General features: G+C 38.6%; 2 protein-coding genes across 2 annotated transcripts; both read right to left on the bottom strand.

The window, feature by feature from the left end:
• Positions 1-15,767: 15,767 nt before the first annotated feature.
• Positions 15,768-25,047, bottom strand: LOC140242415 (EEF1A lysine methyltransferase 4-like). The gene is made up of 5 exons (XM_072322151.1): positions 24,876-25,047; positions 23,880-24,036; positions 20,015-20,141; positions 18,074-18,373; positions 15,768-15,866 (listed from the first exon to the last, which is right to left on the bottom strand). The coding sequence occupies exons 1-5, from the start codon at positions 25,045-25,047 to the stop codon at positions 15,768-15,770; spliced, it is 855 nt and encodes a 284-aa protein (XP_072178252.1).
• Positions 25,048-37,673: 12,626 nt separating this feature from the next.
• On the bottom strand, positions 37,674-45,711 carry LOC140242414 (cholesterol oxidase-like). Its single transcript, XM_072322150.1, has 7 exons — positions 45,703-45,711; positions 45,034-45,274; positions 43,766-43,899; positions 43,062-43,255; positions 41,848-42,022; positions 40,408-40,841; positions 37,674-38,244 (listed from the first exon to the last, which is right to left on the bottom strand). Exons 1-7 carry the CDS (start codon positions 45,709-45,711, stop codon positions 37,674-37,676), a joined length of 1,758 nt encoding a protein of 585 aa, XP_072178251.1.
• Positions 45,712-72,089: the final 26,378 nt, after the last annotated feature.

The following is a 72,089-nucleotide window of genomic DNA, read 5'->3' as shown; positions in this document are numbered from 1 at the left end:
CTTATGATGGTATGGGCCGCAACGGCATGGAGAGAAATCGGACGACAAACATTATCAATGCCCAAATAGCTCGTGTTCCCTTTGGAGGATATTCTGACTCTTGTCATTTGTGTATTTTTTAGAAGTAGGACCTATGAGAAAGTGACAGAAAGCTGTGTCGCTACTCAAAAGTGTTTTTCTTCATTTTTTTAAAAAATCAGAATGTGTGTAATGATAGTTGTTTGTCGTGTCTTACGTGTAGCTGACATGTGAGAGGTCAAGTCTGCAAAGAATTTGGCTAACAGCTTTGCGAAGTAGCAGCGCTAATTGCCTATTGAATTGTGTATTCTGAGGAATTCTGAATGAAAGAACTCGGACGACACTGTTCACGCCTTGTATCCGAGTAAACCCGGCATCAACGAAGCCTTGAACAATGAAAGGTAACTTCTTGCTATCACGGGGTGGATAATCACGCAACCAGTACAATTCTTTTCTTCGCTATTGATAGCAGAATTAGTGACGTAACGGAGCGACAGTGTTGGAGGATCGGCATTATGTCTGCTAATTTGTAAAAGATTTTTTCAGTCCCCTTTTGTGTTCAGAACCACAGCCAGGGACGCCAACTTACTTTATCTCCTACAAGCTATCGTTACTATCTTAAAACGTGAATTTTATGAAAGGTTGAAAGTGATCGCGGAATCAGTTCTTCTGCGTGACACATGCAGGCTTTTATAATAGCATACCAAGCTTAAATCGTTTACCTGTATAGAAAGGGCGGGAATACACACTTATCGCAACCATCCGGATTTGAGAGTGATACACTCTACTATTTTTCTTCATCTTTCCCCCGACAAAGACCATGGTAATTCAAAACAAACAAGCAAACAAACAAACAAACAGACAAACAAGCAGTTGCATTATATCAGAACGTACAGAATTATTGTGGTTCATGCATAGGTAATCTTTTGATGTATAGTAGTCATTTGTTGTCGTTTTTATAGCGTGTCCTAATAAATGCCTTTAGCGAAAACCCAACATAACTTTTATCAAGGAGGGAAGGGAACTTAAATTTAAATATAACATAGTTTATAGAAATCAGACATGTAAATAAGGCAATCATATACATCCGCATGGCCGATTGTAATCTCTTACTTTGACTATTAAACATGATCGCCTGCATTTACGTGCTTTTTCTAATTTCTTGAACTTTGCCTCATTTTCTCTTTTTTTAAAGAATTGCTCGCAACGTTTAAAAATCGTAACGCAGTCCGCTTTCCCACAATTAAATGTTCCATTTGATTCGTCACTTATTGTTGGTCGGGTGACGACAAATGTTGGAAACTCGAGCGATGATACATGGCATTTTGTTTTGTTGGTTTTCGTCTCATTGCTCAAACGAATATTGACTACGATTACAGAGGTATCATCTACGAGACTTATCTGATGGTTTTTAATACAGAAAATGATCATCAATCAGCAAGGATTAATCAACAAGTCATGAATTCACTTTACCCATCATGTCTAATCGAACTACGATGTTGTTGAGGTAACCGCGCGTTTTTATTTTCATAGTTCAAACTAATTCTTGGCATAATCCAAACAAATAATTCTTTATATAATTTCTCAAAATGCTCAAAAGATGGCCATAGTCAAAACTTTCTACAAGGATTGCATACGGCAATCTTTACTGGCCTAAACAAGTTTTCTAGAGCTATCAGTTCCCCCTATGACGATGATTTCGTTTGCGTTTCGAACTTGTACCGAACTACTTTCAAAACAGGTATTACCTTTATGGTTCGATTTAATGAACCAGTCTTTTGAATTCATAACCAACATTTGTAATCGTAACCATAGAGTACCATAATACTGTCAATAACAGTTGGAAAATGTAAATGCTATAATAATAACATGAAATAAATGAGTAACGATTATCTTCATACATTCTAATTCCTAAGTGATGCCGCTGCGATAATGACACATGGTTTGACTACTGCTTCAAGCAAATAAAAGGAAAAAGGAATGGGATATACTTCTAATGATGATACCACCCCGTACAATGCATTCCACTGTATTTGGTAACATTTGGTTACGTTTCTGTGCGCTTTACGTACGGAAAATAAAAGGCAGATTGATTCCATTAACATGCTAACACACAACGCATTCAAAATGTTTCTTGAAATACACCGTGTACAATGTAATGTTTTAGTATACGTTTTAAAACTTTGAATTTGCGAGTCCTTTGTAAAGTTATAAGGGTTGTTACATTATCAAGCAAAAATTAAAGTATATAGGGATTCGGATTTGCTCAAAAGACTAAAAATGCTTTATATGGCGATCGCTCGCAACAGAGACAATCCGTTTCAGTAGATATACAATGTAATTCTGTTTTCATAAAATGAAAGAGAAACGTAAAGAAGTCAACTTTTTAACTTCATTTAGCTTTCTCACCAATTGAACTTGATTTGATCTGCCACGCATGATATCGCTGTATGTTCTATTAATTCTATCAAATTATTTGATTGGCGTGCTTGTTTTTTTATGCGGACTATTACAGGTAGTAAGTATAGTCACTAATTCATTGAAGTTCATAATATTTGTACGATTATGGCGTGTTAGTTGTTTTGTATTTTCATTTTTATGATAATATCACGTGTGTATCTGATTCTGACCACGAAAATATGGCGACTATCTAAATGCGGAGTATGTACTGTAAAACTAATGTCTCCTGCCAGTATAGACAAACTAATTTCTAGTCTATCCCCGCTTGAAATGGAATTTAAGAAAAAAAAAAAAAACCGAAGTTCGACTTTCAGCAGATTTCAACCGTTTTGTATAGTGCCTGATACAATAATGATTGTATCTCATGGAAGAAAAATAGTCTCCTTAAATTTGCCTGAATTTTAGCTGCTTCCTTTTCAAGCTTGCGGGAAAGAAATAGCTGAACATCAATCGCAATCATACGGAGAGGCACATCCTTAAAAATAAACACAGGAGTACTGAGATATACTACTAAATAAAAAACGGGCCTTTTATCACTATTGACAACACATGACATTGAAATGTTTGTTTGTTTGTTTGTTTGTTTGTTTTTTTTTTTGGGGGGGGTAATACAATTGATTATTCTGAAGGTTCGTTAATCATACAATGAAATATGGTTCGCTATTAGCTTAGGTTCGTTAAAAAACAACAACAAACAACACACACACATTAAATGCGGTTCCTTTTCCGGTGTTTCCTTTACCCGAAAGTAATCAAGCAATCATTTATTTTAGTAAGGTTTGTGAATACAAAACGAAATGAGGAAGGCCTAACTATCAATTTAGAATGTATGTCATTATAATTATCTATACTCAACTTCACAAATGCAGAAAGATTGTAACTGTAAATGTGATGTTAAAAAAAAAGATAAGCTTAAGCTTATGCTATGGTATTACAAAAGTGACCGAGAATAAGAAGTATATTCATGATACAGTCATAATTATAAACCCAACGTGAAGCTGTCAGGCCTACATCAACCTTTGCTTCTGATACGTATAGTACGTGCAACATTGGCAAGCTTGATAAGCGATAATTCTGTGGACGCAATGCCTATAAAGGATATGTGCCTAATATGGCAGGAATTCAGAATGTTACGACTGTATACAGCTGCAGCAGAACAGACGCGAAAGCAGTCTTTGATGTTCTGCAACATTACGACCATGTGCGTAATTTGAGTGTTTTTAGTACACGCAAAGAATACGATCTCAAAAGACGACTATCGTTAATTTAACTTCATTTTGAACCCCCGCCTACAATGGGTTCTCAGGTTCTATCTAGGTATTGGTACTTGCTAAACGCATCCTCTTTAGTTTCCATTGACAACAACTACATGGGAGGAGAATGGAAGCAATCAACGCCCTCGCTAAAAGACGCTTCTCGTAAGACGCATTGCGTGCCCGCCTATGCTACAATAGGTACTCAGGTTCGATTTAGGTATTGGTACTTGCTAAACGCATCCTCTATAGTTTCCATTGACAACAACATGGGAGGAGAATGGAAGCGATCAACGCTCTCGCTATAGACGCTTTTCGTAATACGCATTGCGTGCCTTTTTTCTTTCTACTGTTTCCTATTGTTTGTGAGTTAAAAACTTGCGGCAAACTACACCGCAGCCGACACACAACGCGTACCGACTCATTCATGCGGCGGCAGCGGCACGGACACAAACGCACCGAAGTTTACATCGGACGACCGTATTGGTCAGAATTGTTAATGATAGACCTGTCCTGCGATTGGTTAATTATCTTACACACACAAGCTATCGCCTTATACGGTAGTGCGTGCGATGGAGCGTAAACGCCGTCGCTAAGCAGGACTGTTGTATTGTTTCGTCCCGCGAAAGAAACAGGTTGTGAGCTTGAACCTAACCTGAACTTTGAGAGCGATTTTCTCCGTTATTTAGAAAAAGGACTGACATCGTAAGCGTAGTTAATATTCGTTTTTATGATCTACAGGGATGTCGAAATGAGTTGTATTACATATCAGTGTAAAGCTTAGAGTCTGTAGAATTCACATATAGGCATAACTACGATTTCATTTTTTGCGACTTTTGACTCATTCCGACGGAGCGCCACACATTTTAGACAAGAACAGTGAGTTCAATAAAGCGGTGGACTCAACATATTACCAGGAGGTTTACAAATCATTGCAAGAAGCAATCAGTACTGTGCAAGCGCAACAGATCCAAAAACATGAGCAAATTCAAGACTATGTACGTGTAGATGATGAAATTGACGGAAAAAAAACTCGCCAAACAATGGAAAGTCTGTGCCAAGTGTGGTACAAACAATGTAGGACAAAACGTGTATGCGTGTCATGCTCTACCAGCCTAAAAGCACAAACCCAGAGTGAGTTACTGCAAGATCAGCCAAAAACCTCTACCCAACCACAATCTCCAACTCAACCACAGGAGTCGCATACAAAATTGAAATATTCAATATACGTGTACGTATGAAGATACATCTGATTCTCAAGGGAATGATTGTAGTAGAGTCAAAGTGCATGCAGGGGAGCCAGTTTTTGTCAACCCTAATTCACACGCAAGCGTGCTAAAAGTCTTCCAAGAAATCGGCAAGCAAGTGCCAATTGGCATAAAGAAATATGTTCCAGGAGGAGAGAGGGAGTGGGTAACAATCACCTGTGATGGACTGCCTTTCTTTTTAGCGCAGTGAGTGTTAAAGGAAACGTTTACATGTCAGCACTGCAGGAAAGCAGTACGGGCATTCACAAGGACGGCCTATGAAACTCACTGCACTGAACATCAAATCCACAAGGACATAACCACCAACTGAATTACCCACAGTTTATGAATTTGATTGGGAAGTATTAAGAATAAGACATGTACTTGTCGAGATGAACATGGTTAGATCCTTTTTTGCCTTAGATTGGGAAGTATGCATTGATAAGGATCTGGCAAAGTGCATGGGTTTTTGTTCAGAAAATGCACAAAAATACGCCAAAGCTGGCTTTTCTCAGACGAAATCACCAGGATAGTCTAGCAGATCAGATAAGCTTTATGTGTGGTAGAAGCATCACGAACCAGCGCATAAAAGCATGGTGGAATATTCTGAGAAAGCAGTGTGCCCAATATTGGATGAAGGTATTCTCAAAACTGAAGGATGATGACCTTTTCAAAGGAGAGTTCATGGACAAAAACTCGATCCCTCTTGATCCACCTCCCCCTCAAAATTGTCGGCAAATGCTTCAACCTCTTACCCCCCCCCCCCCCCCAAAAAAAAAAGGAGGGAAGGGATAAGAAAAAGAAAAAAAAAAAGGAAGGGAAGGAAAACAAAAACAGAAAAGGAAAGAAGTGCAATTTTTTTTTTTGGGGGGGGGGCAGGGGCTCACTCGCTTGGCTTGTTCACATTGAAAAGTAACTGCAGTCAACCTCGCTTAAGTCGACATCGCATAAGTCAACAACTCGCTTAAGTCGACACGATGAAAAAGTCCCGAATTTTGCTCTTGTTATTCCTTGAAAATTTCCTTGTCTTAGTCGACATTTATAAGTCGACAACTCGCGTAAGTCGACCTGATTTTTGAGTGCCAACTGAGCTGAAATACGTGTTAATTCCCTCGTCTAAAGTTGACATAATTTCGCTCAAAATCTTATCACCATTCTCTGAAAAAGAATTGTTTTCCCGCTCCGATTCACAGCATTTGAACTCGGCAATTCGCTAGAAAAATACAAAATTTAGGCCCCCTGGGGGCCCCCCAGGTGGGGCATGGTGCCCATTTGATGGGAATGAGATTCTATCCCCCAGGGACGCTACCCGCCGGAAGATGTCTGAGATTTCGCTGCATCCATCATCTATAGTATCCCACTTGTCTCTGCAAGCTAAAAGATGGACGGTCGAGAAAGCAGGAGTCCAGCGCAGGATCGGTGAATATTAAAACACTCGGCTCTTTCGTCACGCACAAAAATGCATTATGCATCTATCTACAGGAAATACATAAGGCCGCGACAACACCAACTTCGTGTATTATATATATAGCTGTAGACCTCTGTAATGAAAACAGTTCGATAAATATTTTCCAAATGTTGATTAGATATTTTCCATATTTTGAAAATTAGGAAGCAGCTCTGAGTATCTTTCTGGTTTGTAGGGTTAAGGATTGAAAATATGAATTTGTTTTTTAATTGTGTGTACATTTGTATATTAAATAGCTTACGATATGTATGTTACATGTACTGTGTACATGTACATTGTACATGTACACAGTACAAATTGTACAACAGCCCGTTTGTAACATACATGTGTATTAAGAGATACTGTCATACTGCAAAAGATTTGTACTCGTGTGTAATTCAGTCCTACCACAATCTATCACAACATTTCTTGTAAACTCTTTTTGCCTCTTATATTTGTACAGGAAGAGTGAAGTACGCCCCGATCTTCCATGCTAGAAACCATCTGAAATATCAGCTCATCGAGCTTACTGAGCTTGCAAACTTCCTTGCAGCACCACCACCTGAGCAAGACTCTCTTAGGAGATACCAGGCCATATCTACATTTGGGGACCCTGCACGCTGTGAATACATGGGCTTCATTCTAGAAGTCATCAACAAGATCAGCAAGGCCTAGGCACCAAAGGGTGTTCCAACTCATGAAGAGTGGATGGGCATCTTCCAGAATCTGGAGAAGTTTCTGGAGGTATATTAATCTCCATTTGTATTCCTCCCTACACTTATTTCTTAAATGTTTGGGAACAAAGAATTATTGTAAACTGTAGGGACATTGGACAGGCAAAAAAAAAACATTGTTTTACAGACATTTTTGGAAATATACAAGAGAAGTGCAGTCATTCAAATACTCACATATCCCCCTTTCATAACCTCCAAAAATATTTTTAGAAAAACCGAAAGCAAACAAGAGACTCGGGGGTCACGCACTCACCAGAGTATCACAAGTTCACCTTCCATGTATTCTTGCAGACTCTTACCTGAGAACATTGGAAACTTATGGTGGGGGTAGCTTTGAGAGTGGGGGCATGGTGTCCATTCACATATTCCATCACACTGGTAAAAAATACCTACCAAGTACACTGTACTTTATAGAATGTGGGATTATGGAGCTTGGGGAAGAAAGACTTAAAGCCCTATCACCTTTGATTAGAACTAGAGAAAAATATTATTGAATATTCATTAATTTAGGAGGTTTGGACCCCTATAGGGCCCCCAAAGAAAGTATGGTGCCCATTCAAACACTTTGAAATCTTATCCCATGGGAAAAGCTACTTGCCAAGTTTGGTGAAAATCCATTATGTTGTTTTCAGCAAGATGAATATTTAGGCCTGCATATTGGAAATTTATTATTAATTTTATGCAGGTGCAGACCTAAGGACCAGAAATTCATGAAAGGGACTGTGGTATCTCTCAGAATCCTGTGACCAACATTGGAGCAGAGTCTGCAGTGGATGAAGCTGCTCAAGAAGATGACTATCGTGCAGAGAGAGCTGAACTTAAAAACTCTCTTATTCTTCTTGGGTTAGAATTTGATGGTTCAGCAGAAGAGTCATCTGATTCAGAGACTGATTCATTCTAATTCTCCAGCACCTGTCCAATGTCCTAAGAATGCCGAGTTCTGTTGACTGACATTTCATTTGATTTCTCCTGGTACCCCTAGGCTCTGACTCTCATGAGAAACAATGTTGAGTTGAAAAATGACATTTCATTTGATTTCTCCTGGCACTTCTACTCTAGGCTCTGACTCTCCTGAGAAACAATGCTGTTATTGCTGTTACCATTCTGCATTATATATTGCATTTTCCTACACTGATTTTTTTTTTTCTTTTGCTCTCTGTCTTTGGTGCTGATTGAGTGCGTTGTGAATTTTGATTTCGTTATTCATTATTGTTTTTCTGCATACATTTTATCAAGTTCACTGTTTGTCACTATGACCTCCAATTCTGGCACTCCATCTTCTTCTCGATCTCATTCTTCATCCTCCTTCATCTCCTGCATATTTCCTCCGCAATTTGCTGGGGATGGTTGCTCTGACTTTACTCAGTGGCATCGGCAATTTGAGGTTTCAGCAAACCCTGCTTATGGCAACGACAGGACTAAATTTGCGCAAGTTCTACCCCAGCATCTGGGGGATGCTCCTTTTGATTTTTGGTATAGCCTCTCTGATTCCGAAAAGAATGACTTCCAGACAGCAATGAAATGCTAATCAGAGGCGTGTTGTTAAGAGGACGATGTTGTTTCTTTTCAGAATTCCATCTATGCTCATTCTCATAAGCCTGATCAGCTGATCTCCGTTGCCTGACAAAGCTTGCATTGCCTGATAACAACACTAAGAGGGGGAGGCCAATCCTGCCCGGGAGGGTGCCTGGGGCAGTGACCTAGATATGGAGGTGAGTTAGCCGACCTGCTGGGAAGCCCCATCCAATCCAACATCCACACTGAACACCCACCTGCCTTTCTGGCCCCCACCAACTGTGGAGCCGACCAACAAGAGCCTACCAGTAATGCCAGCGGCTCCAATCCTATCCTGCAGGCAGGCCTGCCAGTACGACCAACATCTGCTGGCAGGAAGAGATTTGTCGGCCCAAGGGAAGGCAAAAAGTACAAGACGTGGAAACGCCGTCAGGAGCGGGTGCGGCAATGGGACCGGACTACTGTGGACCTCAGGCTCACAGTATGCCAGGAAATCCCGCCAGGGTGCTGCTGTGGCAGAGAGGGCAGGGCATGTGGACAAGTCAATCAGGCCCAGGACATTCCCCTAGCGCCCTCAAAACAACAAATGTGCCAGAGAAGGGGGGAAGAATTGTCCAGTGGTGGGGTGTGGGCATGTTTCGCAAAAATTGGGGGACATGTTTACTACCATCTGCCAGACTACTCCCGCCCCCATAAAGACCACCTCAGCCTGAGGTGGTCGGAGGTGGTGTCTCGGCGGGTGGAGGGGCTTAGGCTGAGAGCCAGGTCTCTGATTGGCAAGGAAGTCAGTCAAGACAACCTGGTGGCCTACGTCAATGGTGTTTGGCAGGCCGGCACATCAGCCATCCCGGCTGATGTGTTTATGGAGATGGAGGCGATGATTGCCCAGGAAAACTAGGCAAGAGTTTTCTCCCTCTTAAGCACACTGGCTGCCTTGACTCATTGGGGAATACTGGCCTTTCTTCTTGGCTGGCTCCCCAGAAAGCTGCACCAGTAGCCCAACCCCCCGCCCAAGCCCTAGTGAATGCAATGGGTGCAAAAAGTGCTGGGGTTGCCGAAGTACATTGCAGCAGGGCGAAGGAGGGCCCCGGCACCCTAAAGAGCACCGACTCCTCCGGCACCTCTGGCATATATGATACCCACTTCCATCTGGACCGGCTCCACATTGGCTCCATCGAAAACCCTGGGATAAAACATCACTGACCCCAGGGAGGATGCTGAGAATGCCGGTCCAACTTGCCAAAGGAGTAATAAACTTCTGCAATCCAGAGAAGTTGGCCGAAGTCAGATTTGAGGACAACTTCCATCAAGCTCTCAAGTACAAACTGGTGGTGGGATTCCTACCGAAGAAAGATGATGTTAATAATTATACATCCATATCTTTGTCAACTTTGATTTCTAAAATTTTTGTAAGAGTAGTATACAATCGTGCTGTGAAATTTCTTGAAAGAGTAGTGATATATTTTCAAACTTTCATTTTGATTTTACGGAAAAAATCATAGTACTACACATGTGGTATACAACACAACACCTTCAGTGAAAAAGTCATGCAATAGCATGCCCGTGATACATTTTCAAACACTGTATGTATTTTCTAGACTTCCCAAAAGCTTGTGACACTATCGATCATGAAGTACTTGCCAAATTATGCCACTACAGCATACGTGGAAAGGCCTTACTGTGGTTTACTATGTATTACTGTTTAACTGATCCAAATGTCAACTACTGTGACATCAACAATTCTCGCCTGCCTTCATGTTGTTGACCCAGCCAATGAGGAAGAAAGCGAAGGTCGTCTAAAAAAAAAAAAAATGAAATATTTCATTGACCACATCAAGGTATCTACAGAGATTTATTTCAGCAATATCACAACATTTATGTTGATGATAGAATGGTGGCTTCCAAAGGACGATCGGGCATAAGGCAGTATATGCCCAACAAGCCAAACAAGTGGGGCTACAAACTCTGGGTAGTTGCGTATTTAAAAACTGCGTACACATACGACTTTGAGGTGTGTAAGAGCAGACAAGGTTACACAGTCAGGACAAGGACGTGGCTATGACGTTGTCCTGGAATCGTGTTCCAGTCTGTTCAATCAAGGGTACCACGTCTATTTTGACAATTTCTACACAAGCCCGACACTGCTAAAGCATCTCTTGCAAAATAACACATTTGCCTGTATTACACAGCCCCAAATCTTAAGGAGTACCCCAAACAGATATTTCGTCCCTTAGAAATGAATATCTTTAGTTTAATTCATCCGAAAGACATCATAGATGGGTTGCCATCTCCCGTCTTGATACCCCAATTGAAAGAAAGGGCATGGACTGTTATATATTTTATAGCAACTGCTGTAAACCTTGTCAATGGAAACATCCGGACAACATACAGACGTTTTCTTCAATGAAGTCAGAAGACAAAATGAAAATGGCGAGAAGACGACGGGATGAACAGAAGACTGAACTTGATGAAGATGAACTTCTTCTATCCCACTTCTTAGTGGAGGAAGTGGTGTCAGGTGTGTCCTCATCCCCCAGTTTTTTTGACACCCACTTTCTTCGTAGCGAGCAATCCTTCAATCTCTAGCAAGGAAACTGCCGCCCTGAACACATTGGCCGGTCTGGCCACGGGGTTTAGTTTCTCCCTCGCAGGGGGTGGGTAACACATGTATGAGATTTTGTTTGATTTGTATTTACGGGCAATCGTGTCATACTAGTATATTATAATGGTAGGCCTACTCAAATTGTTTTGTCTCATTTTCTATCACTGGATTTTCACTTTAGTGTCTAGAGTTCTACTTAAAAAAACAAAAAAACAAACACACAAAAAACTACTTATGTCCACTTTCTCATTTTTATTGGATTTAAGACTAGAAAGGTAATAGCATTAGGCTAGCTAGTTACATACAGTCCATAGAATGTATTTTATGATACTCATACTCTCAAGAATATTGAGATATTTCATGTATGATAGCAAATTAATGATTACTATCACTACGTTTTGTAACTATTTTGTTAAAAGATGATATACATGTACACGTGTAATGGGGCACAATGCCCATTTTCAGTAGCTGGTTTTGCAGAGTAGTTTATCATGAATAGTAAAATTTGCATATTTTCTTTTATTCTCTCTAATTATCAAAATCATATATGCTGAATGTGGTATCAAGTGCATCTTAGCGTGTTCCATATATGTCCCACATTAGCTCATACCTTATCTGGTAAATCCTCACATGGAAATTTTTATTGACATAAACAGCATGTGACTAGTGTGCATTTTGACTCTAAACAGAAAACAGTAAATTTGTGAAAATGCGCTATTTTACCATTACTTTTTGGAAGTAATGATAAACTTCTTGTTCACATTCATTATTGAAATGTGTAGTAGACATATATATTGTTTTTGCTAACTACAGCAAAAAAAAAAACAAACTTATTATTTTAACTTTACAAAGGTATTTATGTCATTTTTAACAAATTGTGAATGTATTTTATTGTTTCTATGTACACCTAATAAATATTCATTACATCATTTGCATGTTCTCACCTTGTTTTCTTTACTATTTTTGGTGACGTCATGTTGACACCTACTTCCTTAGCTTTAAATTGGTACCTCATACTACTCTGTAGCTCTATCCATTGCACAGCAATACAACAAAACACATGCATTAATACATGACACTGCCAAACTACACCGAAATTAACAATAGAATTAGGTTTAAGTATTTCGTTTAAGTGGATTTTGATTATCTTGCAAAAAGATAAAATCAAGAGCACTTCCTTTGTTCCATGTTTAAGCTCTGAAAAATAAAATTATAGGAGTTTATGTCTAATGTTTTGCATCAGGTTTTTTGAATCACATGTTTGAGTGATAAGGGTTTGATGTAAATCGGTAGTTTAATGTGTCAATGAAGATAAATGCTTTGTCAGATACGTTACCATTGTTTATTGATTCTTGAGACCTTATCTATTATAGACAGGAACAAAGGAAAATTGAATTCATGTGTATTATTTGCTAGAAATCTTTTCTAACTTCATTTTCACCGTCTTCTGTGTACTTACACAATTTTGGAACTATATCAGTAAAAAAAAAAAAAAGTATTGTGGATTTGGTTTGTTTGGTTCTCTTATTTCACATCTGTCTCAAAGTTTTATTGAAGGGTTATCTAATCTTCTATCTATGATGAGATCATTCTTTACGTTTAGAAGTACAGTGTTTTAATGAAAATAGTCACACTGTGATGTTCTTACAAGTTAAAATGAATTGGCACAATTGGTGGCGAGTTTGAAACGTACGCCAACGGAACTTTTGATGCGTCAGATACATTACCACACACCGTTCTTCTTACAAGCCAAAATGTATTTAATCTGGCAGAGATGTTACCTGGCATTTGCTGTTTATGAGAAGTGTGATACTTATTCATAATGTTTCACACAGAATCAATGAGATTGATATAATTCAAATGCAGGTGAAAAGTTCAATTAGGGTGACATATTTTAAGCCGAAATATGTATGTTTTTGATTTTTATTTAGCCATCACTTCATAAATCATAATTTTTATTACACCTAGATTAGATCAAGGCTGACTCCAAAATGTTTCCATGATGATTGTTTATGTTTTAGCTTGCAGTTTTACGTAAACATTGCCATTTCAATGCAAGAAATATTAAAGCAGAAAATCAATGATTTTCTAAGATGCTACCTCTGGTAACATTATCTGATATGTGAATAGTCGGATAAGTCAGAAAAGGTGTCAGCATTAGCACCATCAGCAGAGGTGAGATCACATTGGATAGACTTGGTCTCATGTCCTCTATGGCCAGCTGATAAGGAATGTGAACAAGGCTGCTCGTCTTGCTTTTGCCATGCGGATGATTTAAGAGCAAGGGGAGAAATCTGAGGACATCATCTGAACAGACGAGAGCATGTATAACGTGGTCTTGACAAACAATGACCAGATTGTGGAGATAGCGCTGTTGGGGCAGATATGCCAAGTTACCTTGGGAGACTAATGTATGTGTGTGCATTGCAAATTTAGCAGTTAATGTTGCCCAAGAACAGCGCAAATTGAAGACAACAGTTTCGACTGAGTTAGAGGTCAGTTAAACTACAGTATTGTTAAATTTTGATATCTGATATTTGAAAGAGTGCATGTTTTGGTGTCAAAAACCATTTTGGTTTCTACTACTAAAGATGCAATGCACAAAAAGTGAACTTCAGAAAACACACGAATCTCACAAAGGTCCATGTGTTGGCTGGAATTATGAGGGGGGTGCCACGAAACTACTGATCTTTGACGGGATCATGAGGAAGGAGTTCTCCACCGAGACCATCCTTGGAGACTACGGTGACAAGTATCCCGGCGGTTGCCGGCTAATGATGGACAATGACCAAAAGCACTGCAGTATTTACGCATAAACTCAAATTCAAACTATCAAAGGCGCAATGCACAGAAAGTGAACATACAGAAAACACAAGCATCCAGCAAAAGTGCATGTGTGGGCTGGAATTTCAAGACGGGGTGCCATGAAACTTCTCATCTTCATTATGTCACATGTGGTAGAGGATCAACATCTACTAGCACTTGTGTTATCTCTTTGTTCTTTGATCAACCTCTTTGTGTATACTGTATTATTACCATCAATTGTATGTTTAATGAAGCTCTTCTTTGATGAATAGTCTTAGACTACTAATACTTAATCATTTGTTCATTATGTATTTGATATGTTAGATTTTTTTAGGCTGTTATGTGGACTATGTATATTAATGTTGATGTTAACACAAAAGTGTACTAAATTGCCATTTTGTGTTCACATTTTTGTGTGCATATGTTGTTGCTATAAATAAATAAACAAACTCAAATGAACTCAAAACTACCGAAGACGCAGCACACAGAAGGGGAAAGTTGGAAAACACAAGCATCCTGCGAAGGTGCATGTGTGGGCCGGAATTTTGAGACGGGGTGCCACAAAACTTCGTATCTTCGATGGCATCATGAGGAAGGAGTTCTTCACTGACACCATCCTCAGAGCCTACTGGGTACCTTTCATCCGTGAGAGGTATCCAAAGGGATGTCGACTGATGATGGACAACGATCCGAAACATTCCAGCGTCTACGCTCATCAGTTTATGCAGCGAAACAACGTGAACTGGTTGAGGACACCAGCAGAGAGCCCAGACATCAACCCCATCAAGCAACTTTGGGGACACATGAAGGAGTTCATTCGGGGACGCGTCAAGCCAACAAAGCAACAACTCATCGACAGCCTCAAGGAGTATTAGAGAATGCAGCTTGTGCATTATTGACTGTAACATCAGCAAACAACATAAAACAGCTCTACGATAAGTCTTTCTGAAGGGCAGAGTCTGAACCTAGTATTACGAGTGGACTCGTACAATTTCTATTAAAGTCTAATTGGAAAATTATTGTGTAGACGTTAACATTAAAAATTGACAACCACATACATTTTTGTCAAAGAGGAAAAATAGGTAACCTCAAACTGCAGTTGGTCTAAATATCATGCATACACTACTCACATAAATTTGATTTTCTTGTTTTACAATACGTGTGAATGTACAGCTTTCAGCCATCCAGTTCATCATGACCCGTCAGACTTCAAAATACGGGGCATATGATGTTTACACGGAAATATTGAGTGCATTATTATGCGTATTATACATTCACTAATCTAATGCTTACTTGTGTTCATAACATTCATTTGATACTCCCACTCCTAACCATAAAATGATTCAGTGTTCTGATTTGTTTGCTGAAAAAGTGCTTAATAATTAATGTTTTAATTCCTCTGGGTCATGGATCATATTCATGAAATGTGTGAAAAAATACAAACAATCATCCAGCAGAAATATGCAAAAAGGGCATCAGAAATTTGATTCAAACAACAAGACAAAGGCACTAGAATCCATAATGTCACCAAATCAAGACTGCCTTCAGAAGCGTATAATGCAGAACAAAGTATCAGCCAATGATGCTCTATTCAATCATTTCACAACCCAGACAGGGGCACTGGGAGTCCGCAATGCCTCCTAATATCAAGGACTCTTTGACCAAATATATCCACTGTGCCAACTATCAGGCAAAGATCTGGAGGATGTCTCTGAGAGGCTTTATGACCACGCCCACACCAGTGAACCATGGATGGAAGTTTGAAGAGGGAGCTTTGTCCGTCGACTGGATGGACAAGTGCAAATGCAAAAAAAAATCAAATTGTGGCAGCCAAGCAATGCTCAAGCATTGCCCATAGCTTACCTTTTACCGGAGCTTTGCTAATGTGTCGACTGCAGCAACCAACAGGCCGACAGCTTGACCAATCCAGTCAGCCATTGATGAAAGCTCGAAGGAGGAAACTTTGACCATCGACTGGATGGACATGGCTCTGGCCAGCCCCTAAAGAAGTGCTGGAGCTCACACAGTGCAAATGCAAAAAAAATCAAAGTGCAGCAGCAAGCAATGCTCATGCATTGCTCATAGTTGCCCTGCACTGAGCCTTGCTCCTGAGTGGGCCGCAGTAACCAACAACATGACATGCTGATGACAACCCCTGTCACAGTGACAGTGATGAGGAGGTTGGAAAAGACTCTACTAATGAAAAGTTTCTGCACTAGAGTTCTATTGCAGTTTACCATTTAACTTGGAGCATGGACTTGATCATTCAATTGTCATCTTTTTTGTCCTTGCAAGTTTTTTTTTTTTTAATGTGACAGCATCATGTGACAGCATCATTCAAGATAATAATTTCTGATTCATTTTTGCTTTGGATGCGAGATGTTGGGGGTCTTGTTAACTGTGTGGTAGGTAGCAGATCATATAACCTACTACACACTAAAAATAACACAAGGCCCCAAAACTACGTAAGGTAGGTTTTTCAGTCTAAGACACGAGGGCCTAGTGCTAGGGTAGCAGGCTAGGCATAGGCTAAAAGCTACAAATAACATCAAGTCTACATTGTATGTAAGGCTAGAATGTGATTTGGAGTCAGAGACCTATTCATGTAATCTAAGTTGAGTTTCCATTTAAGAATATGAATTGTCTACAAAAAAATCTATAGCATTACTCCATGTATTAATCTGAAATATGAGATTTCTTTATGCCATGCCTAATTTTCATATTTGTAAGGTTGGTAGAACCTATAAACTACACTGTGTATACCATAAAAATCACAACATAACTGCTGTAAGCACTGCCACCTGCATATGTCATGGTACACCCTTTTGTCATATCATGCCTACTCCGCTGATGTGCACTTTATACAATCATAAAGTGAACAGACAAAGCGTAAACTCTCAACTTCAATTATCAATGGAATTGCTTTTATAAAGTTGCACTTTTTTATCGCATCACAGCCGATGCTTATACAGTTCATACAATTGTGGGGGTACTTCCAGATTACGCATAGAACAAGGGTCCAGATATAACAAGGTTAATTAACCAGATGACCTCGTTATAATGGGACTGCCCTGTATAATATTTTGCCTAGGATCAGCAAGACAAAATGACACAAGCAGTTGAATTTGCATTCAAGAATTACAGTTTTTGGGTGAGAAAAAGTTACCAGTTTGCATTATCCCTTTTGGGTAGAAAAGTTTAACATCTTAGCTGATGCCTATGTGCTACAGGAGGCAATATTTTCACAAGTTGTCAATTTCAGAATGAGTCAACTGCAATATTCATTTAAATGAAAAAAAAACTGTAAAATATACCGCACAGGCAATTTAAATTTGAAAAAAAAAAAAATCATCATCATCATAAACTAATGGGGATAAATTTTTCTGACATGATTTCAAATCACACACATTAACATACCATAGGAATGCAGGTTTTTATATATAGTTTTTATACATTGTCCATTCTAAACAAGCACAAAAACATACAAGTTTTTAGTCCATTTCTGTGAAAAGTCTTTATATTGTAAAACAAGATTTAAAGAATGATGAATCCTAAGAATAGTGAACACAAGGCAGAACTTGCCTTCGTCATCTAAACTTTGCTATCCCTTGAGTTAAAAAAGATATAAATGTGTATAAAAGTTTAGTCACATTCTTTGGCTATTGCACAAGATGTAATAAAACATAACAAACAAAAACAAATTGCTTCTGGCGCCAGTATATGACATGGTCATAATACAGCTCTACACCATACAACCACTCCCATCTTGCCAACACTCACCCTATTAAACACACCTCACCTCACTCATTACTTCCATACATTACAAATCACACAGAAAGACATGGATGAAATATACTCATGACTGGAGTACATGTCTGGAATGGTGTTTCCAAGGCGACCAGAGGGGGAAGACAACTTCACACCTTCTGCTGGTATGGGAGGTAGATGGAAATGTGAGTCAGTGGTGGAGGAAGCATTGGTCAGAGCAAAACTTTGGACAGGAAGGCATCCTCATCTTCATCTTGGGTCAGACGCTGCATCTGGGCATCGTCATGGCAACCCATCTCGTGCTCCTCCCTCTTCACCAGTGTCGCCTTCTCCAGGGCGGAGTCCTTGGGGTCCAGGGGCTCTCCCTTCCGCATGGCGAAGAAGAAGAAGTGGAAGTGTTCCCCGAGGAGGGTCAGCTCAATGCTCCAGTTGAGGGCGCTCTTTGCAAAGAGCGGCCGACGGAAGTGCGGCTGGGAGAATGTGATGGAGATGAAACGGCCCGTAGGCTTCAACACCTGGCTCACCTTTAAAGTACAAAGAACGAGAGATTTAAATTAGGAAAATCATATGAAAAAAGGTGTCAAAGGAAAAGAAAATGCCTCCTGAAACAGATAATCAACATTACTTATTCAAAGATATTGCAACATTGAGAAATTGCGAGTTACAACTGATTGATTCACTTCACCAATTTTTGCCCCTGAACAGCTGTCTTTTTCGAGCCCTAAATTATGACATCACGAAAGGCTCGAAACCCTTTGCGAATGCAGCGGTACATTGAGGCCGTCATTCATAAATTCATATTTTTCCCGTATAAGTGAAGGGGAAATCTGTTCCTTCCAAGGAGAAAATGTCAAACTTGAAGTCAGACACACAGTGTACTATTAAGTAATGAGGTCTCAAACCAACATTAATCACTGATCAATCAAAAATAAATTAGTAAAAATTCTCCGTAGAGTGTGGAGAAAATTGTGTTGTATGATAACAGCAATAAACTGATCAATGAAAAGTTGAGCAGTTTCTGTAAAACTACCAACAAAGTCAGACACATTTTGAATATCAACAATCAATCTGTCATTTAAATAAGCTGTTTAAACTGACATCTCATCTATCATGTTTTAGAAAATTCTTTGTTCATTTGTTTGTAGATTGACCACAATAAGTGACAATTGTTTATAACCTTTATAAGTTAATGATGGTATAGACTTCCTCTGGCATAAAAAGATATCTATAAAGAAAGTTTGCTCCCTTGAAAAATTGAGAGCAGCAGATGTTCAGAATTCAATCAAATAAAAAATGATTTTTTTTTTTAATTTGTCAAAAAAAAAAATCATTAAAAACTTGTGCAATCTTTCAGTTTTCAATTACTAGGTGCTGAAGTTAATTTAATACTTTGCAGGTACCTGGGTGCTTGGAGTGTAACAAGCCATTTTCACAATGTATTCAAATTTATGGATGTTTCATTCTTGGGAACACAGAGATGAGCTGTTCCATTTCAACCTGCCCTTCTTAAATGAAATTCAGCTGCTCGAATCCAGTTTGTATATATCACTTACTGCTATGTCGGAAAAAAACTTGAACAAGCTTTCAGGTTGTGAACAACCTCGATTTAAAGGCATGCATGAAATTTCAATATGTTATGAAAATCGCCTATTGAAAGTTGGGCAAGTTAACTTCAAATTAGCCATCAATGCACTTGCAGATGCACTCACTGATAGCTAACTTGAAAATGACTTGAAGATAGCCATCAAGCTGACTTCTACACTGTAGTTTACAGGTGTGTATCTGTCAATGATACAGTCAAACCTGCCTTAATAGCGACCACCTGTCTATAGCAGCCACCTGTTGTACAGATGACCAATAAACTCAATTCCCCCCAATACAAAAGTCATGTTACAGACCCTGTCTACAGTGGCCACTTTTTCTCACTCCATTGAGTGGCCGCTATAGACAGGTTTGACCATCTTTGTGTTAAAATACAGGGAGCAATATTTTGGCTGCATGCTTAGTTGCATACATGAATTACAGTCAACTGGCAATTAACTTTATTAGTGAAAGTAAAAAAAACCGTCACTTACTATAAAATGTATACAGTGGCATGAAATCATGGGTTTGACAAAATCATGGGTTTGTCACACACCTATCAATTTCACTGCCCTCAAAATTACCTTTGCCAGTGTTGTCTCCATTGTGCGCAGTCCTTCATCTGACATATACCAGGGATCCTTTTCATTGGCGATCAGTGCATCCAGTGTTCCCTTCTCTATGACAACGTCAAAACTGGAGTCAGGGAACCTGGAAGAGTCATGTGGGGGTTAAAGACGAGGACGACATTTATCTGATGACAGGTGACTTCTGCTGGAGTCGGACTTCAAAACCTTGAATAAAAGATGTCACTGTTGAATGTCATGTATTTTTAACTGGCTAGTAGCCCAGCTTCGCCCAGGACTACAATTCCCAAAAAAGCCAGTACACACAATAAGAGATTCAGGCTTCTACCAAGGAGGTTCGAGAGATGGAGTTACAACAGACTATAATTATTCAATCAGCTGTCAGTTTTCTATGGATGGACGAAAGAATTCCACAGGTGCATTTGTGCGTTTACTTTGATGTTCGATGCTTAAAGCCGTCATCTTCTTGAGCAATCTGAAGATTCATTTTTAATGCTAACATAATATCGGGTATATGCTGCTCGTTTATATATCAAATGCAATGAAATTTCACCTAATGATAAAGCATATAAAACAAAAGTCAGTTCCGTTCGAAAATATGTGCAAAAGTGTAAATCTGAGCTGTATTTTGTGAAAGTGTTTGAAATTTTACCCTCATGGAAAGCCGGTTTTATCACTTTTCTCCTTATTTCCGCCAAATGAAACTAATATGGTATCATCTTCAAGTATAGTTCTTTATAAATCAATATGTCAGATTAGCGTACAGACACGTACATTTGAGTAATTTTGATATCTATTTCAGCAATATTTGAGCAATGTCTATTCGCGCACCCCCATGCCTTTACCATTGTCTACCGCCCATCGTTTGTAAGTAGGGATAGCAAAAAGTAATTACTATCACAAAGACATATCTTCCTTGGAAAGTGGCTGGTGATTATGCAATGAGACACGAGTCAATTGTCTTCGCATCTGAGCGGCAGATCAGTTTGACACGTACTTCAAATATTTTTGAGTGGCAGCTTCGAGCATGGGATCAAAGCGAATACAAGACTGTTGTGACTCCATTTCTCGAACCTCCTTGCTTCTACCAACCTTTAGTGATTTGCTGGCTGGCTGTCATCCCCTCTTGTGGACTCCTTCAAGCCAAGCGACATTCCTATTGTATGATCTCCCCAACTGATGAAAAGTTTTCTGCATCAAGCCAGTTCACAGCTAGCTCATGTGCAATGGGTAAAAAAAGTCTTTTTTTTTTTTTTTTTTTGCAGTTGGTTAGGCACTGCTCTCATTTTCAAAGCAACATAATGCATAAGCTTGCCTGATGTAACTATTCATGGGATTCATCAATCATGCCAACCAGGTAACTAGAATGGTCTGTCAATTTGCACCTGGGAAAGTATCCATTTCATTATTTTGCACAGAATAGGTGTTTTCACATCAGCCCGATAAAAATCCAAGCTCGAGAAATTTTTCGCGATTGCGAGTTAGCGCGCTATTTTATTTCTTATTCACATCAGCCCGAATTTTTGTCGAGCTAATTCGACAGCTGAGTATGTGCAAACAGCATAAGTAATGTGTGTGCCCTCTCAAAAATTCCTTGTGATTTGTATGCAGTTTGCCTCGATCGATCGGGTCACACACGCTAGGCGTAATGGGATGCATCGCGCTAATTTCTCGAGTCGTTTTCACATTATCAAATAGCGCACTACTATCCCGCTATTTCAGAAATTTCCCGAGTTGGACTCGAGAAATTTTCTCGATCAGAGCGATACAATTAGCGCGTTAATTTGTGTTCACACTATCAAATAGCGCGCTATTTCGCTATCGGGAAAATTTCCCAAGTCAGAAAATAGCGCGCTATTTCGAAACATCGGGCTGATGTGAAAACGCCTAATGTGGTAACAATCTCTCTCAATTGATACTGCTAAATTCCACTCTTTGCTGTCAGGTTGCCACTTTGCTGTCAGGTGGTTGCACTGGCAAGCAGCAATTACAGTGTACAAGCAGGGAGGTGTTTACAGAGATGGAGTGGCAACTCTTCGTATAATTCATGCAAACACATGTTACAATGGGATGTCTAGCATTCCATTACGCTTTGAAGTCATGCTCGGCACCGCTCTAGTTGCAAGACGAAGTTCGGAGACGAAGAACGCATTTCACCTTTCGTTGGATTACAAGCTTTATTTCACCGCAAAATTTTAAATGAAACACTCGAATCGATTTAGAATAGTTTAGGAAAGAATTCAATATTATTAACATGTATTTCTAGTTTCTTCGTAATTCGCAAATAGAAAGGAAATCAAAATTAGGCCCTCTTAAAAACCTAATTTTTTTCTAAAATGCGCACATTTCCGCATGTTAATTTTCTATCTTTTAATAAAGGGATATTTTGATCTTTCAAATAAAGTACTCCGTTAAAGCGTGTTCCAGCGTGTTTTTAAACTATTTGCTGTTAAAATTGTGAGTTTTACACTGCATTTTGATTCGCTGCTCCAATTCAAGGTACACAAATTCATTGTTGCCATCACATTGAAAGAGAGAGCGAATTGCAGTAGGAGCAAATATTTCTAGATGTGAGAGCGCTAGTCCCGATTATTGATGCTCTCTTTTGTCAAAGCACATGGGTAACACCTATAGTTGAAAGCATAACTTCTCGGCGGTGCCGCGCATGACTTCAAAGGAGAGCTTTAGTTGTCTCTCCTTCTCTAGCACCTCCCTGGTACAAGGACTACTTGAATAATCGTTGATTCCAGATACTTGCATTCAGTGACCTTAAACACGCCCTGTTAGAATGAATGACCTTTTTCTGTCTACGCCCTGTAGTGTTAGAATGAATGACCTTTTTCTGTCTAAACACAAAGTAGAATGCTGAATTTGCTCATTCTCCTCGAACACAGACTATGTGTACAAATTGCCAACAGTACGAGCCTGGTTACTGACCAGGCTGAGAGAAATTTAACCAAATTTCCTGTCTACTCATTGAATGCAATTTAATCTTAGATTTCTCCTATTTCTATTTTTTTTTCTCTATTTTTTTTTTTGTTCGTGTGTAAAGTGTTTGTGTTCTTGTTGCCTCCCACACTGATAAGAAATTTCCACTCAAAAATTTCAAGGGATGGTACTGTATTGGTTGAGATGAGAATTGGGCTTCTAACTTTTTGCGAGATACCAAGAAAACACTTATAAAGTACAGAGCATACCGTTTTAAGAGGAATTCAAAGTATTGTATTTGATGATAATCGGGTTTGGAATGACCGAAACATCCAAAAACAAAGTAAAACAAAGTAATCATAATAAAGTGTGGGTCCCACACTTTATTAGAATTGCTCTTTTTTGGATATCTCAGCCATTTCAAAACCAATTATCATCAAATAAATAATAATGTTGAATTCCTCATAGAACTACATGCTCTTTCATATTTCATAAGAGGTTTCTCATTATCTCACAAAAAAAAAAATGTAAGAAACCTGAAATTAGGTCTCAACCATAACTGTACGATCCCTTTAAATTTGATCTATAGCCCTATCAGATGTGTCCAAGAACTTCCATTTTTGTTCTTATTTTGTTTTTTGTCCCTGAAGGTGAAGGGACATGACATCTGAGTGTGGTGTAGCTGATAAGGTTGGATTCTAGATACATGCATACACAAGTTGAAATTTTGGTTTGTTACCGGGTAATTAAAAGTACTTGTGTGATGAAACTGAACAGGGAAAAAAACATCAATCATGTATTATATCTATAAATTTACTAGTTACCGGTACTACGTCTACAATACATGATAGAGGTCGTATAAACTTCATTAAAAGAAACTTGGCTACTGTGAGGAGAATCTTGAAACGAGGGATAAATATCTGCAAAGACTCACTTGAGATCGGTAATGTCCATCACCAGCCACTCCATTTCAGCAAAGTCCTTGTGTCTCTCTCTCATGTTGTCGATACACACTGACGAGAAATCGACATTTACGATATTCTGGTAGCCATCCCTGTACATCTCTGCACTCAGCTCACTGTTACCACAACCTGTGTTGTGTTTATGGCAGAGGAAAAAGAATGGTGTGGAGGCCTTGACAAGAATTTAGTAAACCAGATACATGTAGACCATTCTAGCTCTACATAATACAATGTACAGAACTGTATTTCTTAGTACTACCGGTATTCTTACTTTGGAACTCATGCTTGGGTCTAGCAGTGTATAGATGGAGACTAGATGTCACAACACGTCAAGACTTTTGTTGTTGTTGTTGTTGTTCTACAGAGCATAAAGGCCAAGTAAAAAAAATAAAATAAAATAGATCTATGCCCTAGGCCTAAATAAAAAATAAATAAAAAACAGATTTCTGTCCAAAGATTATGTGGTTATGAAAAAAAAAAAAAAGAATGTGGGCACCTTTTCATTCATTCCCATTCTAAAATCCCATGCCCATGGAGACATAAATTTACATTGTATAAAATTGCCGAATAGACCCCTATATGCACAATCCGTTTTTTGCACATGGCATGGTGTGCACACAGCCGAGCAAAATCACAAGGCATCGTGTTACATTTTTCATAATATCATTTAGACTTGTCACAAAGTCAAAGCATTGGTTTCAGGTGATATCAACTATGTTGATAGGCCTATACACTAGTAAGAGTTTTTATGTGGAAGGGTGGAAGTAAGGAATGCTAATGCAGCCGCACAACTCGGCCCTGAATCAAAACATACATTCGCGGGTTGCATGCACGGCACGGTCCTCTTTCTAAACCCCTAGCCAAGCAAAGCAAGGTCGTCCACCTGCCGCAACTCTCGGGCTATAGTAGGCGCATAGGCGAGGGGTGCCGTGCCGTGCCGTTACCCGTGTGCAGAACACTTCACTTACCGAGCATAAGTATTTTGTCTCCTTTTGACACATATTTCGCTATCAAATGTCTTATTTGACTGTATTTCACCAACCAGTCATACGTTTCTTCATCCTGAAAGCGACTGTCCCAGTAGTCCACCGTGGTAAAATCTGGCTTTCTGTCTGGCTTGCCCTCGCCTTCTCCAGCCATTGCGATAGACACCTGTTAAAGTTGCATTTCTTCACGGCGCATGCGCTAAAGTTTGGTTGTCCATTTTAAAGGGATATTTCGTTTTGGTTGGCTTCGTTTCCAACTTTTTTTTTTTTATCTTTTATTTTTGGAGATATTGAGAAACCTCTTATGGAAGGAAAGAAAAATTCATTTGATGAAAATCGGTTGTGAAATTATTGATATACATGTATCTAGAATAAAGCAAGCATAATAAACAGTGTGACTCACCTTTTATTACAATGCACTATCATTTTGTTTTACTTTGTTTTTGGATATCTGAGCCATTTCAAAACTGATTTTAATCAAATAAACTGGGAATTCCTCTTAGAATTGTGTGCTCCTTATTTCATATGTAGTGGTTTTGTACTCATCTCGCAAAAGTTAAATACCAATCTCAGCTCAATCCCCTTTCACTCCTTTAAGGCCCAAGGATCTAGGATAGAGAGTTCCAAACGAAATTATTTTGTTTCATTGTTTCTCATGCTGGTTGGTTGAAATCGAAACTGCATAATCGACAGATTCCGGCGCCGCAATAGACCGTTTCTGTAAATTTATGACAATTTATGGATGTTCTTTGTCAACAGTCACGAAGCATCTTATTCACCTGCTCCAGGAATTCACCTAAGTTGCCAGGTAGGACAATCTTTGTGATTGTGAAGGGCAGCTTTTGAGAGCAAAGCATGTACAAAATACATCAAAGAACCTGGCTTTGCGAGTGAAAGTCCTTCACGGTGTTGCCAGCACATCCAGCGGACATGCAGCTAGTCCGGTATTATTTCAATATTCCAGGACCCTAAAAGCAATTACAAAAAGTTGTGAATGCATTCATTCAATGTTTAACAGCGAAATGGATGCTTTCCCATAATTATAGTGTCGATATTGACGGACCATTCTGGTCAACGTAGCTGATCCACGCAAGTTTATTCTTTGTTTGAACATGACTTGTATTCCATTGTAACGTTGGCAAGATTATTTTTAAGCACTATCATAATTTAGGGCCTATCATGATATAGTATGGTAATGATATGATATAAAATATGTTTATAATACTATGATAATATGATAATATTATTATGATATACATGTACAATGTGATGTCGCGTTGAAAACGAATGGAGCGCTGTACAGACCAATTCGGTTTGGTACTGTTTTTTTTTTTTTATGGTAATTCCAATTGGGGGCTTCAGGTATGCCTATTTAATAATGATGTATGGACTGACATAGGAACGCACCTGCCTCAATGCATAACCTATTGAAAGTGCTTTCGTTCTTCTTTGGAAGCCCCCCCCCCCCCCCCCCCCTTATGACAGTCATAAGTTACAGTGCTCTGTCAAAAAATCGGATTCATATATGCTAACTGACAAACAAACAAAAAAGGAAGGTAATTTTTACCAGGGAGGTGTTAGAGAAGGAGTGAAATCTCTTCGCAATTTTATTTATTTGTGCAAACTTATGCTTAGGTTCTATAGCATGGCAATACCTATTTTAACATTTCACTGGCTCCATACTCCCAGCTGCTCTTTCATATAGCATTGGGGTACGGAGGCCAAAGAAGATGTTCTTGATTTAACCATTTTAAGCTGGTATTTCAGAGGAAATGTTGAAATCCTGTATATGGAAATTATTGGTAATCTTGTACGGATCAACCCAGCTCTAAGTTTTTCTTCAAATCTCCGTGTTATTAATACCCCCGGACTCAGGAGCATTAGTATCTCACAGGGGCGTCACCAGCTTTTTTTCAAGGGGGGTGCGTTTTGACACTAAATATAACGAGATTTTTTTTGACAGACATTTGTAATTCAGGAAGCTCTCAATCCCCACACTTTTAGGGTTTCTTAGGGAAACCAAGCGGGGAAAGGGCACCGGCGTAGCTAGGATTTCATCTTTTTTTTTTTTTTTTTTTTTTTTTTTTTTTTGAGGGGGGGGGGGGCTGTTAGTATGCGAGGGAGCGAAGCGACCGAGCCCCGAGCGAACAGAGCGAGCAAGCGGGGGGGGGGGGGGGGGGGGGGGAAGAGGGTGTGGGAGGGGGCTGTCCCCCCTCCCACAGTGAGAACTTTTTGCATTTTGATGTTGTAAATGGTGCAATTTGATGCATGTTTTGCTTGTTTTATGGACTTGAAACAGTCCCACTTGTTTATTAAAGGTAGCAGTATATTTTGATGTCAGCTATTATTGAACAATTTGCCTATACAGCTGTACTTCCTGTTTTAATATTTACACTGAATATCATGAACGCGACCAAGCAAGAGCGAGCGGAGTGAGTAAGGGGGGAGGGGGTGTCCCCCTCCCACGGTGAGAAGTTTTTGATGCATGCATTGCATGATTTTGCTTGTTTTATCGACTTGAAACAGTCCCACTTGTTTAAGGTAGCAGTATATTTTGATGTCGATTATTATTAAACAATTTGCCTATAAATTAATATCATCAAAATAAACTTCCTGTTTTAATATTTACACTGAATATCATGAACGCGACCAAGCAAGACCGAGCGGAGTGAGTAAGGGGGGAGGGTGTGGGAGGGTATGGGAGGGGTTGTCCCCCTCCCTCGGTTAGAAGTTTTTTTTTGCATGTGTTGTAAATGCTGCACTTTGATGCATTTTTTTGCTTGTTTTATGGACTTGAAACAGTCCCACTTGTTTATTAAAGGTATAATTTTGATGTCAACTATTATTGAACAATTTGACTATAAATTAATATCATCAAAATAAACTTCCTGTTTTAATATTTACACTGAATATCATGAACGCGACCAAGCAAGAGCGAGCGGAGTGAGTAAGAGGGGAGGGTGTGGGAGGGGGTGCCCCCCTCCCACGGTGAGAAGTTTTTTGCATATTGATGTTGTAAATGGTGCAATTTGATGCATGATTTTGCTTAATTTATCGACTTGAAACAGTCCCACTTGTTTAAGGTAGCAGTATATATTGATGTGGATTATTGAACAATTTGCCTATAAATTAATATCAGCAAAATAAACTTCCTGTTTTGATATTTACACTGAATATCATGAACGCGACCAAGCAAGAGCGAGATGAGTGAGCAAGGGGGGGGGGGGGATGGGAGGGGCTGTCCCCCTCCCTCGGTGAGATTTTTTTTTGCATGTGTTGTAAATGCTGCAATTTGATGCATGGTTTTGCTTGTTTTATGGACTTGAAACGGTCCCACTTGTTTATTAAAGGTAGCAGTATATTTTGATGTCAACTATTATTGAACAATGTATTTGCCTACAGATTAATATCATCAAAATAAACTTCCTGTTTTGATATTTACACTGAATATCATGAACCCGACCAAGCATGAGCGAGCGAAGGGAGTGAGGGGGGAGGGTGTGGGAGGGGGTTGCCCCCTGCCACGATGAGAACTTTTTGCATTTTGATGTTGTAAATGGTGCAATTTGATGCAGGTTTTTGCGTGTTTTATCGACTTGAAACAGTCCCACTAAGGTAGCAGTACATTTTGATGTAAATTGTTATCAAACAGAAAAAAGCATGCACACGATCAGAAGGGGCATTTCTCCTCCCAAACGAAGATTATTTTGTATTTTCAGACCTGAAATTCAGCGATCTGGTGCAAACTTTTGGTGCAATACAACTGTACTTGAATTTTTTGCAGCCCCCTCCCAAAAATAATAATTTAAACAAATAGTTTTTTGTTTTTTGTTTTTTTTTTCCCGGTGAAATGTTAATGGCTCTTATTCCGACTGTACATCATCTCTGTGTATGTACAAAGTATAGTGAGGTAGAGCTTAGGGGGAGGATGTGGGGGGGGGATACCCCCTCCCGCTCAACTGACCTTTTGAGTTTTTAGAATTGAAATAAAGCGATCTGAAGCACACTTTTTGTGGAAAATTCGGAAATTGTCATTCCCCACAGTGTACTAAGTCTATAGAAGGGACAAGGCAATGGGAGGGTGTTAAGATACCTCTCCCATATTCGATTATATTTTTTCCGCCTTCCAAATCCCCGGTCAAACTCTTGGGGGGGGGGGGGGGCGAATGCCCCATCGCCCCCCACCCCCCTCCCCCTTGGCTACGCCATTGGGAAAGGGTTAATCGTTAATTGAAAGGATAGAATATCCCCTCCCCCACGACGGAAGTTTTGCATTTTTTTAGACAGATTTGGTGCACACTTTCGATGAAATATTTGTACATCTGTATATAGGTGTATTAAGTCCATGGAAAATAGACCGAACGGGGGATGGTGTGGGAAGAGGTTGTCCCTGGTGAAAAAAAAAAAATAACACACACACACACACACACACACACAAACAAGAATAATTATTTAGCGTCCGGCGTTGAGGTCGCTTGCAGACTGAAGTGGTGATTTTTTTTTTTTTTTTTTTTTTTTTTGTCTGAAGGGGGGTGCGTCCGCACCCAACGCACCCCCCTGGTGACGCCCATGTCTCATTAAAAAAAAAGTAACATGCATTTACTGTGAATAACCATCTTCTGCCGATGGTGCATAACATTGGTCGTCAAGTGTAGCACTTGAATTAAACCTTTCGAATTAAGTAACTGGCTAATGCGTGTAGACCTGTGTATACCATGCAGTGTATAGCACTTTACAGTTAAATCAAGGAGGTTTTATACATGGAGTTCCAACTGGCTGTAATTATTCAAACAGTTGTCAGATTTCTATTGAGGTACAAAATAATTCCACAGGTGCACTTGTGCCTTTGATGATCGATGTTCGACGCCGCCGTCTTGCTGAGCAATCTGAAGATTAAAGGGACTGTACAGTATTGGTTTAGGTGGGGACGGACTGTACAGTATTGGTTTAGGTGGGGATTCATGTTTTGAACATTCCTAAGTGAGATGAGAAACCTCTTATGATGAAAGAGCGTGTAATTTTAAGAAGGATTCAACGTTTATTTGATGAAAATTGGTTTTCAAATGACTGAGATATCCAAAAAATTGATTATAATAAAAGACTACATGCCACGCCTTTTATTAGGATCTTTTTGTTTCACCTTGTTTTTGGATATCTCAGGCATTTCAAAATCGATTTTCATCAAACAAACTTTAAATACCCCTTAGAATTGCATGCTCTTTGACATTTCATAGTTATGTAGAGTGGTTTCTGAATATCTCGCAAAACGTTATACAAGCTAAATCCTCACCTCGACCAGAACTGTACACACCCTTTAATTTTGAACGTTATCATAGTGTTGGCCATATTTTGCTTATTTTTTTATTAAATGAAATGAAATTTTCACTTAATGATAAAGCATGTAAAACAAAAGTCAATTCCGTCCAGAAATTTGCGCAAAAGTGTAAAACAATAATCAGAGGTGTATCATGTGAAAATGTTTAAAACTGTACCATCCTGGAAAGCTGGTTTTATCACTTTTCCGCTTAATTTCCACAAATGAAACTAAATATGGAATAATCTTCAAGTATAATTCTTTATTGATAGATATATCAGATTAGTGCCCGGGTATGCCCAGTCGAGTAATTTTCATCTTTAATCCAGCATTTTTGTTCAATTTCTATTCGCGCATCCTCGTGTCATGCAGTACCACCTACATTTTAAAAGAAGGGATAGCGAAAAGTAATTACCATCACAAAGACATATCTTCCTTTGAAAGTGGCTGGTGATTATGCACTGAGACACGAGTCAATTGTCTTTATATCTGAGCGGCAGATCCTGTGTGACACGTGCTTCAAATATTTTTGAGCGGCGGCTTCGAACATGGTTCAAAGGAAATAAGACGCTTGCGACTCCATTCTCTAGAACCTCCTTGGTTAGATAGATAGGCCTACAATATTGTTTACTTCTTCGCGTGTCCTGTATTCTGCAATCGCAGCCTAGATTATCGAAGGGGACAGCAAATTGCTGCTGGCTGTAGGTATGTTGTAATTTAGGAATGATGTGTAATTTAGGAATGATGCATACTTTAAAAAAAATTTTTGTCAAAGAAATTTATTAACACCTGCGATGGAGTGCATAGCTTCTCGGCGGCACGGAACATGGGTACAAAGGGAAGATTCTGGTTTGTTTTCCTTCTCTAACTCCTCCCTGTTTGTACCAACTATATACCAACATAGGCTTACACATGAGCGACTGCTGTATTCATGGCTTATAAATTAAATGGATTAAAGGACAAGTTCACCTTCATAAACATAAGGATTGAGAGAATGCAGCAATATTATTAGAACACATCAGTGAAAGTTTGAGGAAAATTGGACAATCGATGCAAAAGTTATGAATTTTTAAAATTTTTGTGTTGGAACCGCTGGATGAGGAGACTACTAAGGCTCGTGATGTCATATGAGTACAACAGTATAAAGAAAATGTAAAGAAAATTCAACATAATAGATTTTCATTTTTTTTTTCGCATAATAAAAGAGCACTTGACTTGCCTCTTTCTAAAGGCAATGGGAATAATATTACCCATAACATATTATGTCAGTAACGAGTCAAGGGAATGTGTACTTTTTCCAAAAGATGAAATTTTGTGAAATTCTCTTTATATTTTTCTTTTTTATTGTTGTACGCATGTGACATCGTACACTGCAGTAGTCTTCTCATCCAGCGGTGACTGCACAAAAACTTCAAAAATTCATAACTTTTCGACAGATTGTCCGATTTTCCTCAAACTTTCAAGGATGTGTTCTACTAATATTGCTACATTCTCTCAATTGCAATAATTTTTTTTTTTTATTGCAATCGCATGACTCTACAATACTGAATTAACCTTTTGGCCTTTTTCTTACATATACTGACCTGCTCACTCTGTCCCCTCTTTGAAGAATTAATGTTTTTTTTTTTTTTTCCTGGATGTTTGCAATGTTGTCATCTTTGTCATTTTGCCAATAGCGTCTAGAAGTTGACTTTCCGTATGTTACTCCTGTTCATATATGTCCCTCTATTTTCTATTTTCTTGTCTTTCTTTCAGGAGTCAAAATATTACTTTTCCCCACAACTATCTTCTGTTTCTCTTGGCATGCTTCTGCCGAAGATCGCTGTTTATGTTGTTTCTGTTGTCCTGTTACTGTTTCTGTTTCTGTTTTGCGTTCTTGTCTGCTATTTTGTCTTCAGTTCGTCAGTCTTGTCCATCCCGTTTTGTCCTGTACAACCTTTTCTTCAGTAGTTGTCTTGTTGTCTAGTCCTGTTTCATGTTTGTTCGCGTCTATGAAAATGTATTTATTTGTTAATCTAATTTTCAGTGGGCTTCCGGACTTCTTCCACTTTGTTATTTTTTGTATCTACGATGATTCAATTTATCTTTTCATCGATGTTCTTCTCCAGAATTGAATTGAATTTAATTGAATTATGTTAATGAGGTGAACTTGTCCTTTAATGTGAAAAACAAACCCCGATTAGCTAGAGATGAATCCTTCACTGTAATCTATGGCAGCCATAACTGTGGGGCTTCCAAAGAAGAACAAAAGCACTTTCAATGAGTTATGCAATGAGCCAAGTGCTATTGCTATGTCAGTGCATACATTAAATTTTGTTAGGCATACTTGAAGCCCCCAAGTTAGAAATTACCATACAAACCAGTATCCAGACCGAATTCGACTAAAACATGCCTATACAGTTCTACAGTTTCAGTTCGGTATTCAGAAAGAATTGCACTGGCTTCCTATGAAAGACGGAATAAAAATTGACTATGCAATCTAACCCTTTTTGGTTTACATTTGGATGTGGATACTGCTCAACAACCTATCCCGCGTACAACTAACCACCCCTATCATGCCTATACAGTCTCGATATCATTTCAGGTCACAGAACGACAAGATATTATAGGCTTCTACTTCAAATCCTATACCAGCAAACAGTTGACCAAGGCAGTCGAACGCACATTCTCATGAATGCTTGTTCCATTATCTGGAGGACTCTTCCGTATCTCCGTCTACAGTGGCGTACCGTGGGTCAAGACATTGGGGGGCACCTCATGGCAGCAACATCAGAATTGCATAACGTAACAATTAAATGCGAGCGAGCGGAGCGAGCGAGCTTGAAAATTTTGACATTTTACAGTCCCCAAACTGCCGTTTGTAGCTATATGTAATAATATATGTATGTATATATATACAAATATATATATATATATATATATATATATATATATATATATTTGCTTTGGAAATTAAGGGGGTTGCACCGGGCGCAACTGCTGGCAGTTGCTGGCAGTAACATCACGAGAATGGCATAACGATTAAATGCGAGCGAGCTTGAAAATTTTGACATTTTACAGTCCCCAAACTGCCGTTTGTAGCTATATTTTTTCGTTTTGGAAATTCAGGGGGGGGGGCGCACCGGGTGCAACTGCTGGCAATTATTGGCAGTAATATCAGGAGAATGGCATGTAACGGTTAAATGCGAGCGAGCGAAGCGAGCGAGCTTGAAAATTTTGACATTTTATGTTCCCAAAACTGCCGTTTTTAGGTATATTTTTTCGCTTTGGAAATTAAGGGGAGGGGGCGCATCGGGCGCAACTGCTGGCAATTACTGACAGCAACATCAGGAGAACTGCCCTTCCGCATAGCGATTAAATGCGAGCGAGCGGAGCGATCGAGCTTGAAAATTTTGACATTTTACTGTCCCAAAACTGCCGTTTGTGGCTATATTTTTTCGCTTTGGAAATTAAAGAGAGGGGGCGCACCGGGCACAACTGCTGGCAATTACTGACAGCAACATCAGGAGAATTGCATAACGATTAAATGCGAGCGAGCGAAGCGAGCGAGCTTGAAAATTTTGACATTTTACAGTCCAAAAACTGTCGTTTGTAGCTACATATATATTTTTTCGCTTTGGAGGGAGGGGGCGCCCGGTGCTTTTGCGCCCCCTGGATCCGCCACTGGTAGTCAAGGGTGTCGGTTTATGTTCATGATAGGGGGAGGTATGACCAGCGAGGGGGCGTCGAAGTGACCAAGCGGGAGAAGGATGTCCAAAATCTGCACTTTATATGGAGCATCCCCTAATTTGTTTGTGTTTGTGAGTGTGTGTGTTTCATATAGATGGAAAAGTTAGGAAATAGCCAAGGTCAAGTCTTATTATTGGCATTGCAAGGCATTTTAATATAGACTAGTATGTAAAGCAACACTGCAAAATCGATGATCAAGCTTTGATAGCAAATGTGTACAACCTATCAAACATCACATTGCGCAACATTGCAGCGACTCTTTTTGCCATTCTGATGTTCTGAGCACACTGCGCACATCCTGTTGTATTCAAAATGCCAACCAGGAATCACACTGAATCACAATCTTTTGTCGTCTCCGGGCTTTTTGAACAATGTTTCACTATAACACCTCTTTAATTATATGGTTAAAAGAAATCTTAGAAAAATATCTTTTTTCTTGATCATCCTTTCATGTCGATTTCAAAAGTAGTTTACTAACCCTTGAATTACCATTTTGGTAGGGTTTTTTTTTTTCTTCTTCTTTTTTTTTCTTTTTTTTTTACCATCGGATTGGGGGGGGGGGGGCACGTGCCCCCCCCCCCCCATGCCCCCCCCCCCGTAAATGTAGTTACGTCACTGTCCGTCTACATGTATAATGACATATATTGTGATATAGAAAGAAAAAAAAACTTTCAAAAGGAAACTAAAAGCAAAACTGTTGCCATCATGATTAATGTGTTTGTTTTTAGTCGTAATATCGCTACAATCAGTTTGCTGTTAAAGCAAACCGATTTCATGACAAACTGTTTCATGACGACGTATTGTTACTCCAAGGTTCTACAATTATATTTTTTTCAATTTACTTTGTTTTGATTATGTAACCTTATTCTCTGTTACCAAAGAAAGTGATATGTTTATGTTCTTTTCGAAAAATGGACTAAAATTTGATTTGAACTGAACTGAAAAGCGCTTAACTCTTCACATGCCAGACAAAATGCTGCTCTATGGGATTTGCGTGCATTATGGTGGAAGCTAAGGTAAAAGTTGGCGAGCTAATAAGAAATCATTTTTATTAAAAACAGGGAGACGGATCTGAATGACAATGACGCTATCAATAACTATTCCTTCCATGGAGTTGTAGTTGACAGTAGGTTTTTATTCATACCAATTCCAATAAAAACATTGGGCTATATACAGTATCATAACATGACAAACAAAAGTGCTTACGTGTGTAAGGCTGCGTTCACATAGAAGTATACTATTCGGGTATTCGGGCTCGTTTTTCGAGGGCACGCGAATAGCTTGAATCGAACGATAGGATTTCCTCACACCGGTTCACATAGGAGGGCACTATTTGAAAGTACCGAATAGCTGCGAAAAGTATAGCAAAGTGGGAATCGAACTTGTTCGATTTTCTTGCAGCGTATACCGTCTCTCGTTTATGAAATAATGACAATTTTGGTCTGGATTTGCCCTTTAGCAAAAATAAGCATGTAGACTGACATTCTGATGCAGTTTAGAAATTGTTAATAAGATTTGCTAGGATGTAGGAGGAAGAAATCCTCACTGCATGGGATGGTGAGTTGACGGTGCGGGTGCTGGTGTATTCGGGGCCCGAATAGCGAATACCGAATAGCGAATACCGAATACCGAATACCGAATACATCTATGTGATCGCAGCCTCACAGACTGCATCCCATCTGGCAGTAAAACATTTCTAGGACTACAAAGCTTGCCTTTTTAGAGGGTGTATTAAAAAAAAAAATTAATGCATACTCTTAAAACACTACTATGGTGTTTGCACTAATTGGCTGTTTTTGTATAGCAAATTCACATTTTATGCATACTTTTTAAACAAAGGTTGTTCCTGACAATCTGAAATCTTGTCCGAGGCTTGTCCGACATTAACATAGCAACAAGTAATACGAGGATTATGCAAACTGGATTCCAGCAACCGAGTTTCATTGCAGAAGGGGAGGTGGAATGGCTCATCATCTCTACGTTCCCGGGAATGAAACATCCATAAATTTGAATACATTGCGAAAACAATCTATTAGACACAAGTGTCATGTTGAAACTGACATAAATTCTTACATTTGTGTTTTCACTATATACCAAATTTGTTTACTTGTTTGTTTAGGGGTTTCGGTGTTGTTTTTGGTGTGATTATGATATGGTTTTAATATTGACCAATATGCAAAAGCCGTTTGAATAGCTTTGGACTGGTGTCAAAGATCGAGGCATATTATAATAGATACGGAAATGCACTGTGAATCGTAACACAATAATGAACAATTCGAAACAACGTAGCCTTCTTATTACACATACCGTAAACTTAAAAACTGATTGATATAGTTGATGGTGCGAACACGCGTAGTGTACATTACTGCATATACCCATCAAAATATTTCGCTACTTTCGTGAATGTCACAATTAAAAATAGTTAACAATTCGCGTAGTTAATTATGTGATTTAATCTTATCATTCCTATCACTTTTAACAAGGAATGATAAAAAAGGATTTTTTCATAATGCACGTAATAAGAAGGTGCTATTTACAGCCTATTAACACCTAACTGTAAGTTGTCTTTCAAAAAAAAAAAAAAAAGAGCGCATGAAAGCGTAAAGGTTTCTCACCCTATATCAGTTGTCCTTCTCTCGTATTTCTCCCCCCCCCCCTCTCTCTCTCTCTCTCTCTCTTAGTTTCGCTCTTTTTCTCAAAGAGGTCTTCATTTTGCCTCACCTTTTATTTCCATTGCCTGCACTAATCTATACCAAACACACTAAGTTAACATTACCTTTTATTACGTATACGTGGTAATGTATAAAACATATAATGGCCATATAAATGTCTGGCTTCTAATATAGAGAACACAAAACATGAAAAGATATTCTTTTTTGGAATGAACATTTCATGTTAGTTCAGGCATATACATCGTATGTGCACTCAGTAGCTTCAAGCTTTGCTCTTTCTTTTTTTAGATCCCCTCCTCCTCCCCCTTAGAAATCTTCATAAAGTATATGATCGCAACAATTCTTCCTTTCGCCAAACACCTGCTTGCAGAGAGCAAGATAAGTTTAAATTTCTTATCAACTTATTTGTACTCTTTAACTGTTGTACAGAATGATATATCATTATGTTAATCATCCTTCATTACGGCTGCCACAATTAAAATTACGTGTGGACTCGCATCAATTGCATGACATGGATAATGTGGTTCATACTTAAGATTGCGAAATAATCATGCCCTAATTGATGTTTAGTTCAATTCAATTCATTTATTTCATTCTAATTTTTCTTCCAACAAAACTTAACACAAAGTAAATCAGGCATTCAATCATAAGCATAATATATACATTACAAAGTACGAAAAATAAACGATAGTCGGCAAACTAATAAAAATGAATTATGTATATAACATACCGTAAAATACAAAGTTATGTTTAGAGGGAAAAAAGAGAACTGAGAAGTCCACTAAAAAGCGATACTTGTAGAATGTGGACCACTCAAGAGTTGTTGATGTGCCTACAATGAAAATGACGGAGTTTTATTTACTTGATTGTCTGTATAGCTGCTCAACGTCGAGAGTCTTTGTTAAAATTAATCAATACACATTGTAAATTTTCGCCGAAATTTTTATCCGAAGAGGACAGCGAATGCTAGACAGAAAGAGGATGAGAGAGAATAAAAAAGGAAGCAAAAGAGTGATAAACACAGCGAAACAGAGATAATGTCGGACAAAACATTGATCACTGTTGCTAGGGAGATGTCGTCCAGTTGTTTTCCAGAGCAAGCAACCTCATGGTTCTCTCGGCAAGGGTACCAATGGTCACAGACGGGTTGACGCCAATGCACCGCGGCATCACAGATCCGTCGACAACAAAGAGACCCTCATACGTTTCCGACGTATCCCCGACGAAAACCTGTCCCATATGGTTGACGACCCCGCTGTACCCACTCTCGCCCATGCCGCAGCCGCCCAGCGGGTGGACGGTAATGATCCCATGGGCGTGTCGGAAGTGAGAAACGACTCCGCGCCAGAACGGATTCGGGATCAGCTCTGCCTTCATACCCCTGCACACTTTCTTCGCTCCATCCATCACGATCTGGAAGTTATCCTCGTTTCCGACGTCGGGGTAGTCGACGATCGCCCTACCACTCTTCTCGTCGAGAATGAGACGACCGCGGGAATTATCTTGACTCATGGAGAGTAGGGCAAGGGAGTTGTGGTAGGCCCGTCCCGTCAGCATCCGACCCAACTCACGCCAGTCGTTCTCATGGGGCGTGGTGTCAATACCCGTATCGACGCATCCGACCATCAACAGAAACCTGGTTACAAAGAACGATTTAAAGGACAAGTTCACCTTCATAGACATGTGGATTGAGTGAATGCAGCAATATTAATAGAACACATCAGCAAGGGTTTGTGGAAAATTGGACAACCCGTTTAAATGTTATGGATTTTTGAAGTTTCTGCTAAGTCACTGCTGGATGAGAAGACTACTACAGCTTGTGATGTCACATGTGTATAACTTATAAAGAAAGTATAAGGAAAATTCAAGATATTTTCACTTTTCTCGCATAATAAAAGAACACTGTGCAGATATTTAAAAGATTCATAACTTTTGAACGGATGGTCTGATTTTCCCCAAACTTTCATTGATGTGTTCTACTAATATTGCTGCATTCACTCAATCCACATGTATATGAATGTGGACTTGTCGTTTAAAAGTTACCGACCTTTTTGTCTGTAATCCACATATTCTGATTCAAATCAGATCTCGAGAGGCATTTTACATGCACGCTCTTATCAGTGATATCTGTTGTAAACACGTGTCATAACTAGAATGAGATGTTGCTTGTAGTTACGTTCAGACGGTGATCCTTAATCTTGAGGATAAGCTAACTTCGAGGATAAATAACTGATTTCGTCGCGAAATCAATCTTGCGACAATATTGGCGCGCCATAAAACTTTCCTATCTCAAAATTGGCGTCTCCTCGAGGTTAAGTATCATCGTCTGAACGTAACTTATACAATCAACGAAATATTTGAAGGAATGCTAATCTACCAACAATTTTATGGGGCGCCTTATGATGAAATCTGCTGGGGGACTGTGTAAATCAATCTCAAACAGGGCTTGCAACAATCTACTGACACCATACATAATTAGAGACAATTATTATCTATAAGATCGATATCAATCGAAGATAAAAATGCATCAATTTATTCCTTATCAATGAATACTACAGACGTTTTCACATCAGCCCGATAAAACTCCAAGCTCGAGATATTTTTCGCGATCGCAAATTAGCACGCTATTTCATTTCCTATTCACATCATCCAGAACATTATCAAATAGCGCGCTAGTTCGCATTAATTATCCTGCTATTTCGGAAATTTCCCGAGTTGGACTCGAGAAATTTTCTCGATCAATTAGCGCGCTAATTTGTAATCACATTATCAAATAGCGCGCTATTTCGTGATCGAGTTAATTTCTCAAGTAAGAAAATAGCGCGCTATTTCGAAACATTGGGCTGATGTGAAAGCGCCTAATGTATGTGTGAGGAATTTCGTCAACTCATAATTATGATATCATGGCGATATTCCTTGATTAATGAAACGCAGGTGTTAGACGAGTTTTGGAATTTCCTGGTGTTTCCTGGAATTTCCACATTTTCATATAATATTTCACCATTGTGATCACTGTGCGATTATTTACTACTTCCGAATACCAATTCTCGTTGTTCATGAATTCCTTCCCAATCTCTAATTTCATCAACTCAAAACATTGAAAATTAATGAAGCTTTTCATACTGCTGTTTCTATGCACAAATATATGCTTTTTTCCGCTGCAAACTTCCTGCGTAACCAACGCGTCAGTCGTCCCATAACCCTTTTGAAAAACCCAGAATCATTATAGCCCGAATATTATAAAATATCATGGGCCAGATGTTTGACATTCTTGATCCCCAAATCGAAATGAGTGTACGCCGTCAAATAATTTTAAAAGAGCACATACAATCATCATGACTCGATATTTTCCGAGAAGTATGTAAAAGAATAATGAGCGGGAAAATGTTTAATGTCCTTCATTATACTTTATAATCATTCATAACATATTCCTGTAGTCAAACATTGCTTGTGAAAACGGTCCCCTTCATTCCAATTACATTATTGAAACTTTGCATAAAATTCTCTGTTAGTATACAGTCAATGAAATCACTTTTACTTTATGTTTTCTTACGTGTCTCGCAAAAAACAAAAATGTAAAGTGACTGACGATGATTGTATTGATAACGGAATGAAAAAGGGAACTGAACTGAATAGACTTGGATCAGCAGAGCTTGTTCTTGCAACTGGACATTAAGCCGTTCTCGAATCTGTTGACTGAGAGCGACAAGATTATTTGTTTGTTTGTTTGTTTTTGCTTGTGCGTGCGTGTGTGTGTGTGTGTCGGTGTGTGTTTATTTTTTTTGAGGAGGGGGATCACCTGTACATCAGTTCAACGCAAGACGGAGGCGTCCCATCTTCCAGAACGTAACCCTTCTCGAGATTAAACTCCTTTCGGCGCATGTCGATTACTCCAGCTATGCAGGGCCCCGGCCCTGGATTCTTCGGTTTGGCGGCGTGCACGGGATCGACTTTCTTCGGCCGCTTCCCGACACCGTTGGTGTATCGCTCGCCGTTATGGGCCATGTTTATCGTGTCGCCGTTCGTCGAAAAACGCTGCCCCAGTCGGGAGGAAACGCTTAGTCCCGCTGCCGCCGAGTTGAGGAGGATATTGGTTGATCCGAGGGCCCCTGCACCAAGAATGACTACACCAGCTCGGACCGTATTCGTGGTCTTGTGACCAAGGTAGTCCGCAGAGATGTGAATCACCCATTCTTCCGTTTCTTTGTCTCGGCTTACGGAATGCACAAGCATCTGTAGAAATCGAGATTCATCAAATTCCAATGAAAACGAGTGCTTGGTATTTGCATACATGTGTAGGCTTAAATATAAAGCCTATTTTCATGCTATATAAGCCATGTTCAAACTATTTCTAGTCGGAGTAAAATTTTATGGCGCAGCAATTAGAATTCAAATTTATGCTTATCTTACCACGACCCTGTGTACACACGACGGTCGTGGGAAGAAACTCCGACCACTTTACTACGGCCTTCGTGGGGATCACCGTGGAGGGTCGGTGTAACTTTCGGAAATGGTAGCACCGCGCACGTCGATCATAACATTGTTTTGGGGTGTTTTTTTTTTTTTTTTTTTTATTACCAGCGGCATTAATCTTCTCCTTTCTTGTTGATGAGAGTTCCTGAGCGCTATAAGTTCTTCGTCGTGATAGACTAGGTTAGAATTGTACTACACGCGCACGTGTACTCGCATTTGACTCCGGAAGTTTTACCTCGGTCGTATAAGGTTTGTAAGGTTATAGATACTCCAAGGGCTTGTCCGCACGGGCAATTTACTCCGATCGGCTAGTCGTGGTAGCGAGATACTCCTGAAAAAAAAAAACAACAACAACAACTCAGGAGTATCTTGGTCGGAGGAAGATGTCGTGGTAAGTTCCCCCAACCGGAGGAAGTTACCACGACCTTGTTCAGACGGGCACTACTCCCACCTTTCTTCCGACCTTCCTCCGACCAAGCTTCCTTCGACCCTAATTCCTCCGAAGTTACTCCGACCAAAACTGCTTCCGTCTGAACGCAGCTATTGTGTTTACCAAAATCAATGGCATAATATGTCGGCCTCAATTCCTAGATAATCAGGATAATCATTTGCAATCCACCTGAAACGTGATAGGATTTTTTTTTATTTTTTTAGCTGATGTGAATTTGATGCTGATTTGATAAAATAAGAAATGTCGATTATGAAAAGAGCACGACTTTTCGTAAATTGAGCATTCACTTCATTCCATTGAGTTACTGTTTCGTACCTTGGTGTAAAATTCTGCTCCATGGGCCTTGGCGTCCTGAAGGTAGTTCAAGTTGAGGGTGTTCTTGGCCCCTGTGTTGCACCCACTGCAGCAATTGCCGCACCCGACACACGCTGGCTGCGGTACTCCCACATGATTCTCCTCCGTATCATTGAAGTTCACGTACAGCGGCGGTCTATGTGATGAGAAGGAGTTCTGGATATCTATTTCTTCTCCTCTTTTCCGATATTGCACAAAGGTGTAAATTGGCCTAACTAAAATATTGCCTTGGAGCTTTGATTTCTTGGCCACAGTCCTACTCAGGTCATTTGGGCAGATAGTAACGGGTTGTATTTCAAGATGAATTTTGCAATGTCACGTAATCATTATGTTCATGTGTACATTCTTCCATGCAGGGGACAAACTGTCCCAAAATTGAGCGAAGATAATGATAATACTACATTAATATAAAACGTATAATAAGCACATGCTTCTCTATGCGCTGTACAATTCAGATATGCAACATACAAACAAATGACTAACAAATATTACAATCAACATAATAAATACAATAATTAACAAAAGGGGTAATACATTTTTATCTTAATCAAGAAAGACGGAAAAGGTGAGTTTGAAGACTGGATTTGAAATTTGCAAAATTGGGTGCACGTCGAATGTTTTGTGGGAGATTGTTCCAAAGATTAGGTCCAGCAACTGCAAAAGATCTGCCCCCGTAATATGACGTGTTGCTTCTGGGTATGTGAAGAAGATGGACACAAGATAAAGGACATTTCAAAAATCGGCTCTGATTGCATATATCTGCCCCCATTCGTGAGGGTATCTTTACCCATCGTTTGACCGCCGATGGAGTTTCTCAAGCTCCGGCAGTACCTTCGAGATCGGCAGGAAAATCTTTTCCAATCCCAAAAATAGCCAGAAAATCTTGTGAAGGTTCCTTTTATAATAAAGATTCACATCTTCGCGTAGCCTTCTAGAGTTGTTCGGGTGTCATCGTGTGACTTTCTGTAGGCATGGTATATTTGCTTCCGCTCTTGCTTGGTTTTTAAACAAAGTACGGGGCTAGTTCTGTGCGAAAATTAGAAATTCCCGCTCGTGTGGATATCTTGTGTCTATTTCGGGACAGTTTATAGACGTCAACCCAAGCAAGAACTACAACGAAACAAAGACAGTCCTAGTTACATTTGCTATGGCAAGCGGTTAGGGGAATCACCTACTTTGAGAACACATCATCAGTTCCCAGATCCTCTATGTCTTTGACCAGGAAATCGACTGCCTCCCTCATGACGTCCAGTTTGGTCAGGGATGGAAAGTCGTCCGGATACGATGCCGGTCTCATCATATCGAGGAATCGGGCTCGATCCTGACCGTTGATGTTGTCGAGATCGTCTCGAAGGGCTTTCGGCCACACCTGATCCAGGAAATAATGATCAGCGAGTGTATCTTTCATGTTATTCTGGAGGAGAAAAGGCTAGCTGCAAAAGAATAGTTTCATTGTGTTTTGTCTGCTGGATGTTTAAATGGATATATATAGGCATATTTTTTTTTAAAGTTTGAATTCTTATGCGGTGATGCAACCTCGTGTGATACGCAGAAGAAAAACAACAGCGAAAAAAAAAAACATTGTGTGCAGAGCATGATATCATAATCCTTTCCAAGAGAAATGAAGCGTAGGGCCTACATTATAGGCCTAATGAGTGATATGATGACGCTGGTTGTTTAGAAAACATACGATCTATCAAAAGGATGTATTTATAAACACACACACACACACACACACACACACACATACAAAACGGCATCATAACATAGACCAAAAACAGTGACTGCTTTCAAAGTTGTGACAATTATTCTCACCATGTTATTATGATGCTTTTGAGCTGTAACATCTCTATTTTCTCTTTCCTCAGAGTTACGTTACCTCATCATCGAAAACTCTCGGGTCGGCATCGAGAGCGACATTGGCATTGATCAGGGACGTCCCTCCAAGTCCGCAACCTTGAAGAACTGCGACATCGTGTCCGACGACGAGGTCGTATAGACCGGTAGAATGACCTCAATGCAAGGAAACAAAGTGGCAATGTATCTAATCAGCAAAGTTTATAACAAGCACAAGTGCGGAGTACGTGTATATATTTATGTATGAAGTAAATCTTAGTATGGTTGTTTATCGATATTGTATATATATATATATATATATATATATATATATATATATATAATATATATAATTATATATATACAGTATGCAATTTGTCTTGCGTTATGTCCAAACACATAATACAGAAAGCGGGCCATCACTCAAACATAGATTTTAGAAAGTAGACTTTGAAGTTCAGATGCAAAAGTCAATTCTGCAGGTTGTTGTGCATTCAAATGGAACAAGCCTCCTATAGCAACATCACAGTAACATGGTGACATAAACATGATATATTCCCCTTCAGTGTTGCCCTTCCCTATACCAGAGGGTCCTACCATTAATAACAATAATGATAATGAGGGCCTATTTATCTAGGGTAGCCTCTTCAGTGTTGTCACTACTCTACCAGAGAGTCTTGCCTTTATCATTACCCTAGCGTTGCCAGGTACCCATTACATCTGGGTCGAAAGGGACAAGGTGCGTAAAACATGTTGTCCAAGAACGTAAGCGCTGGGCGGTATTTGAACTCGGATCCTCCCATCAGGAATCGGGAGTCTTATCCATTATGCCACAGCGCCCCCACTAGGATAATGTTATTACCCGAGTAAAGCGTTGCCAAGTACCACTTTTTACACCTGGTTTGAGAGGGGCGTGGGATAGACATTGGAAGAGAATCCCGTCAAGAATGCCATCCACTAAGTCACAAAGCCCCATTGCATTACTTCAAATATAATACTCAATTGCAATATACCTACATAAATAAGTAAGATATACATATTAATTTTGTACACAAACATGCATAAATGTAATCTTACATAAATAATGTATACATATATGAGTATGGCGAAACTAATATGTACATATATACAGTAACAGATCTTCGGCGGCCACCCAGGAGAGACGAAAAAAAAAAAAAAGGTGGCCGCTGTGGACAGGTGATAGCTATAGACGCGTGATCGCTAACCCAGGTTTGATTGCATACATTATCAGTTTCAATAGTAAGAATTAACCACAAACACAACATGTGCGCACACGCAAACAGCATTTACCAAGCAATTGATGATGACCGCTGGCCGTAACCTGAATTTCTCTCAGAGACTTAAGATCTGTTTCTGGAAACTCCCCCGGGAGCCACTCCTTGCCCCTTTCCAGGACGCACACGGTCTTGCCTGCACGGCTCGCCCGACACGCGGCCACGGAACCGCCGTATCCCGACCCGACGACGACAACGTCGTACCGCGGCTTGAGTTCTCTGCCGTGAGAGGAAAGCCTGAACGAAGAGTAGTCGATCTGACGCGGCAGAATGCGGGAGGAGGAGAAGATGACGAGGATGATGACGTAAAATAAGACAAAGGAGGTATTAAAGGAATTGTACGTTTCGGTTGATATGGGGCGTCAGGTTTTCAGCATTTTTTGATGATGATGTGTTGAGATAATGAGAAACCCCTTACAAAAAATAAGACGATATACAATTCTAAGAGGAATCGAAAGTTAATTTGATGAAAATCGTTTTGAAAGAGCTGAGATATCTAATAAAAAAGCGTTCCTAATAAAAGGTGGATCCACCTTTTATTAGGATTGCTTTGTTTTACCTTGTTTTTGGATATCTCAGCCATTTCAAAACTGATTTTCAGTTCCTCTTAGAATTAACATGCTCTTTAGCATTTCATAAAGTGGTTTCTTGGTATCTTGCAAAAAGTTAAAAGCTGAATTCTCACCTCAACCATCCCTTTAAAAGAATTAAGATGATAGAAGAGGATTAAGTGATGAAACCTCTGACATAACAAGTGAAGAGTTTTAAGGAGGTGAAGTGTTTTTGCCATACATTGAGTTAATTCGTGTAAAACCAATTACGGTATGTCAAAATGATAGTGGCGATACAAATTCGATGAAATGCATTTGAATTCAGTTCAATTCAACTTAGTTTCATTTTTTTCTTCTACAGAACATAATCTAAATGCATTACGAATGATTGAAAATATACATGAGTTGACTGCAAGAAGCAAATTCGTGGTTACTATAATCAAAAGCAAGTACACATAGCTTTAAGCTAAAACTTATTGCAGCTATGTTTAAAAAAAAATGAGGGTCCGTTAAAAAGCACTATTTCTATGATTGTGAACACTCAAGAAATCGATGCAGAATCTTAGACTTTCTTAATTACAACAGTATAACTCAAACCGAAACAGACACTACAGGACACAAAGATACACAGTGCAAGAATGAATAATTTATAGTCAATAATGTTGTGTTAGCAACACTACGTAGTTTGCCGCAGCCTGTTGAGTAGGCGGGATATGATTTTTTTTTTTTTTTGGCTTTTATAGGGTGTGTCATTTTTGCTGAAATTCACATTTAGACTTTGAATATTATTGACGAGGAATACGTATACCTCAAGAGGGTGATAATATTCGAGCAGTGCGTATAGGTTTACGGGTCTTAAAGAATTATCAATAATAACGTAACACAATGTTTGTCCAAGTCAAGTCTAACCGGCTAGAATCTATTGTGTCGTAATGTTTGACCGCAGACTATTTCCAGTTTTCTCCTTGAAACTATTGTGCAATTTTGTAGATAGACAATAACTTTCTCGATCGCTGCTTTCATGTTTCACATTTGCACTGTTATGAATCACTCTCTATCAGAATTAACCATCAAACATCTTTGTCACAAGCGTACACATATACAAATCAAATTTCTACTACTTTAACTACTATTACTGAGACTCTAATGTAACAATGTCGTCATTCAGATATACCTGTATATGTGAATTTCTATTGTTGTCATCGTTACCATCAGTATCACATTGTTATAGTTATAATTTCTGTTTCTGTTTGCTATTATTACCGTAATCGTCACAATTGATTATATTACTATCACCATTGATGTCGTTCATTCTTCTTATACAGGGTATTGGCAGATGAATACCACTGCAACCATGTCTACGTCACTACCAGTTCTTGACGGTTAACCATAACGCATAACAGCGTTTGTGCAGTACACTCATTATGAGTAGTGACATTAATCTGCAATCAGCAGGCAACAGCACAAGTCTGGCATTTTTCTAATCATTATTTGATAAGTCTTTTTCTTGTCTGCCCATACACCATTCCCGCGCCATATTTTGACACTTCCAGCTATTGTGTCGTCACACACTGCTTGTTTACTGATTCCCATGTCGTATCTACTGAATCGCAACACATTTATGGTCAGGATCATTCTACCAAAATGTTCATGAAATGAAACCATAGAGAGAATTGGCCTGAAGAAGAGCGATGACAATGTAAAATAGCATTCTTAAATGCGAGCAAATTGTCTAAACAAATAAGAAAGCAGTAGAGATATAAGTTGTACAATTCCTTTTCAATGGTCGACGTATTGTTTCTTGTAAGATTATCACATCTTCAGAAATGTGTGTGATCACTTCACATACAGGTAAATGAAATTTCGTTCAGTATCAATTACAGTTTAGCCAACGATACACTCGAAAGTAAATGCTTTAGCTCCACACACGAAAAATATACAATAAGTAGATGCGGAAGGTTACAATTTCACTTTCAGAAAAATGGTACGACATGAAATTAAAACATAATGACAACTTTACCTCATTGTGATTCGAAGCGCAAAGTCCCATTCTGGAATGACCAAACGGCTATTGCGAAGTAACAAGCATAAGACCTGTGCTAAATACGTTTGACATTCCAATGTTGATACTACCACCATAATGCATGCCTATACTGTAAGAGGTTATGGTCATATAATTTTATTGAACAACACGCATCACGTAACACAACGCAGGGGCATATCGGATAAATTGCTACGTCGAGGGGGACAGCTGATCTGGTCCGAAACCTAGATCAGTACCATCTGCAGAAAATAGATAAAGAAAGAACGAAATGGAATACGTTCTTAAAATTTGGAGATGACAAGAGGGTTTTGGATAGTGCACCTCATAAACAAATGCCATTTTAAACGTTTATGTATACCTACGGGTTTTTTTTCCATCCATGACTTTCCTCTTATTGTCCACACATGCTGCTTGCTTGGTGTATATGGCCAATGAGAGCAATTCTAATCAGTCACGTGCTTTATGCTTCTAATGTAGGCCTACTACAAAGTAGGAATATTAATTGTGGATTTTTTTTCTCTCCTCTGGAAGTTTGGGCATTATTTCCTAACTTATTTCACTCACAAAAAAGAAAACACCAACGTAATAACTCTTATATTAAGTTAAACAACGCTCATGCACATTTTGCTTCATATACATTAGTTACTTGGACATTGCTGGACGGACACTTGGGGTAAAACGACCCTTAGCTTCTCCCTTTCCTTATCCAAGTACACAGGAAAAGTTTAAATGACCTCTCAAGTCTTTGATAGCCTCTAATGAAGCATAGCACTATCACCAACACAAAGAAAATGAGTACATGACGAAAGACCATTAGCTGCACAGTTCACCTCTTACATAGAGAATGAATGCTCTTAAGTTTAAAGGGATGATATAGTATTGGTCGAGGTGAGAATTCAGCTTTCAACCTTTTGTGAGATACTTAGAAACCACTTTACGTTGAAAAAGTACACAATTCTAAGAGGAATTCAAAATTTATTTGCTGAAAATCGGATTTAAAATGGCGGTGATATCCAAACACAAAGCAAAACAAAGCAATCCTAACAGGGAGGTGGTTGACACCTCCCTGATCCTAATAAAAGTTGGGCCTTTCCTTTTAGTAAGATTTATTTTTTTTTTTTTTTTGGCTATGTCAGCCATTATTTTCAAAATTTATTTTCATCAAATGACATTTCAATTACTTTTAGAATTATATGCTCTTGCATATTTCATAAGAGGTTTCGCATTGTCTAAAAAAAAAAAAAAAATCATCAAAAAATGTTGGGAACCTCAAACCCCATCTCAATCAAAACTGTACCATCCCTTTAATGTAGCGTCATATGTAAGAATTGTGTTCTTATTGTTTGTTGGTTCGCTGTTTTGTTTTTGTTTTTGTTTTGTTTTTATGCCCAGCAGTGAATAGAATCTGTACTGGCTGCTGGCTTAACATAATCTTGTCAAAGGTAAACATTAAAGAATGCGCTACAAGCAAACGTAACATTACAACGATAAAAGAAAAAGGTTACTGTTTCGATACAGTGCATGAATATGACTTCAGTACTTAATCTAGACCATTATTTTTATTTTCACATAAAGAGGAATCTTATCACTGTCAGTAAATCTGTAAATACATCTATTGAAAAATACCAGAAAATTACAATCGTATGGATGACATTTTTCCATTTAAATAAAAAATAATGATAACTTCATACGTATGCCCGTCAACTCTTCAAGTCCAGTCAGATCATTCAAGATCTAATTTTTTTTTTCTCCATGAAACGTGAAGGTTGAAAGGATTTAGTTAAGATATCAGGGAAATTTTTCGTAGCGCAATTATTGTTAATGATTGTGAGCATGATTCCAAAGCTTATGACTATAATATGCGTCTGCATATCATCAATAACGTCAAGAGAAAATGTGGTTGAAATTGAATCGAAATTAAAGTTTTTCGACTGCTGTTACCTGATTATATCCATTACCTTTGTGATTTGTGCTTTTCTGTTGTAAACCTATCATATTCGTTTATACTTATGTCCATATACAATAACAAGTGCTTATCACATCTCTTCCATTGTGAACTTTGGGACAAAACAAGTTTAAGAAATAAATACTTTATTAAAACGACTTTTGATACAATCAATTACAATGTACAATCTAGTTAGATTAATCATTGTTTGTCATGTCGTATAGGCCTATTAGTTTTCACATCAGTATGTCTTTAATACGCATATAAAATCAGGGTGATCCTGCTCTATATTACAATAATTAAATGACAGAAAAGGAATTTGGATATAATGTCAACCATCTTAAAAGTTTGCTACACTTTACAGATACGTAAGACCCAGGCGGACGTGATTCTGCTGGTACGATATGAAGGTATCGCATTTCGAGGTTGACGTCTCCAATTTTGCAACAATGTGAATACAGAGCCTAATAAAGATTAAGTGCATAGTGCAGTTTTACAGGGTACAGAATTTTGCGCAAGGAAAAGCTGCTAGGCAAGGAAAGTGCATGCCTTGTGCGATACGAATAGAAGCTTTTTAATCCACAAGTAAAGGAATAACGATTTTAGTGGCATGCAGAACTGTCCGCCGGACGCTTAAGCTTGCAACAACTAGAAAGAACCATGCAAGCGACTAGTAGATGCCAAATAACATCGGGACGATGAAACTCTCTGTTAACAAATTTCTCGTTGAGTGAAAGATAGAAAAAAAAAAAGCCTTAGCATGTCAACATAATTTCAAGTAAATTGCTGGTAGATCCATTCTTTTGATAAGATGATATCAAATAGTTACACTGTATATTTTACGTTGCTAAAAGTATTAGAAGTAGTCCTTAACTTCTGTCACAATGTCATAAAAAAACAAGGTCTCGCGGGACAAGACTGATACCTCGATTTCAAAGGACAGCTTTATAATGAGCTTATTTTACTAAGTATAACAGCCCACGAGTTCGACATTACAGCACGGTGCTTAATGTGTCGATATCGTGCGCCTTGTTGCTCAGTGTGGAACTGACATGGGCTGTATGACTCGTGGGCTACATAACTCGTGGGCTGTGTGAGTCGTGGGCTGTATGACTCGTAGGCAGTATGACTCGTGGGCTGTATGACTCGTGGGTGTCGGTCTCGTGACGTGCACCTGTCACCAAGCAGCCTTGGAATAATTGATTGGTTTTTAAGTCTTGTCCATATGACCAGGCAGAGAGGAAAGGACTTTGCCTAGGAGCACAATGGCCGGTGTCAGTTAACTCGAACCGAGAACTTCACGCTTGGTCGTCCTGGGGCCCGTTTCATAATTTAACTTATCATCAATGACAAGTTGTCATAGATGTGACAAGCTACTGAAATCCTTGCATCTGATTGGCTGAGAGCAAATTTGTCATAGAAATGTGGCAGTTGTCACTGATGACAAGTTTTATGAAACGGGCCCCTGGTTTTACACACTCAGCCGCCAAAGTTGGTTTATGATTACACTTTCTTTATATTCCGATGGGCCCTGGGGCGTGGTTACATTTAATATGATGATTACTTTTCTTCTTTTTTTTTTTTTGAATACTTTTTCTTTACTCTCTTTTTTTTCTGCGATATAATGTATGCAGAAGCATAATGTACAACTGAAACTGGAAGGTCTGAAAGGGCTTAAAACAAGAGTTGGTCTGAACACTTCTTCTTTTCCTTTTTTTTTTTGTTCTTCTTCTTCTTCTTCTTCTCCTCCTCCTCCTCCTCCTCCTTCTTCTTCTTCTATTACTACTACTACTACTACTAGTACTAGTACTACTTCTTCTTCTTCTTCTTCTTCTTCTTCTTCTTCTGTTTAATGCAGGCTTCATGTTTGAAGATAAACGCATTGTTTATGTGTGGGTATAGGTAAGTGCGTGGATGGCCACTTCACCGGGTTAGCACCCTGCTTTTTGCGATGGATGAAAGAAGCGGGGACTTTTTCATTCTTGAGTTGTGACTCTCTCACACACGGGACCACCATTTATGTCCTATCCGAGGGGCAGAGTGCTTTTGCCTCTTACTAGAGGAGACGGTATGATTACACACAACATTGTTCAGTGGGACTCGGGAATCGAACCCCGGTCCTCATAGGATCTGAAGGCAGACGGGGTACCGACTGAGCTAAACCACCTCACATAGTTCACTTGAAACACATCTTAATCAAAATTGATATGTTTATATATATATGTGTGGGGGGGGGGGCAGTATAGGAGGAGGACTGAGACCAATACATACATATTTAACATTTTCTATTTAAATGGAGAATTTTGTCTCATCTACCATATGGGGAAAAATCCACAATCTTTTCCCGTAGCCCTTAAAGAAATATGTTGCCGGTACCTCTCTTCCTTGAGTGGGCGTGTCTCAATCAATTCCGTTAAAACCGAAAACGCCTATGATATATATAGATATATATGCATATATACAGTATATATATGTATATATATATATATATATATATATATATATATATATATATATATATATATATAATGTCACAATAGAGGAATGCATTAAATGCCAATTGCCTTGAGTTTGATTCAAAATCCGAATTTTCGGGGACCTCCCCCTTCGTCAGGGATGAACTTTGAATTAAAATCAAGGCAATTGGCATTTAATGCATTCCTCTATTATTCAAGTTCAAGTTCAAATTTATTTCATATTTCCATTTTCTCAATGATGAGATTACAAAATTATTGACAAGAAAACAAGAATACAAAATATTTATACAATCATGTCATTTGATTGTAGAAGAAAAAGAAAAAGAAAATATACTTGACACAAATGTACATGGTCATATCGTGTGAAAATGTCACTATAGTAAGTATAAGAAATATGATGGGGCCTACATAAAAGCTTTAAAGCTTGTACAACTGTAGGTTCCCGAGTTCATAGGCATATAATTTTACACGGAGAACGGATATGTTTGTCTTCACCAACTAAAATTACACCAGTACAAAAAAATTGATGAGTAATAAACTAATGTACCACATAGATATCGCACAAACCAGACTGCATACAAATCTCGCAGTGTTTGAAAAACAAAAATGCTATATTATTAAAAGATGTATACCATGAAATAACTTGAATAACTTGGTGCTGCGGACAAGGACAAAAGACTGGGAGCATCAAAAGGTTGCTAAAAGCTTGGTAGTGTGTATCCACTAAGTAATAACTGTTTTAATTTGCGTTTGAAGGTGAATAAAGATAAGGAAGAAGTGATATCTAGAGGGAGATCATTCCAATATCTGGGTCCAGTAAATATAATTGTTTTCTTTGCAAAAATAGTGCGAGTACGGGGAAGGTGATAGGCGTCACTCTGGCGAGTGGGATAACAGTGGATAGAGCGATTATGACATTATTATGACATTATTATTGTTATATCTAGTACTGCCAATACGCGGAGCAATTTTTATATATACGTATATATATATATATATATATATATATATATATATATATATATATATATATATATATATATATAATGATGTGATCACGATTCATGTGATATTTTATATATATATATATATATATATATAGTCATATATGTATATAAAGCTTTGGAAGCTTTGCTAATCATACACTTAGATTGTTTACGAGAACCTTCGATCGGCATTACCTACAAGGCCCACTCACATAATGAGCCTATGAATAATAATGCGAAAGCATTGGCGAAGAATATACAAGGTTTTCTTGCATTTTTATTCTCTTTCTTTGGTATTTCAAGGCTTTATTGTTATTTCCTGCTCTGTCTCCACTACTCTGTTTCCTCTGAAAGTCCGCGTAGTGAAACTCTATGTCACGAAACCGCCACAACCACTACCAGGTTTTGTATCAGGATGAAACGATCCGTCGTAGATTGAATTGTTTATCAATCAAAGCATGAATACAGTATTATTCGTCAACAAATCTTCTCAAGCAGTCTTTCCATTTTATAAATATGAGAAATCATGAACAAAAACAGCAAAAGACAAAATCGGGGACACCCCTTTCTTCTATGTGTCTGATATAAACAAGTATGGCTGCAAATAATCTAGCTAACCCCGAGGGGGGGGGGGGGATGTGCCAATAAGCTATAATGCGGTACGACCTTCCAGCAATAATCATTAATCATTTAAGCTACGTAGTGATTATGATAGCTAAATTCAGTTAGTGTGCTACGACCTCCAAGCACTGATTGTATCTTCTTTTATTATGGAGATATCATCATCTGAGAATTTTGTGCCATCTGACCTTCTAGCAATAATTTCGTTTCTTTTGTACCCAAAGATACTATCCCCTAAGAAAAGTATGTCATCATTCATCAATTTTCTTTATTGATGTAAATACTGCTACTTCTTTGGGCTTTACACTCTTCTCTCTGCTATACCTGAATCCAAGTGAGATCTTTCGACCATTACAGGTAAGTGTAGGTGCACTAGTACGACATTATTTTGTTCATATCATCGAGTCGGGTCCAGGGCAATTACCCCCTGGACAATTACCCCAGACCCTTCCCTTGACCCTAACCCTAATCCTGTTCTTGACCCTAATCCTAACCCTATCCCAAACTCTGTACCCTAAACCTAACCCTAACCCTTTTTATTACTTACTCTAATCTTATCACCATGCAACGAGTATATAGACTGGGCGGGGGTAATTGTCCTGGGGGTAATTGTCCTGATAAAAATATACGGATCGAGCCAATGGTTTGACTCGTGATAGACGCGTTCTATAATTCACGACTTACTACTAATTCCCCCAGTGTTAGATAATTTGGTGGGTAGGTACAGTCTTAAGTTTTTGGTTCTGCTTACTAAAATGAGGGTGGATTTACCACTTACATTTCAGCGTTTTGGTGCAAAATTTTCCTAAATGAGATTTTGTCTGGTGTAGCAAAATGAGTTAAACTTAACGCCGAAATTCACTATCAACATTTTATGCAATGCACAGCAATTACAATACCATAATCTGCAAGCAGCCAATATGAATTCGAAGAATGCTATCCTCTGCACCTGCTAGCCTTATAATGATCATCAGAGCATGAAAAGTCTATATCAAAAGCCAATAAAGTATGTATTATCCACCTATCTTTAAAAGTACTCAAAACAAAAACAAAAGTTATGTACATTTTTATCATGGAACTGTGCTGCATTAAGAGATATATCATCTATATATCTGGCGATTGCATTTTCTCAAACTGAGGCACAGGAATAAATCATGTAAATCTGTAGCTTCGATGAATATGCCTGAGAAGATGATGGAAAACGTGACAATTAATATTCCTCCATCTTGCTCGTGATCAACATACAGATGAAGAATGAAATATCTAGTCGAGGAGTACAATACCTTATTGAATCACCATACTTTTCGCATTTTCATTTTGCAATTGTCTCTGCTTTCTTAACAAAAACAATTAAGGTTGTATAGCACGCCAACTATGTCTCAGCGACACGAGTCTGCGCCAGTGGGTCTAAGATAAAAAGTTTTAGATAGAGGACTGGAGAGGGAAGTGAAATATAGATTTCAAGCACGGAAATTGCCAATCTTGAAAGGGCAAACTTCAAAAGCTGCTTCTATAGCGTATTCCAAAACGAAACACACAAACATAAAACGAAGTGAAACAAAGTATGGAATGAGCAGAATTTCACTGCTTCCTCTTCAAAAATAGCAAATGTGCTCTATTTTGGAAGAAATAGATATTTATGGCAAATACCTCATTTCAGAAGCCATCTCGTTATATTCACCAAAACCTTTGGGTTCGAACAGAGTATCATAAGCAATTTGTTTTGAACAAATCGAGCCCTCTGTATTGCTAATTCATGTACTGTCAAAGTAATCTCTAGAAATTTGAATTCTTGCTTCAACGCATTCTGGGCAGAGTAATGAAAACTCATACATTTGTTCAGGTAACTTTAACACCCGCTTCTATATATCTTTTGAAAAAAAAAAAAAAATTGATTCAGTAAAGAGTATTCCCCCCCCCCCCCCCCCGGAATCTACACAAATTGGTATATGTGTCCATGCTTTTACCCTTCAGGTTTACAGGCATCAAATAGTCTTGAGGTAGGATGTAGCTGAAACGTATTTATGCCCTCTTCGTATACAATGAACGACCTCGGAACCTATTTCCTACACATGCCTGATCACGCAGGATCTGGTCCAGGGTGATCCTGGGAGAAATCCGTGTAGACGCCGACATACAGGACATATATAGGCAAGAAAAAAATGCAGCATTTTGCCTTAAAATACACCTGCAGACACTCCCGAATTCTTCCTAATAACAAACAAGCAAACAATTGAAGGGAATCTATCGCATTTCATTCACCTCGACGCAGGAGAACTCCCCCCCCCCCCAAAAAAAAAAAAAAAAAAAAAAAAAAAAAAAAAAAAAAAAATAAATAAATAAAAAATAATAATAATAAAATAAAAAAAGAGAAAAAATCATAATGACTATGCAGGATGGTCTGAGGAGGATTGAGACGTCATTAAACCGACCAATTATACGTAGTAAACATTTTCTATCTAGATAAAGAATTAAGTAAAACCTCCTGTAGGAACGACAACAGAAGGTTTTTCGACATCTTGTTACGTAGCCTTCAAAGAAATATGTAAACTGCACACACTTTGATTTGGCGAGTCTGAATTCCATTTAAACCTAAAAATAAAACAACTTCCTCACACATACACACACACACTCACACACACACACACACACACACACGCACACACACACACACACACACACACATATGCATATATCTATATAATCATGCTTTGTCGATCATGCGATTACATTGTTTACGAGTAGGCCCTGCAATACCTTTGATAGGCATTAGCTTCAAGGCCCAGTCACATAATCGGCTCATCACTGATATGAAAATGCATTATCCAAGAATAGGGGAGGTTATCATGCTTTTCTTCTCTTTCCTCGCTGATTCAAGCCTTATTTTTTTTTCTATCTCCGTCTCAATTACTTTCTTAATGAAAGGATTTCAACAGCAACAACGACAACATTAGCTTAATATCTGCATGAAACGAACCATAGTGGATTGGAAAAGTAACCCAGAATACATTAGAATGAGTAAACAATTCTCAGACAATGTAACCTTCCCTTTATGAGATACCGCCAACGATAAAACCAAAGAAAATTAACCCTTTCCTTACCCCTCACCCTCCAACTCCCCTGCCTGTGTGACTGTGTCTTGTAAAATGTATCGTGATCAGTATTGTCTCTCTGGAGATATAAATCATATTTGATTGATTCTTAATCTATTTCAATTTGATAAAATAATATATTAATTTAAACAACAATTGATCGCTACACAAAGCCTTGCCGAACATATGTAAAGTGTAATACCGAGGAGGCAGGAGAGGCTCTCGTACCTCCTTGGTAATACTAACTTTATGAAAATGCAACAGAAGAATAAAGATTCCTAACATGTTATCTTTACGACCAGTGGGATTTCATCATTCTCTCTCCTTTAAAGATTACTGATAATCTCGACACATTAAATCACACCAAAAGTCCCAAAACACATTTATCCAAAAAGTAAAACAGATAAACAAACAAACAAATACTTTTATCAGTCTGGTAGCACACAATGAGACATCAAAAGAAATCATTGACTGTCTGTCGGGATAATATAAAGACGCTTACTCCAAAGGAATAGCCAAAAAAAAAAAATATCAACAATTCTCTTGTTTGCGACTGAATTGACTATTTTGCTCTTTTTGAAAGCAAACATAGACACGTTACTTACGTATTCTCAGTCTCCTTTTCTTGGCTAAAGTACCTGCTGAACCTGCAATTCCATGAATGTCCGTACAGAAATAACAGCAGCGCTCCCATCCAGAAAACAATCAAACAATGATCCAAAACAATCTTTTTTTAGGCAACAATGTGATTTTTTTTTTTTCAAAGATATAATCTCTGTCCTCTTGGAGAAATGTATAAAGAGCTATAATCGGCCTTGGAGATTTTAAGACAATCTTCTCTGTCGGGTACCATTCGCCGAAAAAAAAAAAGGTATACGGTGGGCGAATTTAAACTGTTCTGAGGTGCGACCTTAAAACGATTATTATGTTTCACTTTTTTATTACATCTAGTGAGAGAAAAGATTCTGGTGGATTAGGTACATTCATTTAGTGGGATACAACCTTCATGCTTTGATTTGTGTCCTCTTATATGAATATATCATCCAAGAAAAAAAAGTATATGGTGACCGATTTTCAGCTAATGTGATCTGATCCAGTTAGTGGTATGCGAGCTCTAGCAATATTCTTCATTGCTATAAATACTGACAGTTCTTTCGAATTTTTACTATTCTCTCTCCTTAACTGAGTCCAAGTGAGACCTTCCAACCATAGGCCTAAGGTAAGTGCACGTTCATTCATTTTCAGGATTTTTTTTTTTTTTTTTTTTTGGTATCATCTTGTCAATGTCTTTGACTCAGGAGAAGTACGTTCTAATCCATGACAGATTAGTACGTAGAATATTCCCCAGGAATAAGGTAATTTGGTCGACAAGCACAGCCTTGAATTTTGTAATCTTCTTGCGGAGAAATCAACATTTTGGTGCAAAATCTCCCCACTAGATTCTTTTTTTTTCTTTTTTTCTTTTTTGGTCTGGGATGACATCAAAATGTGCTTAAGAATTAATGCAGATATTTACTATCAACATTTGCTAACTCCCAAAATACATACTGATTGAGTGAATGGACCAATAGCAGTAGAATAAATCAGTGAAAGTTTGAGGAAAATAGGGCAATCCGTTCAGAAGTTATGAATTTTAGAACTTTTGGTGACGACACCGCTGGATCAGGAAACTCCTACAGATCATGACATCACATAATATATGGACAACCATAATTGTAAAGAAAATCTAAAGAAAAAAAAATCACTTTTCCAGCGTAATGAAAGAGCACTAGACTTACCTCTTTCACAAAGAAGGGGGAATAATAGAACCCATGACATATATTATGTCAGTAACAACTTCAGGGAATGTGTACTTTTCATATGAAATGATATTTTGTGGAATTGTCTTTGTCCACAGTAGTCCATATGTGATGGCATGATCTGTAGTAGTCTTCGGATCCAGTTGTCTCTTCACCAAATTTAACAAATTCATGACTTTTCAACCGATTGCCCGAACTTCTTCAAACTTCCACTGATGTGTTCTACTATTATTGCTGCATTCACTCAATCCACATGTATATTTGAGGTTAACAAATACAATACCGAAATCTGCTGGGAGCCAATACTAATGAAAATTCAAACAGCACTATCACTTCCATCTGTTACCCTTAAAGTGACCATTAGAGCTTGGAAAGGTAAGTCAAAAATGATGGACTGTGCAACCATGTGTTCTGCTATTGTTGAATTCATGCATTTAATGCACGTATATGTTTTGGAGAACTTGTCCTTTAAACTTTGAGAACTGAACTGTGCATGATATAGATTCCGAAAGGTCTACGTCATAATGGTAAGTCTTTCGTCAACGAAAGGAGATAGGAGAGAGCGTGACTTACCCTTGACGTCGAGTCATTCTTTTAAACCTTATCATCATATCGCGGCCGTGACTACCACTTTTTAATTCATTAAACGAAAGGTGAATACAAGATGATTTCACATGCCATGCTAATGTCATGATCAATCTAATCTAATTCAAGCAAATCCAATACGTTCCTTTCATCATTCATTCACACGTCCGATTTTGTTTTACATGTCTGATTTTGTTTTTATTGAAAGTGGCCATGAATATTTACTTGGGTTTCTATACTCTTCTTCCAGAAATCGTACCAGGATGAGGGGGGAGCTATTGTTGGTCTGCCTCCTTATTGGCATTTGCCGGGAGGTTGCATGCCAAACATCAAGGCGTAAGTGAAACCAATACCGCTGCCTGTATCTAACATAAAAGACATGGATATGTGTGTACTATAAGGTTAGACCATGTACTTGAAGAGGCCGCTGACTGATATCAATACGTGATATGAAAGCTCTACGAGATTTATAACCTCAGTTTCACTCCATTTTCGAGTTGACAAACTGAAATGGAGCCAGTATATAGGACCTTCAGGAATAGTTTTAAATTGTTACTTTACAACTCCCCAATTCGATCATACAATAATAGAAATATCAAAATCGTGTTTTTGATCGATAATTAAAGGCCCTGTCACACCTTTCCGGGCAAGCTACGCGGGCTTGTTGCGAGTAGGGATTTTTCCAGGCGTTTTGTTTGTTTGTTGTTGTTGGGTTTTTTTTTTCGGGCGGTCAAGGATGTTTGCGAGTTCCGTACTGGCGTCTTACTGCTAGACGCGTGCTATTTACCTGATACTTGCGTTTATGTGCGCACACAAGTCCGATTTACCCGCAGCCAAGTTTTGTGCATGATCAAAACTTTTTGCCGGGCAGCACCTCGCAGGCAACTCCCACGCAGGTACTTCGCAGTCCCCGTATGCGGCCAAGATTATGACATTCTCTGGGACTTCTGCCATTCCTTCAGAGGGATTCCTTCACCGAGTTGTCAGTCGCCACCCATGCGCCTGACACGCAGGTCACACGGAAGTAGAACATAAGTAGCACGGGTCCAGCAGGTAAGACGCATGCGAAACCTGCCCGAATCCTTGTCCGCCTGCAAAAATTTTCCTACATGCTGGAAAATCCCCACACGCAACACGCTTGCCCGGAAAGGTGTGACAGGGCCTAAACTTGGCTGCGGTTGAATAGGACTTACGTTCGCAACTTCGTGTAATTACTGGTGAGATACGTGCTAGGTACTGTCATCTGCGGGTCATCTGCGGGGACCTCCGGGTAGCAAGGCTTGTCCGGAAAGGTGTGACAGGGCCTTAAAGCGAATGCAATCTCTTCAGAAAGACACATATACTCATTCTTATTGATTAAAAGTGAAGTCAAAGTATAGGACATGCGCAATGAAGATTTATGAATACTTCATTGGCAAAACGGCGATAATGACCCCGTTTACAGTGCGAGGCTCGGCCGCGGCCGAGCCGCGGCCGAGTCCAGCCCCGCTTCAGTGTAAACGCGCAAAAGGCCAAATGCGAGGCCAAAATTGGCCTCGAATTTGGCCTCGCTCTGGAGGTGGTCTCGGCCGCGGCCGAGCCGCGGCCGAGCCCGGCCTTTTCTTGGTGTAAACGCAAACTGGGCCAAATGCGCGGCCAATTGCGCGGCCAGTTTTAGTCTGACTTCCAAACCCTCTGCCTGTATCTTTCGCTGTTCAGGATATTAACCCCCTCAACGTCGAAAACTAGTATAGTTTAAGGTGGTTTTGTCCTGCAAAGGATTTTTTTCCTTCGGCAAAGGCCTTTGCCCGAACGGCGACTTCGTCGCCACGGAATTCAGTTGGCAAAGGGTCTGAAAACCAGACAATACCAAATTGCGTTAGTTTACAAGCAGGGCGCCACTACGACCAAATAATGAAAGGTTTGAATCGAAAGCGCGGCCGAGCCCAGCAGTGTAAACGGACAAAATTGCGAGGCTCGGCCGCGCAATTGAGGCCGGGCTCGGCCGCGGCCGAGCCGCGGCCGAGCCCGGCCCCGCACTGTAAACGGGGTCTTTGATGACATCGCACCACTGCTCATGGTCTCCGACTAACGCTACTAGACGTAGAAATTAAAAAAAAAAAAAAATCCTGTTACTTGTAACTTACTCATTCTCTAGACCCGTTGTGGTTCTGTTAATCCTTTCTATCTCACTTAACTCTAAGGAAGTTATTATTATTATTATTATTATTATTATTATTATTACTATTACTATTTACTCGGTTTTCAATCACGAATGTCAACATAAGTTACATGAGCACTGGGAGTCAATTTACAATCTTATTGAAGGCCTACAATTAGTAGGTGGTAGACATTTCGGCATTCAGTGTTCTAATATTTCTAGGTGTAGGGGAGTATACCTACTTCCTCCCCGCCCTTCCTCCCTACACCCCCACCCAACCCCCCCCCCCCCCCCGCCTATTTTGTTTCGGAATTACCAATGACGCCAAGGGATGTGCTCTGCGGGGTCGCAACATCTAAATGCCAAATCTAAAGACCCTGTAAATGATTATGAATGCGAACACTTTGCTGGCTAAACATTTCGCTCGTAAACATCTGCATTGTTATAGCTATGGCTCTGTGCTTCAATTACATGTCCTCCTTAATCTATTTTCAACGTTGTTTATATATTTGCCACTAATATGAAAGTTTTCTATACAATTAGACATATGAGTGTACATTTTTGTTGTTGTTTTGCAATAACTTGCGTGTAATCAGCGATTGGGTGATAGAATTTGTTTATGTCTCAATTCTGAGCAAACTTTGACGCAATGTCCGATCACTTTTAATCATTTGATCACAGTTACCTACGTTTGTCACGGTAAAAACCTCAATCTGCGCTGTGATCCCACACGAGAGGGCCCATTTAATATCGATATTCTCTACGCCAATTACGGAAGACTTAGCAAAAAGCTCTGTGGGGGCACATCCAGGGACAGAACCAACTGTAACACCGAAGACAAAGCGAAGTCCGTTGTCTCCAATGCTTGCGAAGGTAAATCGAGCTGCACCGTTCCGGCGACCAATAGCTTCTTCGGTGGAGATCCCTGCAGCGGAACGTCGAAATACCTAGCCGTTAAGTACGCGTGCGTGCCTCCCGGAACTCCGCTGAAGAAATATGCCTGTCAGAATAGAGTCCTTAACCTCCGCTGCCCAGCTGGACGAAAGCTGCAGATTCGGACCGCTGTTTACGAACGCCGGAGAAAGGAGTGGTGTGCACCAGTGACGAAGACCCCTTCGTGCAGATCTCCAGTAAGCACCCTCCGCAAAGTAAAGTCGCTCTGTGAAGGGAAGAACTCTTGCCAGGTATCCGCTTCAAACCGAATGTTTGGCGACCCATGTCCAGGCACGCAGAAGTACCTTGCAGTTCATGCTCGGTGTAAGTGTGAAGATTTAAAAAAAAAAAAAAAAAAAAAAAACTAGACTTGGAATTTGTCATACTGACAAATTAGGTGATCCTATCTATTTGGAAATCAATGATTTAAGTCCTGATCCCAATAGGCATGACCATAAATGTTTCATCTGCGTTTAGGGGACATTGACCGTGTGATGTTTGGATTCTCATTTAGAAAAGGGAGTCAGACCTGCCATCTTTGGTACCGACTTCAATATACACTAACGAAGATACAGAATGAAGTATATTTGACCTTTGACCCCACTTTGCACACCCAAGATGGCATCTGAGCAAAAAGTGGTTATTTTGTGAAATGATTCTTGTAATTAGGTCTTTGCGTGTGCAAAATATGGGAAAGATAGGACGAGTATTCATTAAGATACAGGATGAAGCATTTATGACCTTTGACCCTAATTTACATACCCAAGATGGTGTCCGATCAAGTAGTTGTTATTTTTTGAAATAATGTACGTGACACAAACTAAATATGCGGAAAATATGGGGGTGATAGAAGCTGTTTTTCTTGAGTTATTGCAAAGAAAGTTGCAGAAAGAAAGAAGTATCTCAATACATCGAAGATAAGCTTTAATTTCAACCAAGTTTTTTAACGCGATACCGACATTGTATGAAAAATGGAGGGTACATGACAATAGCCCAAAGTCTCAGCTACAACATATTAAAATCTGGAAGAAATTTACCAAAGGTTAAGTGAGCTAGTGCTCGATAAAGACAATCATGTCAATTTTCATTTCCAGATAAACTCCACTTCAATAGAGATAACACGTAAACTGGTCAAATTTGACACGGTTACATTCAATCCATTTTACGAGGTAATTACCTCACTCAATCAAAACTATGACTGACAAAAAAGAAAGAGCAAGTAATAAGCTACAACATATTAAAATCTGGGAGAAATTCACGGAAGGGTAAGTGAGCTAGTGCTCGATAAATTCAATCGTGTCAATTTTCACATCTAGAAAAATTCCCTCCCATAGAGATAACACGTCATAGCGAAGATAAAGAAAGAAGTGCGTATGACCTTTGACCCCACTTTGCACAGACAAGATGGCATCTGAGCAAAAAGTGATTATTTTGTAAAATGATCCTTGTAATATGGTCTTCACGTGTGCAAAATATGGGAAAGATAGGACATGTATTCACCAAGATACAGGATAAAAACACTTATGACCTTTGACCCTAATTTACATACCCAAGATGGCGTCTGATCAAGTAGTTGTTATTTTATCAAATAATGTACGTGACATGAACTAAACATATGCAAAATATGGGGGTGATAGGGGCTGTTTTTCTTGAGTTATTGCAAAGAAAGTTGCAGAAAGAAAGATAGATCTCAATACATCGAAGATAAGCTTTAATTTCAACCAAGTCTTTTAACTTGATGCCGACATCGTATGAAAATATGCAGGACACACTTACGATAGCCCAAGTCTGAGCTACGACATATTAAAATCTGGGAGAAATTCATCTAAGTGTAAGTGAGCTAGTGCTCGATAAAGATAGTCATGTCAATTTTCATTTCCAGAAAAACTGCACTCCCATAGAAATAGCACGTAAACTGGTCAAATTTGACAAGATTACTTTTAATTCATTTTTACGAGGTGATAGCGTGATCCAATCAAAATTTTGTAATTGCACTTTTGAAAGACCATTTAATAAGCTACAACATACTGAAATATCGGTGAAAATTGGCAAAGGATTAGTGAGATACGCTGGAATGAACTTCAAATTTGATGACGTCATTTTGACAATTTACCTTTTTTATTTTATTAAGAAATTTGATATCTTTTAATCATTTTTTCAGCATCACCAACCCATGAAATGACATGTACAACTCATCAGCTTTCAGAATATGTAAAGAAAATGGGGGGTCACTGTCCATCCTGACGAGTAAAATCGGATTTGAAATTGGCGGTTTTTTGGCATAGTTGCACTATCTATCGCCATTGACGCGCGCGCGGAATTTCAACTTTGACGGGCCCGTATGACGTCATATTGAGTCGGAGTGACTTGAAACTTGGTAGAAATGCTCCTTGACATTTCAGGCATCCGATCAAAGTGAAAAAACGGGAAATTTCTATTGCCTATGAGCTGTGCGTGCGTATATGCGCGCGCGCGTACGCGTCCGTCCGATTTTTTCAATTTTTCAAAAAATGCGTCAAATGGTCTGAAACGTGTGCAAAAAAAAAATTTGAGCTCGATTGGAGCATACAAATATTTCGCACGTTTTAAGGTATAGATGAATTTTGAGAATATGAGTAGAATGCGCTTGACTTGAAATATATGTGACGTAATTTCATTGAAAAATTCCATTCCATTAATGAGATATGATTGAGAATGTGTTTTCATATAATGACGTCATAGTGACGTCACGGTCGACTGATCACTATGATTTTACTAGATCTGTCGTCTTTGGGACACGATACATACATGGTATAAGTTTGAACTTGATAGGCATAGCACTTTCTGAGCTAACCTCTGCACAACTTTTGGGGAGAAATAAAGAAAGAAGAAGAAGAAAGAATCCGTACAGATACAGAAGGTGATCCGAGAGGATACTCGGATCACCTAATAAAAAAAAAATTCACGAGCTCGACACCCACGAGTCATACAACTCACGAGTCATATAGCCCACGAGTCATACGGTCCTCGAGTTATATACATTTTAGCTCAAGCAGTGGCGGATCCAGAGGGGCGCAAGAGGCGCACCCCCCCCCCTTTATCTATCGTTGAAAACAAAAGAAATAAAAAGAAAACATTTATTTATTTATTAATTTATTTATGTATTTATTTATTTATTTATTTATTTATTCAGTCTTTTTTCAACAGGGTAGTCCCATCAGAGGGCAGGTACTGTTCTTACTGGGCCCTGCCCAAACAAACATTACAGTTGACAAAACCAAGACATATACATCAAATACAACACGCAGTATGTGGACAAGTACAATTCTTCCACCGAGTCCCCTACATACAGTCACACAATAACTATACACTGACAATTACACGCTTACTAGTCAAACAAGCAATAACATGGTGGGCCTACGTATCTCTCATAACCAAACAATTAACCATAAATTTCATCAAAAATCAAAACTGTCACTGAAAGTGATAAATACCCCCACCCAAAACGGAAAGAAATGAACCCAACCATCTTATTATATTCTTACTATAACAAAATTATTAACATAACAATATATTACTCAACATTAAATTGATATATACTGCCTACTGACATTCACATATACAGCTGTATATCATATCTCTTATTGAATGCTCAAAATCTGAGAAAAATGAATATATCGGTAATTTCTGTGATTGTCAGTAAAAACGCTGTTGCCATGGTAACACAATGTATAACATGAGAAAAAATTGAATTCTAGACAACTATGATATCAAAGATCATATCATATCCCAAATTTCAAATCAAATACTCAAACGCTAAAAAAAAGCAATATTATTCTATAATTTTCATTCAAATGATGTTGTTACCATGGCAGCACACTTTTCAACTATAACATAACATAAATTTTTAACATCTAAATCGTATAATAATCACAAATGCCAAAATTTCAGACCAAATACTCAAAACTCATATGATGAGTTAACGAAACCCATATTTTTTATATGATTTTTCATTCAAAATATACTATTACCATGGCAACACATTGTTCAACAGTTAACCAGAAAGCCTATGATTTTTTTTTATGATATATAATTTTTTATATGATTTTTCATTCAAAATATACTATTACCATGGCAACACATTGTTCAACAGTTAACCAGAAAGCCTATGAAATGAAACCCGGAAGTGGCACCAGAAATATTAGTTGCGCCCCCCCCCTTTACAGAATTCCTGGATCCGCCCCTGTCAAGAGTCAAAATTTCTAAGAGCCGAGCTCGACAGGATAAATAGCGTCATCTATAAACCAATGATAACTTGCGAAGTGAGCTCATTGTGCTAATAATAAGCCAGTTCGGAGTTCCACTTTGCGCATGAGTAGAAAGAGGGTCATATCGTACCAACAGGCATGTTGGTTTTTAAATTCACTGGGATAAGCATCTGTGATGTAACGATTATTCATGTACATCCCCCTGACAGCAAAAATGGTATCTAGCAATATCAATAGAAAGAGACTGCTAATACATTCAATGCAAAATAATAAAATGGACATGATGGATGTTCTCCAAAGTGTTAACTGACTGATCATTCTGGTCATCTGGTCTATGCAAGTTCATTCTTTGTTTAAACAGGATCGATGAATCCCATTGTTGCATAAAACTTATGCATTATGTCGCCCTTAAAACTAGTGACTTGTCCCATACCCGACTGAGAGAAAAAAAAAAGGTCATTCGTACCAATAAACCCATGAGCTAACTCCGAACTAGCTTATTTATGCAGTGTACTTTATATTGTTTTGGTAGTGGGCCTGTTTCACGTGGTACTTATCTAGCTCGTGGGCTCTGTGACGTGGGTGCAGTCGTGAACTATTTTCGATGTCGAACTCGAGGGCAGTTTGACTCGTGGGTGTGGAGCTCGTGGGACGACCCCAATGAAATGACCTCCCGAGTCGAAAAATACAATACCTTGAGAAATCAACGCGCTTTGATAGGTATTTCGCAATTGTATTTTCTCAATAATGCAACAACAACGATCGGATAAACAATCACCAACTGTGTCTCAGTGACACCAGAAAAGAAGTTTAAATAGAGGGCTCGGGAAGGAAATAAAAACAAGGATTACAAACATGGAAATAGTCAATCGACTAAGAGCAACAACAACAACAAAAAATCTATAGCAACATCTAGCATTTACAAGACATACAAATAACCAAACAAAAATGAAACAAAAGTGAACCGAATTTAATTGATTCTTCTGCAACAATTGCAAATGTTCAAATGAATCATTTTTTATGCGTCGAGTTGTTGTTGTTACTGATCGACAAATTGTCCTACATCTATGATGTAAATAAGCATCCTATTATTCAGCGTTTAGTGGTAGCCATGATCAAAACATCATAGGCATACATACCCCGGTAGGATTCGAACCTACGACTTTCTGATAACCGGACAGGTGTCTTATCCACTAGACCATGCACCGAGCTTCCACCGAAAGCCAGTCAACTGGTTGTAATCTTTATAGCATGCAGGGGGAGCTGCGTAGATTTAAATTCATGATTTTTTTTTTTTAATGCATAGAGTTGTTTTCATTGTAATTGACTCTCGGTTCAATGCACTTTGGGCAAATCAGTGTAAACTTAGACATTTGTTGTTTATGACTGTGTGTATTTTTTTTATGTAAATTCAAAATCCTGTTATACATCTTTTGTAGAAATAATGATAAAATCTTACCGTTCACATTTACAGGCATCCGGTAGTCGTAAGGAAGGATATAACTGGAACGGATTTACGCCCTCTTCGGACGATGAACGACCTTGGAACCCAAACGCTACTCTCAGTGTGTTGACCACCTCGGGCATCTCGGCGGAACATATTACCCATCTTTTGACTACTTTATTGTTTCATAACAAACAAGCAAATAGAAAATCTAAAAAAAAAAAAAAAAAAAAAAAACTTATGTGTAAGAGAAATATTGTTAAACAGTTTGTACATTTAACGTACAATGTAATCTATAATAGCGTAGCTTAAACCACTGAAACTTAACAAAAGAATGAAACTAATTGAAGCAAAAATAGCGAGAGATTCGAAATTGCCCTGTAAAAAGATGGAGAATGGATTGGAATACAAAAAAAAAAGAGAATAAAGAATTCACTGGTATAATTTCTAATTGGCAATGACTTTGGATTGAAGCCTGATAAAGCCTGAATGTTGTTGGCTGTTCAATAAAAGACTTAGCTCTCCGCAGTAGGTGCAGGTTACATCCAGTCTTTTAATACGACATTCTCAATTTACTTAGTCAACTTCAAATCACATCGATTCATCACATCGCTTTCACCAAGATTGACGTTGTTTTGATATATACATGATTATGCAGACGTTGTTAAAAGGTACTAGTCTATATTGTGAGCTAATTACAGTGTGAGCACATTTTTCAGGTTAAAAAGCTACAGTAACTGCACAAGAAACAATTTCACATCAAAACTCTATAATAATTGTTAAAAGCTGCTTCTAAATCTTGGCGGCTTAAGAAGCTAAAAACAAGCAGATGCCACGTGCGTTTAGTAGCAAAGATCAACTTTAGGCATATAACCGACACCGTTTTACATACTGATAGTCATCAAGCCCATATTATGCATATTGACTATGATTAATCTAAGTGTCTCTCTCTCTGCCTTTCCTTAATTCATTGGGAGTTTATTAACGAAATGGACTTACAAAATCCACATAAAAATATTCATATAATCAGTCCACCATGGTTTTTACCATGGATATATAACACGTGGTTTACGGTATAATCATATTTGAATGTTATAATCGTTATTGATTTCTTTCATTATTTTCAATACGTCTAGTACAACCTGTTGTTCACATTTTTTTCTTCAGTATCATTATAATCGTGTCCATTTTTGGCATATTCCACCTTTCGCCATAGCAGGAAATAGAATAAGACGTACAACGATCTTTCAAGCATGTAGCTCCAGCTGTCACTCTCCCTTTATGGTAACTGAAAAACATGCTGTCCGTGTCATCTTATAAACCTTTGCTTTGCGGTTAAAGGAGAAACAAGTAAACAATAAAATAAGGTTGATATTCCAAAACGTCTACGTGCGTGTTCTTATTCCAGTGATGAGAGAGCGTTGTCAGGTTTGTTTGCTTGTTTGTTTGTTCGTTGTTGTTGTTGTTGTTGTTGTTGTTGTTGTTGTTGTTGTTGTTGTTGTTGTTTTTAGTCCAACTTGAGGGCATGCATGTAAATATTCTGTAGACAGGTTTTGGTCTTTTTTGTATTTACGTCTATATAGGCGTACTTTTAGGCAACATTTTCGCCTGCAGGTAGATTTTAGAGACGCACGGTATTGCCAATGTACATCATTTTCAATCGAAATGATCTGACATTATTTTTTTTTTTGTTTCGTAAACTTGATGGTTATTATTCTGTCAACCTGCCCATAAACTATGGACTATCTTCGAAAGAAGTGATTATCAATTGTTGCCAAGTGGTTGGGAAACAGTACACCGTCCATCTATCGTACAAAGCATGCTAACTATAAAAAACGTGTACGATATTATGCTGATTCAATCTGAACTCGCACAATCTTTTACCTTGTTTAGCTCTCTCTAGTCTATACTCTACAATACAGTGCACGTACATCTTTAACATACAGTGTATCTATGTCATTCTTCCCTTTCTTATTTGCAATTTACCATGTAAGTTTGACGCCAAAATACGAGAAAACCAATACCGGTATGCACACACGTGAAAAAAGCAGAAAAATGGCCCATGTGTCAGATATAGACTATAATCATGAACCGCTGATCGAAACAGCTTTATACTCGTGAACACTTCACTCCGACGACATTTTGATTTTAACATTACAAACTGATGTTTTATACAAGTAAAAACAGCGCTAAGACGATAGACATTAAAATCCCCCTCCCCCCCCCCCCGTAAAAAAAAAAAGTTAAAAAGGAAACGGAACGTAAATATAGAGGGGGCAAAAAAAAAAAAGAAAGAAAAAGAACACGCCCGCCCGCACACACACACACACACACACGCACACACACACAACACACATACGTATCCACTGCGCTTAGTAGTCGCTGGTGGCGTTTTCTTTTTCTTTCGGCGATCGTGCTGCACAGACGATGCTTCTTTTTGCAATGTGAAGGTCGACGCTGCAGGTTTAGATTTCGCACTATCGTCAACTATCCTCAATTCGCTCTTGTAGTAAGTCTCCCTTCATCTGACGTCTACGCATATCCAGGTAACTCATCAACTTAATTCATGAATTGCGGCTGATACAACAAAATGTTGATGGAGATAATATTGTCATAAATAAGACATTTAAATAAGTTATTCAGGTAAATTGACAAAACAATTTCATGTTAATCTAGAGCGTAAAAGGTAATAAAATTTTGTCGGTGTGTGATCTTGACTGATTTTCTTTTTGCGCTCTTTGTGTGCGTGTGTGTTAGATTTGTATGTGCATTGTTAGTGTTGTGTGTGTGTGTGTGTTCTTTGTTTCATATTCTTTTTTGTTGGATCGATGCAGATTTCGTCTTTGAAATGTTTAATATTTCTACACCAGTGCAATTTATCAATGATTCCTGTTTCCCCTTATATATATATACATATATACATATATATATATATATATATATATCTGATTTTGTTTTGTTAATTCAGATTGATATTCCCGGACAAGTTGTGAATTTTCACTCATAAAAAATGATGACTATTACTGAGCGAAACACTTTGAGTTGAATTGAATTTATTTTAGTTTTAAAGTTTATTCTATGTTTTGCTTTTCTATCCATAACGTTCCTTTACGACCACATGCATAGATGTTACCCAGTAAGAAGTTTCACATTTGTGTAAATGGACTTCGATTAGCAAGTGCCAGCTATGTCGGAATGTTGTGTGTGTGTGTGTTTTTTTTTAGTAAGTTTTAGTAAGTGCATTGAAGGTGCGGGGTTTGAATAAAATGATTTGAATAATCATGTTTTAAAGGGCTTTGAGCATCACAATGGTTGTACAAAAACGTTGTGGAGGATATATACTGACATTACTGTCGTTATCTTGATCATGAATAAAATTTTTGTGTCATAAGTATCATCATTATAATTATTTGGGTCTTATTATCATTATTAGTATTATTATTATCATTATTATTAGTAGTAGTAGTAGTAGTAGTAGTAGTAGTAGTAGTAGTAGTAGTATTGTTATCATCATTATTATTTATCATTTTTATTATAATCATCATCTAAATACTTTTATCAGAAGCAGAAGCATCATAACAGCAGAATGTTCCTGTTAAGGAAGAAAAAAAAAACCACACACAACATATATGTCGCAAAAGAAAAGAAAATATTTACATTACAACGAAGTCCTCGGGACCAGATTTTTTTTTTTCAATATGTATTTATCGAAATTTCACTATAACTGAACAAATGAACAATGAAAAACATAGAGCTGATAATTGTTTGGGCCTGAATGTTTACTTCGTTGTAACCAGAATTTCGTTATAATCGTGTTCGTTATGATAGAAGTGCACTGTAATCATTATTATCAGAAAGAAGCTGTTTTGGCTCGATCAGTGGATAAAATCCAGAATTATCTACCCTGATTCGAGACCCCCTGACTGCGTTTTGATTGTGCATTTAGACGACTTAAAATCAATGGTTCCGTGGTTACTTACGAGCATTTATTGCTAGCTCTTTAGCAGCCACTTAAATCAATCCAATTTAGTTCATATTATCATCACTGGAAAAAAATATCAGTGTATAATACACACTACTTTGACCTACTATCCCATTGTACTTACCCCTGCTTATTCAAAGGGGGCAATCATACCGACTGTATAAGCAATACATAAAAAAGTCTTTCGGTCACATAATGACTTACAGGTCACGGTGTGACCGACATC

The sequence above is a fragment of the Diadema setosum genome, chromosome 19 (assembly GCF_964275005.1).
Source record: "Diadema setosum chromosome 19, eeDiaSeto1, whole genome shotgun sequence".
Lineage (NCBI taxonomy): Eukaryota > Metazoa > Echinodermata > Echinoidea > Diadematoida > Diadematidae > Diadema > Diadema setosum.
The sequence above is the reverse complement of the archived record's forward strand: the minus strand, read 5'-3'. Positions and strand labels throughout refer to the sequence as shown.

Coding starts and splice junctions, on each gene's coding strand:
- LOC140242415 (XM_072322151.1), bottom strand. CDS start 25,047: ATGGCTGGAGAAGGCGAGGGCAAGCCAGACAGAAAGCCAGATTTTACC. Junction 20,142..23,879: donor ATGGACATTACCGATCTCAA/GTGAGTCTTTGC, acceptor TGACTCTTCCAG/GTTCCCTGACTCCAGTTTTG. Junction 15,867..18,073: donor AGGATGCCTTCCTGTCCAAA/GTTTTGCTCTGA, acceptor TTGTCCATCCAG/TCGACGGACAAAGCTCCCTC.
- LOC140242414 (XM_072322150.1), bottom strand. Junction 42,023..43,061: donor ACTGATGATGTGTTCTCAAA/GTAGGTGATTCC, acceptor CTCATCACATAG/ACCGCCGCTGTACGTGAACT. Junction 38,245..40,407: donor TGCGTTGAACTGATGTACAG/GTGATCCCCCTC, acceptor CTTTGTAACCAG/GTTTCTGTTGATGGTCGGAT.